This window comes from Ranitomeya variabilis, chromosome 4 (genome assembly GCF_051348905.1).
Source record: "Ranitomeya variabilis isolate aRanVar5 chromosome 4, aRanVar5.hap1, whole genome shotgun sequence".
NCBI lineage: Eukaryota > Metazoa > Chordata > Amphibia > Anura > Dendrobatidae > Ranitomeya > Ranitomeya variabilis.
Window position 1 is genome coordinate 711943912 of NC_135235.1, and position 72089 is coordinate 712016000.

Sequence of the window (72089 nt, forward strand, 5' to 3'; positions counted from 1 at the left end):
AGAGGCCTGCCAGCTTCAGAACCTAAAGCTGCAGCATTCCAGCCAGTGTGAGTATATATACTGCCATTTTTGCATGCGTCTGTGTGCATGTGTGTGTGCGTGTGCATGTGTTTGTGTTTGTATGACGTACTGAATACAGTCAGAGCTAAGCCTGAACCAGAGCTAAACCTGAATACAGACATAGGCCTGACATCATACTGCACCAGCCAGCGTCCTGTCAGAGTCCAGCTACAGCATGAGGACTGCTCTTGTGAAGCCAGTCAGCTTTGAGCTCCAGCCTGATTCCTGCCATTTATGCATTCGTATGTGGGTGCGTGTGTGTGTGTGCGTGTCTGTGTGCATCTTGTGCTTTTGGCCGGCTGGGTTATTTTGTGTGTGTGCATGTGTGTGTGTACGGCTGTGTGCTTTTGTGTGTTTGTGCTTTTATGCCTGCACCTGTGTGCTTTTGTGCATGTGTCTGTGTGATTGCGGGTGCATGCGTCCGTGCACATGCATTTTTTTTTACTGTGATGTATTTACCAAGTTGTGCGATTTGTGTAGCCTGTGGTTTAGTGTGTGAGCGTGTGTCAGCATGTGTCTTGCGTGTGTGTTCTTTGTTTCTCAACACATATTTTTGGTGTTTTATTGCTCAATAAATTTCCATTTGATGTACTTGTATTTAAAATAAAGAGCATTTTCGCTCCTATTGTGATGTAAAAAAAATAAATAAAATAATAATTAATAAAAAGTTTATGAAAAATCTCCGTAGTATAATTTCACAAAGGTAAATTTTTAACTGATGTATGTACAAATGTCCACACATGCAAAACTGTGTTGGTGCAGGGTTTATTTATTAAAGATAAAAGGTAATCTATTTTTTTTTTTAGAAGGGAAATAAAATGTGGTACAGTTTATTTTAAATGGATCTTTTCAAATCACATATATGATCAATACATTTTGAACTGGTGTGTAGGCCTTTCAAGTTTCCAAAAGTTTTTTTGGGGGGGTTTGGGGGGGTAGGGGTAAATGGTTTTACAGCTAGCACATACAATTGCATTTCTCTGATAATTTCAGCAGGGTGGTTATTACATCTTTTACATTCGTGAGTTTGGGGGGTTGTTTCTAACAATATAAACTTGTCATACTTGCAGAGCCACCAGGGACCACAGCGGACTACCTGAAGGCCCAGGAACACCTCCCACCAGGGACCACAGCCGCCCGGACCAAGTAAAGGACCCAGGGACCACATCCGCTTTGCTGATGTAAGTATTAAAGACCCTACAGCTTCAATTTCAATGTGTATAGTAGATTACAAGGGTTTTTATACTTGCAGAAACATCAGTGAACACAGCGGAAAGCCAGGGACTACAAAACAGTACAATGTCTTCTTCTGAGAGCCCTTCTCCACAGCGACAGCGTGTTGCGGTAATTATTAATGTTTACATGTGATGTAGCTACACGTAAAATGTTTTTTAATCACTATATGCCTTAATTATTTGATCACAGGAAGCTGAAGCAGCCGAAGGACTCTCAGAAGGAGACGAGAGGGGTGGAGAAAGACGAGGAGCGGGCGCACAGAGTGTAAGTTGTGTCGAAACAGCTTCACGCATCACTGAGCACCCAACACATTCAAACCACAACATCATACATAACAGTATACATACAACATATGCATAACTTTAACGTAATTCTTTTTAATGTTTTCCAGTCTGCTGCACAGCAACATCCTCCCAGCCGCTCCCGGAGCCGACGTAGTCGTGGCCACGGTCGCCGAGAGGTGAGTTTATTTTTATTTTTTTGCCTCTATTGATCATTATTTGTTTCTGTGTAGTAATGTTCTTTTTATTTTTTTAATGAATATCAACAGCGTGCTCGCGACTCAGATGCTGATGACCTCTTCGGGATCGATGTGGAACAACTGATTGAGGAGGTCCGCGAGCGGGAGCCGCTCTGGCATATGGGTGACAAACGCCATGCAGATTTATTTGTGACCCGTCGGCTCTGGGAGGAAGTATGCCGTAACGTTTTGCCGAGGTGGGATGACCTTGATCCAAGGCAGCAGACTCAAGAATGTAAGTATAAAATTTTCAGTTATGTTTTTAACTGAATGGAATGCGTTATAATTAACACTTGATTCTATTCTTGTCTTTACAGGTGAAAGGGTTAGGAAGTGGTGGCGGTCACTCAGAGATCGCTACAAGAGGGAGTTTAACGAGGAGATGCAGGCCCCGAGTGGCTCAGCACGAAGACGAAGGACTCCATATAAATATGGCCGGGCCCTGTCCTTCCTCCGGGAGAGTATGCTGCAAAGAGTGTAAGTATTCAACAGGCCATTGAATGACCAATTGTACCTAACTTGTTTGGTTTCAGTCAGGGCTTTTCCCCTGTCAATATATTAATTGTTATTTGTTCTCTATTTCACAGCACCTTCTTCAGCCATCGGGCGCCTGCATCGACTTCGGACCCCTCTGGAGCGATCTCTCAGGAGTCCGTCACCGAGGGCCACGTCGGTAGGCCACATCCCTCTGACCCCTCATCTGGCCCTTCCGTTACCTCTGTTCCATCCACTTCTACCGCCAGCAGCAGTGGAGCAGCATCGCAGCCCTCGTTACTGGAATCTGCTGGTCAAGACGTAGCATTCTCTTTACCACACCCCTCTGATCCTGCCACCTCTAGACCACCGTTAGGTTCGTGGCGGCAGTGACAGAGGGGTCTGGAAAGGAGCTATGCTCCTGAGTTCTTTCATCTGAATGCATCCTTCCAAAGCTCTTTCAAAATTTTGGGAGAGCAAGTGACTGCTGGTTTCAGCATGCTGCAATCACGTATCAGTGAAACCAGCACTGAAACCAGCAGTCGCTTGGATAGGCTGCATTCAGATGTAAGTCAATCTCCGGCCAACCTTTTTTTTTTCAATCAATGCTCAGGAGCATGGAAAAGCTTTCTCTTGACCAGCAGATGCAGGTAATGCACGACTGCCATGCTGCTCTACTGCGGGTCATGAGCCAAACTCCCACACCTCCCAACACAGCCACTACAAATTTCCCACCACAGTCCCAATACCAACCCCAGCCCAATACCAACCCCAGTCCCAATACCAACCCCAGTCCCAAAACCAACCCCAGTCCCAATACCAACCCCAGTCTCAGCATCAAACCCAGTCCCAATACCAACCCCAGTCCCAAAACCAAACCCAGTCCCAATTCCCATCCTGGCCACAAATCACAGTGTCTTCCCCAATGTTTTCCTCGTCAAGCTTTCCTTCCCCGTTTACTGTTCCACCTACCCCTACAACACCCTCCCCTGCTCAGCCTCCTGCTTTTTCATCCCATTCCACTACACCACAACCCAGTAGGCTTTCCCCACAAATTGACGTGGTCCAACCTTCCAGCCCCTCCGCTAGTATCTCCACCCCACACTTTATGGATTTGTAAAATATTTGTTGAAAAATTGTTCTTTTATGTTGTGTAATTTAAAAAAATAAAAATAAAAAAAAAGGGTAACAAAAAATAAAAGGATAAAAAATAAAATTGTTGCCAATAAAAAAAAAATGAAAAAATGAAGTTTAAACAACTCTAAAAAAAGTTACCAAAAAAAAGTTAAACAAGAAAAAAAAAATGGTGGACACAAATTTGGTGTTTCAACAAATTGTTTTTGAAACATTTACAATGTTTGTTTGTAATAACTTTTAAATACATTTTGTTTTGGTTTGAAAAAATTTGGTTGTGAAGTGGCTTCATTTTATATGTTAATAATTGGAAATTAAATACACACCACACGTTTGAAGGTATAACATTTGGTTTATTACACCACATATACCAAAGTGTATTCAACTAATTATGAAGTTGGTGGCAATAAAAAAACTTTATACACAAACATTTATCACCAAGACCTGAAATAAAAGTTCACACAATGTTCTCTTGCCATGGCACCCTGCCCACAGGTGAAACAAAATACTCAGCAAAGTTGTCCCTCATTCTGGAAACAGAACCGGCAGAACGTACAGAGCTGCTGTGGTAATCCCACAGGGTGGTCTCCAAATCCTCATCATCCACGGAAACAGGCTCCTTTGAAAGTACATAGTTATGTAGGACCACGCAGGCCTTCACAACCTCATCCACAGTTCGTATGTGCAGAGTTATGGCGGTGAGCAGTACGCGCCACTTTGCAGTGAGAATGCCGAATGCGCACTCCACCACTCTTCTTGCTCTCGTTAAGCAGGTAATTGAACACTTTTTTGGTTCTGGTCAAGTCTCGGCTTGAGTATGGTTTGAGGAGATGTGGGGACAACTGAAAGGCCTCATCACCCACACAGACATATGGCATAGGTGGTCCAGTTGTTCCCGGGAGTAGTCTGGCTGGTGGAAAGTCATATGTATCGCCATACAAACAACGGCCCATCGGTGAAGTTTTGAAGACTTGGGAGTCGTTGGACCGGCCATAGGCTCCAATGTCCACAGCCAGAAATTTGCAGTTGGCATCTGCTATGGCCATGAGTACGATAGAAAAATACTTCTTATAGTTGTAGTACTCCGAGCCTGTTCCTGACAGTTTTGCTATACGGATGTGTTTCCCATCGACTGCCCCCAAGCAATTTGGGAAATGGCACACTTTCTCAAACTGTTCTGCACTCTGCAGCCAGATGTCCCTTGTTGGTTGTGGAATGTACTCCGTGTGCAAGGTATCCCATATCGCCAGGCAGGTCACTTTCACAATTCCGGAAATGGTTGATAGTCCAAGGCGAAACTGGTAGTGTAGTGACGTTAGGGATTCTCCTGTAGCCAAGAATCTGTGAAAAAGCAAAACAAAAGTTATAAAAGATTGTAAAGACAGCAAAATAAATGACATTTGTAAGCAATTTACATAAATTTATTTTATTTTTTTTTTTCCATTTTAAAAATGCCACAGCTTTTTTTTGTTTTGGCTGTTGCAGTGCACATTAACAACAGCATTTTTACATCTGTGCATACATGGGCCCATACATGGAAAATATTAACATGGTCCAGAACATGCAACGCTGTGTTACAGCTCAGTATTTTGGGGACCATGTTCACTGCTGATGTTGTTTTCCATACGTTAAAATATGCTGGCATGGCATTAAATATGAACAGTGAGATAAAAAAAAAATTTAATTACCGCAGGGTCACCATCAGCCGCTCCGCCGGTGTAATGGAAGACCTCCTGTGTGTGTCCTGCCTTTGGATGACATCCCCAACTTGTTCCAGCAACACATCAAAGTGCTCCTGCCTCATCCGAAGATAATTATAAAATTTCTCCGGGTTCTGCCGTAACTCCATGTACAGGGTAGAATAGACGCCCCGGGTCATCCGCAGTGCGTTAATGGGATGAATCCACAGTCTGCGACATCGAGGGTGACGCATCCATCATCTTTGTGCTGCCGCCTCCTGCTCCTGAACCATGATATCCAGGCGAATGGTCTCAAAAATCACATCGGTAACCACGTTTGCAATGCTCACAAGCACTCCTTCCATCTCTGCCACTTTCTCTAAACCCTTTCGAAGATGGGCTGTAAAAACAGTCTGTATATAGTTTTCCCTATTTTCCAGTAGCCAATCACATAAGGAGACTCCCACTTTTATTATGTGGAAAACGGATCCGTCATAAAAACGGATGGAAACAACGGATGCAACGGATCCAGTTTTTCGACGGAACCGTCTAGCGAATCGACGAGGCATCCGTCGAAATAATGTAAGCGTTGTATCCGTTTTCCTGTCTTTACGACGCATCCGTCGATGCGTCGCAACCACGCATTTCGACGGCCGCAAGACGACGCTAGTGTGAAAGCAGCCTTAGACACAAAATGAGAAATACCTGTGCTAAAAGCCTTCAGAGAAGGACAGCCTATGGGAGAAAACAAAAGCTGCAAACAGGTATATTGCACACCCAGTCAAATGTCTACAAATTTACATAAGATACACTCAAGAAACCATAAATAGGTATATACCTTTTGCGCTATTATGTTGGTCCCAGGCAGGGCCGGACTGGGACTAAAATTCAGCCCTGGCATTTGAAGTTACACAGGCCCACTTGTCACTTGGTGACTGTATAATATCTTTGTACACTTGTAGGCAGGGCCGGTTTTAGGCAAAGTGGGGCCCTAGGCAAACTTTAAAATGGGGACCCAAATGCTAACATATTGCACATCACACAAAAGCATTTCGGTTGTATTTACGTGCGGTGAGTTCAGGCCGCTAAATGAGTTTGATCAACAATACTGAAGTTGTTCAACACTTGTTTCCCGGCCTCTTTCCACCAGCTGAGGAATAATGATGAGACAGAACGATCACTAATAGATCACTAACAGATCACCATACAGCATCATGTTATCAGCAGCACATCTACAGTTTACACCGGCGATATACCCCATAGTCCTCCATATATTATAATATGCTCCACAGTCCTCCATATAGTATAATACACTCCCTATAGTCCTCCATATATTAAAATACACTGCTCAGTCCTCCACATAGTATAATACACTCCTCATATTGCTCCATATAGTATAATGCACCGCCATAGTCATCCATGTAGTACAATCCACTTCCCATAGTATAATGCACCCCATAGTTCTTCATATAGTATAATGTATTCCCCATAGTCCTCGATACAGTATAATGTAGCCCACATATAGTATAATGCAGCCACCACCCTACAGAGTATAATGCAGCCACCCCACAGAGTATAATGCAGCCACCCCAGAGTATAATGTAACCCCCCATAGAATATAATACAACCCACCTCCCCATAATATATAATGTATCCCCCCATAGAATATAATGCAGCCCCCTATAGTATATAACACAGCCTCCCCCATAGAATATAATATACCGTCCCATAGTATATAACACAGCCACATAGTACATAACACGGCCTCCCCCATAGAATATAATATACTCCCCATAGTATATAGCAAAGCCCGCATTGTACTGTATATAGCACAACCCGCATAGTATATAGCACAGCCTGCATAATATAGCACAGCCCGCGTAGATAACACAGGCCACACAGTAGTATACAGCACAGCCCACGTAGTAGTATACAGCACAGCCCGGTAGTAGTATATAGCACAGCCCACACAGTAGTATATACTGCACAGCCCGCGTAGTAGTGTATACAGCACAGCCCGCGTAGTAGTGTATATAGCACAGCCCACACAGTAGTATATACAGCAGAGCCCACACAGTAGCATATACAGCACAGCCCACACAGTAGTTTATACAGCACAGCCCACACAGTAGTTTATACAGCACAGCCCACACAGAAGTATATACTGCACAGCCCGCGTAGTAGTGTATACAGCACAGCCCACACAGAAGTATATACTGCACAGCCCGCGTAGTAGTGTATACAGCACAGCCCACACACTAGTATATACAGCAGAGCCCGCGTAGTAGTATATATAGCACAGCCCACACAGTAGTATATACAGCACAGCCCACACAGTAGTTTATACAGCACAGCCCACACAGTAGTATAAATTTTATTTACGGTGGTGGATGAAGCGACAGTTTTTTTGACGTTTCGGCCGAACTCCGGCCTTTATCACATAGTCGCTGGAAAAAATATAAAACAATATATACAATCAGAATGCTTCATATACAAATATACAAGATATTTACAAAATATAAGAGAGCTAGTCTATCCAGGTTGATGAGGGTGCAAATATGTTAGGCTGGCAATATCAAAAACGACACTGGGTATCAGTAGTACAGGAGTTGGCATAGAACGTAAATGATTAAGTACAGAGTAAAAAGACATAAAAAGACATGGAGCATACCCTTTAAGGTCACCGAAAGGTTATTGGCACCGTTTATTGGGATGTCTCAAATTGATGATGCTCGTATTCCGCATCCAGTGCAGCACACAATTACTGCACGAGCACGTTGTTGCTCCCGCAAGACTACTACGCCTTCTATTTCTGTGAGTACTGTTGCATACATCTAGCACCCACCCGGTAAAATGACTCCAGCGCTATCATATACCATATTCTTACCCTGACTACTTTGCCCATTGTAGCTCAATTATCAAAATCAGGACAGCACTCCTTTAGCTTGCCGCAAACCCCTCCTGGATCATCCATTAAACGGGTACATATATATATATATATATATATATATATATATATATATATATATATATATATATATAATTCTTTCCCCTCTTAGTTTTTTTCTCTCCTCTTGTTCCCACCCCCGGTCACGTCACACTATATCATTCAAGAGACGCACTACTACAAACTACATCAAGGTCACTGTTCTTAATGTTACACTTTGCCAGCGATTTCTAGGCCACCTTCTTAACTATTCTTCCCCCTCTCCTTTCACCTTCAGTAAGTATATCATCAATTTGAGACATCCCAATAAACGGTGCCAATAACCTTTCGGTGACCTTAAAGGGTATGCTCCATGTCTTTTTATGTCTTTTTACTCTGTACTTAATCATTTACGTTCTATGCCAACTCCTGTACTACTGATACCCAGTGTCGTTTTTGATATTGCCAGCCTAGTTGCATCTGTATATTTGCACCCTCATCAACCTGGATAGACTGGCTCTCTTATATTTTGTAAATATCTTGTATATTTGTATATGAAGCATTCTGATTGTATATATTGTTTTATATTTTTTCCAGCGACTATGATAAAGGCCGGAGTTCGGCCGAAACGTCAAAAAAATTGTCGCTTCATCCACCACCGTAAATAAAATTTATTCACTTGAAAGCATACTTATCTATTGAGTGCAGTGATTCTATAGCTATTTTTGGACTTTACGGAATCTTTGGTTCCTTTTCACTTGCACCTTTTTCTACGTGGTCGAGTGCTAACCATCTATACTAAAAAAAAAAAAAAAAAAAAAAAAATCACACAGTAGTATATACAGCACAGCCCACGTAGTAGTATATACAGCACAGCAGAGTCCTGCATACACTGAGGCCCCTGATCATGTGACCCCCTGACTCCTCCCCTCCTGTGACCTCATCACAGGTCCTGTGTGCACAGAGCGAGAGCAGCCATATATGTGGAGTGCGGCTCTGCGGGTGGAGGTCGGTGCTGGAGGCTCCATTATTCTCTATGTGGAGTGCGGCTCTGCGGGTGGAGGTCGGTGCTGGAGGCTCCATTATTCTCTATGTGGAGTGCGGCTCTGCGGGTGGAGGTCGGTGCTGGAGGCTCCATTATTCTCTATGTGGAGTGCGGCTCTGCGGGTGGAGGTCGGTGCTGGAGGCTCCATTATTCTCTATGTGGAGTGCGGCTCTGCGGGTGGAGGTCGGTGCTGGAGGCTCCATTATTCTCTATGTGGAGTGCGGCTCTGCGGGTGGAGGTCGGTGCTGGAGGCTCCATTATTCTCTATGTGGAGTGCGGGTGGAGGTCGCTGCTGGAGGCTCCATTATTCTCTATGTGGAGTGCGGCTCTGCGGGTGGAGGTCTGTGCTGGAGGCTCCATTATTCTCTATGTGGAGTGCGGGTGGAGGTCGGTGCTGAAGGCTCCATTATTCTCTATGTGGAGTGCGGCTCTGCGGGTGGAGGTCGGTGCTGGAGGCTCCATTATTCTCTATGTGGAGTGCGGCTCTGCGGGTGGAGGTCGGTGCTGGAGGCTCCATTATTCTCTATGTGGAGTGCGGCTCTGCGGGTGGAGGTCGGTGCTGGAGGCTCCATTATTCTCTATGTGGAGTGCGGCTCTGCGGGTGGAGGTCGGTGCTGGAGGCTCCATTATTCTCTATGTGGAGTGCGGCTCTGCGGGTGGAGGTCGGTGCTGGAGGCTCCATTATTCTCTATGTGGAGTGCGGCTCTGCGGGTGGAGGTCGGTGCTGGAGGCTCCATTATTCTCTATGTGGAGTGCGGCTCTGCGGGTGGAGGTCGGTGCTGGAGGCTCCATTATTCTCTATGTGGAGTGCGGCTCTGCGGGTGGAGGTCGGTGCTGGAGGCTCCATTATTCTCTATGTGGAGTGCGGCTCTGCGGGTGGAGGTCGGTGCTGGAGGCTCCATTATTCTCTATGTGGAGTGCGGGTGGAGGTCGCTGCTGGAGGCTCCATTATTCTCTATGTGGAGTGCGGCTCTGCGGGTGGAGGTCTGTGCTGGAGGCTCCATTATTCTCTATGTGGAGTGCGGGTGGAGGTCGGTGCTGAAGGCTCCATTATTCTCTATGTGGAGTGCGGCTCTGCGGGTGGAGGTCGGTGCTGGAGGCTCCATTATTCTCTATGTGGAGTGCGGCTCTGCGGGTGGAGGTCGGTGCTGGAGGCTCCATTATTCTCTATGTGGAGTGCGGCTCTGCGGGTGGAGGTCGGTGCTGGAGGCTCCATTATTCTCTATGTGGAGTGCGGCTCTGCGGGTGGAGGTCGGTGCTGGAGGCTCCATTATTCTCTATGTGGAGTGCGGCTCTGCGGGTGGAGGTCGGTGCTGGAGGCTCCATTATTCTCTATGTGGAGTGCGGCTCTGCGGGTGGAGGTCGGTGCTGGAGGCTCCATTATTCTCTATGTGGAGTGCGGCTCTGCGGGTGGAGGTCGGTGCTGGAGGCTCCATTATTCTCTATGTGGAGTGCGGCTCTGCGGGTGGAGGTCGGTGCTGGAGGCTCCATTATTCTCTATGTGGAGTGCGGCTCTGCGGGTGGAGGTCGGTGCTGGAGGCTCCATTATTCTCTATGTGGAGTGCGGCTCTGTGGGTGGAGGTCGGTGCTGGAGGCTCCATTATTCTCTATGTGGAGTGCGGCTCTGCGGGTGGAGGTCGGTGCTGGAGGCTCCATTATTCTCTATGTGGAATGCGGCTCTGTGGGTGGAGGTCGGTGCTGGAGGCTCCATTATTCTCTATGTGGAGTGCGGCTCTGCGGGTGAAGGTCGGTGCTGGAGGCTCCATTATTCTCTGGTTGAGCCTAGACTGTATGGGCTCCTTCCAGGTATATATTCTTGAACATAGCAGACTTTATGGGCTGCTGCCTGGCCCTGACTGCAGCCTATACATGACACTAGAATGTATGTGCTCCTTCAAGGTATAAATTATTAATGCCAGCAGAATATATGGGCTCCTGCCAGGTCCTGACTGCAGCCCATACAGTCTAGCCGGCTCACTGGTGAATACACTAGACTGTACGGGCTCCTGTCAGGTATATATTATTGTAGATACAGACTGTACGGACTCCTGTCAGGTGTATATTATTGTAGATATAGACTGTACGGGCTCCTGTCAGGTATATATTATTGTAGATACAGACTGTGTGGGCTCCTGTCAGGTATATATTATTGTAGATACAGACTGTACGGGCTCCTGTCAGGTATATATTATTGTAGATATAGACTGTATTGGCTCCTGTCAGGTATATATTATTGTAGATACAGACTGTACGGGCTCCTGTCAGGTATATATTATTGTAGATGCAGACTGTATGGACTCCTGTCAGATATATATTATTGTAGATATAGACTGTACGGGCTCCTGTCAGGTATATATTATTGTAGATATAGACTGTATGGGCTCCTGTCAGGTATATATTATTGTAGATTCAGTCTGTACGGTCTCCTGTCAGGTATATATTATTGTAGATATAGACTGTATGGGCTCCTGTCAGGTATATATTATTGTAGATATAGACTGTACGGGCTCCTGTCAGGTATATATTATTGTAGATATAGACTGTATGGGCTCCTGTCAGGTATATATTATTGTAGATTCAGTCTGTACGGTCTCCTGTCAGGTATATATTATTGTAGATATAGACTGTACAGGCTCCTGTCAGGTATATATTATTGTAGATACAGACTGTACGGGCTCCTGTCAGGTATATATTATTGTAGATACAGACTGTACAGGCTCCTGTCAGGTATATATTATTGTAGATATAGACTGTACGGGCTCCTGTCAGGTATATATTATTGTAGATACAGACTGTATGGGCTCCTGTCAGGTATATATTATTGTAGATGCAGACTGTACAGGCTCCTGTCAGGTATATATTATTGTAGATATAGACTGTATGGGCTCCTGTCAGATATATATTATTGTAGATATAGACTGTACGGGCTCCTGTCAGGTATATATTATTGTAGATATAGACTGTACGGGCTCCTGTCAGGTATATATTATTGTAGATATAGACTGTACGGGCTCCTGTCAGGTATATAGTATTGTAGATACAGACTGTACGGGCTCCTGTCAGATATATATTATTGTAGATATAGACTGTACGGGCTCCTGTCAGGTATATATTATTGTAGATACAGACGGTACGGGCTCCTGTCAGGTATATAGTATTGTAGATATACTGTAGATTGTACGGGCTCCTGTCAGGTGTATATTACTGATGATATCAGAATGTATGGGCTCCTATCAGGTATATATTACGGATTATATCAGAATGTATGGGCCTCTGTCAGGTATATATTATTGTAGATATAGACTGTATGGGCTCGTCAGGTATATATTACGGATTATATCAGAATGTATGGGCCCCTGTCAGGTATATATGCTGCGATTGTTCTCGTATGCTGATTCGGCATGTAAAAATAATCACAGATGTGATCTGCCCCATAGATTAACACTGGTCCGAGTGCCATGCGATGTTTTCTCACATAGCGCTCGTCCGTATTCTACGCTAGTGTGACCCCAGCCTTAAACTTATGAAGCGACACAGACCACCTGCAGTTCAGCCACCATCAATATTTAAATTACAAGTTTTTCACCATCCAAAACCTAGTTCAATAGGTTTCTTAAAGGGAACCTGTCACCAGGTTTTCCCCATATATAGTACCACCAGCACCTATATGCCCTTATACACACCCTTCTAGAGTGCTGTACCGTATATACTCGAGTATAAGCCAAAATTTTCAGCCCACTTTTTTGGGCAGAAAGTGACCCTCTCGGCTTATACTCAAGTCATTGTCGGCGGGGGAGCGGCGGCTGTCACATACTCACCTTCTGGCGCGGTCCCTGCATGTCCTATGGTCTCTGGGCAGCTCTTCCTGTGTTCAGCGGTCACGTGGTACCGCTCATTAAAGTAATGAATATGGACGCATATTCATTACTTTAATGAGCGGAACATGACTGCTGAACATAGGAAGACGCTGCTGGCTCCCGGAGACCATCTGACAGTGAGAAGCTGCCAGGGACCGCGCCGGGAGCAGGTGAGTATGACGGGGGGAGGTGAGCATTGTGCGATATTCACCTCTCCCCGTTCCAACGCAGGGCGCTGCTGTCTTCCGTCCTCTAGCTATGGCTGTTCAGGTCAGACGGCACAATGACGTAGTTAGTGTGCGCGACGCCCTCTGCCTGAACAGTCAGTGCAGAGGATGGAAGACAGAGCAGCGCACAGCGGTGGAATGTGGAAGGTGACTATCGCAAGTGCCGGGGGCCTGAGCGAAGAGAGGTGAGTATGTGATTTTTTTTATTTTAATTGCAGCAGCAGCATATAGGGAATAATGTGTGGAGCATCTTATGGGGCATAATGTGTGGAGCATCGTATGGGGCATAATCAGTGGAGCAGCTCATGGGGCATAATCTATGGAGCATCTTATGGGGCCATCAACCTTCATGCAGCATTGTATGGGGCAAAAGTTTCTATGGAGCATCTCATGGGGCCATTAACATTTGTGCAGCATTATATGGGGCATATTTTAATATGGAGCATCTTATGGGGCCATCATGAACTGTACTGAGCATTATATGGGGCTCCTGATTCAATATGGATATTCAAAAACACTTAACCTACTGCTGTCTCAATTAATTTTACTTTTATTGGTATCTATTTTTATTTTTGACATTTACCGGTAGCTGCTGCATTTTCCACCCTAGGCTTATACTCGAGTCAATAAGTTTTCCCAGTTTTTTGTGGCAAAATTAGAGGGGTCGGCTTATACTCGGACCGGCTTATACTCGAGTATATACTGTATGTCTGTAAGCCAATGTGCATAATGTAAATAACTTCTTATACTCACCTACGGGGCGGTTCGGTGTTATGTTTGGTGCTAGTCTTCATCCGGTGCAGTCCTTCCCATGGATGATGTGTTCTACATCATCCACACTCCCTCCCTCATCACGCTTTTGTGCAGGAACATTTCTCTGCTGAGCACAAAGCAAAGTACTGCAAAGGGCAGAAAGAAGTGCACTTGCAAAGGAGCGCGATGGAAGACACCGTGTGGATGACATAGGACGCGTCATCGACTCAAAGAAAGAAGGATGGTGATAGAAGAGAAGGCACCGGATTAAGACTAGCGAAGCCCATTGGATGGGGCTAGGCAAGTCTAATATGCCACTATCTTAAGGGCATACAGATAGTGGTTGTGCTTTATAAAATGCTGTATATAAGGGTATACAGGCAGTTGGCCTACTATATATGCACAGCATTTTAGAATGCTGTATATACGTGCATATAGATGGTGGCTGTACTTTATATGGGGGGGGACAGAAACAATGATTGAATAACTTGTACTAAGTAAACGGCTATGGTGCAAGAAAATATAGGGTACTTAGTTAACACGTTTGTTTGATTAAAAAATAATTGCAAAAGCAATCCCACCACTTCATGGTGAACCTAATTGGGACAGTCCTAACTAATATTAAAAACCTTAATATACACTGCTCAAAAATATAAAAACGGAACACTAAAATCCCACATCCTAGATATCACTGAATGAAATATTCCAGTTGTAAATCTTTATTCATTACATAGTGGAATGTGTTGAGAACAATAAAAGCTAAAAAAAGAACAACGTAAATCACAACTAATATAGCACAGAGGTCTGGAGTTGGAATGATGCTCAAAATCAAAGTGGAAATTGAAGTTATGGCTGATCCAACTTCAGCGGAAATGTCTCAAGACAAGGAAATGATGCTCAGTAATGTGTGTTGCCTCCACGTGCGTGCATGATCTCCCTACAATGCCTGGGCATTCTCCTTATGAGGCGGTGGATGTTATCCTGAGGGATGTCCTCTCAGACCTGGAATAAAGCATCCGCCAACTCCTGGCCAGTCTGTGGTGCAACGTGACATTGGTGGATGGAGCAAGACAAGATGTCAAAGATGTGCGCGATAGGATTAAGGGCTAGTGGACGGGCAGGCCAGTCCTTAGCATCAATGCCTTCATCTTGCAGGAACTGCTGACACGCTCCAGCCACATGAGGTCTGGCATTGTCATGCATCAGAAGGAACCCAGGGCCCAATGCACCAGCATATGGTCTCAGAAGGGGTCTGAGGATCTCCTCTCGGTACTTAATGGCAGTCAGGCTACCTATGGCGAGCACATGGAGGGCTGTGTGGCCCTCCAAAGAAATGCCACCCCACACCATTACTGACCCACTGCCAAACCGGTCATGCTGAAGGATGTTGCAGGCAGATCTCTCTCCATGGTGTCTCCAGACTCTGTTACGTCTGTCACATGTGCTCAGTGTGAACCTGCTTTCATCTGTGAAGAGCACAGGGCGCCTGTAGTGAATTTGCCAATCCTGGTGCTCTGTGGCAAATGCGAAGCGTCCTGCACGGTGTTGGGCTGTGAGCACAACTCCCATCTGTGGTCGTCGGGCACTCAGACCATCCTCATGGAGTCAGTTTCTAACCGTTTGTGCAGACACATGCACATTTGTGGCCTGCTGGAGGTCATTTTACGGGGTTCTGGCAGTGCTCCTCCTGTTCCTCCTTGCACAAAGGCTGAGGTAGTAGTCCTGCTGCTGGGTTGTTGCTTTCCTACGGCCCCCTCCATGTCTCCTGGTGTACTGGCCTGTCTCTTGGTAGCGCCTCCAGCATCTGGACACTACGCTGACAGACACAGCAAACCTTCTTGCCACAGCTCGCATTGATGTGCCATCCTTGATGAGCTGCACTACCTGAGCCACTTGTGTGGGTTGTAGAGTCCGTCTCATGCTACCACGAATGTGAAAGCTCAACCAGCATTCAAAAGTGACCAAAACATCAGCCAGAAAGCATTGTTACCGAGATGTGGTCCCCACCTGCAGAACCACTCCTTTTATTGAGTGTCTTGATAATTGGCAATCAATTCCATCTGTTGTATTTTCCATTTGCACAAAAGCATGTGAAATTGATTTTCAAACAGTGTTGCTTCCTAAGTGGACAGTTTGATTTCACAGACGTTTAATGTACTTGGAGTTATATTCTGTTGTTTAAGTGTTCCCTTTAGTTTTTTGAGCAGTGTATATTGATGTGGTTTTCCATTGCTGTGTCCAGTAGGTGGGCCCAATCCTTCTCATCCCTTATCCACATGCATGTCACATGACAAAATAGTGTTTTTAATTTTAGACTTAGGACTGTCCAAATTACGGTCACCGTGGAGTGGTGGGATGGCTTCGGCTTTTTTTTTTTTTTGTTACATAACACTTTTTTTTTAACTAAATACCCTATATTATTTTCATGCACTATGCTATTTATTTACTGCAGGGTATTCAATCATGTTTCAGTCTGTTTTTTTATCTGTTCAGAGGTGTCACGATATTGTATGACATGTAATATGATGTAATATGATTTTGTAGCTTTGCCTGTCAGACCCATGCTGCAGGCTAAAACCCCCCCTTCTCTCTGTGTTTGTGTTTGCTGAGATGTGGACGTGTATAAAAGTTTTTATTGCTAGCTGTAAATTCCAGGCTCTGGGCAACTTACTCATCCCTCCTCCCATCTATAATCAGCTAGAACTGGTATAGAATTTCCCAAAATCCATGAAGTCCTTTGTTCCAATACTGTAAGATATTGGGCCAACAATTTGGCCTAGGAAAATAATAAGTACATATTGCTAAGGTCCATCGGCGGATCTGTCAAACACTGTAAGCATGAGCCTCTAGTTCAAACAGGGACAGAGTACAGATTTCTCCGGAACCGGGTGTCAAAACGAGCCCGAATTTAGTATCATTAGAAAGCCAATTTTAGAATAAGAAGAATGCTGGGTGTGTTATGATTCTGACATGTTTGGGAATGAAAATACGAGACTTATAAGAATTAGAGTTAAATTTGGTAAGTTTGAAGGGAGAGGACGGACTGGGAAAGCCAGCCCTTTTGGTGATGTCACGGGCTGCAGTCTATAAGTCTCTGGCAGGCCCCCAGCAGTTGGTTTTACCTGAGGAGCCCTGACTGCTAGCCCTGATGAACTGGGACATATGGGAACTCCGCCCACTAGCCTGGTTGCCTGCAATGCCCTGAATACATGTAAGTGTTAATGTCTCATTTAACCCCTGTTATTTTTATAATTACCTTGTACATATTTTCAATTGTCTCATATTGTAACATCTTTATATGCCTTTTTGTAAACACTGCATTAATTTTTTACGGAGTAAAATATCTAAATACTAGTTTCGTTCTCCTGTTCTAAAACGTACCCTAAGTCTTCTGAAGGGAGTTACGCTACTGTTTTGGGTTAGCTTCGGACCTGTTTAATCGAAGCTGGTGGCAGCATACCTTTGTTCTGTGCCTTTGGGAGTCACCTTAGCGATGGCAGCGTTGACAATTATTGTTCCTGCCTGAGTGGGAGTAGTTATATCGCCTCGCTGCAGCTTGCCCAATAGCCAGTACAAAGCAGGCAGCCTTTCTGGCGACTAATTACCCTAGGTGCAGTACCTAACCTGACCTGAGGTTAAGGGGGGCGCCAGAGAGCTGCAAGTTCAAGCGTAACTGTAAAGCAGGATATACATAAATCCCTGCAGTTCGTGGTATATTGAAGAGCAGGGGGATAACTAAAATAAGCCCCTGCTGTAAACGAAGAGGTCAATAGCCTTGTGTGTGTTTTTTCATCACATTGTAGCAGTGGAGGGATAACTAGGATAAGCCCCCCTGTGCATGTGATAGCCGTCTATTGGCCTAAAGTCACCCTGATCCGTGACGTAGGGTGTTATGACCTGGTGGTTAAGGAATAACACTGATATGACCTGGTGGTTAAAGAACAACATGGGACGAGCTCTGGTAGCTGTACTGACCGCAGTTCCTAATCCTAACACCAACACTAGCAGTAGCCGTGGGATGTTCCTGTCACTCCCTAGACACCTCGTCACAGCCTGAGAACTAACTACCCCTAAAGATGGAAACTGAAAACTATCTTGCCTCAGAGAAAACCCCCAAAGGAAAGAGCCCCCCACAAATATTGACTGTGAGTGGAGAGGGAAATGACATACACAGAAATGAAAACAGATTTTAGCAAAGGAGGCCAATACTAATCTAAATAGACAGAATAGGAAAGGATACTGTGCGGTCAGTATTAAAAACTAAAAATCCACGCAGAGTTTACAAAAATGATCTCCACACCGACTCACGGTGTGGAGGGCAAATCTGCTTCCCCAGAGCTTCCAGCTAGCCTGAATATATCATAATGACAAGCTGGACAAAAAGAAACATAACATGAGCAGAGCAATAAGTCCACAGCAAATGGACAACAAGAGAACTAGCAAAAACTTATCTTTTGCTGAAATGGACAGGCCATAAGAGAAATCCAAGGGGAGATCTGAATCCAACCCAGAAAACATTGACAGCTGGCAAGAACTGAAGACCAGAGCCAGGTTAAATAGCAAAGCCAGGAGAGACAATGAGTGAAAGCAGCTGCTAAGCTAAACTCAAGGAGCAGCAGTTCCACTCGAAACCACCAGAGGGAGCCCAAGGGCAGAACTCACAAAAGTCCCATTCACAACCACAGGAGGGGGCCCAAGAACGGAATTCACAACAGTAGGGGTGACGGTCATGGTGTGAATCGTGACAAGAGGCCAGTGTGAATGTGTACTTACACGCTGCATGCAAACACCTGGTCACAGATTCCCTTTAACTCCTTAATGACCAATACACCTTTTTTACTGATCTAAAATGTAAGATCTAAGAGAATACCATCCCCAGACAGGTGGCAACCCTGCAGCTGTTGGCTGTACAACAGGGGTGTCAGACTGCATTCCTCGAGGGCCTCAAACCATGCATGTTTTCAAGATTTCCTTAGCATTGCACAAAGTGCTGGAATCATTATCTGTGCAGGTGGTTAAATTATCACCCGTGCAATACAAGGAAATCCTGAAAACATGACCTGTTTGCGACCCTCGAGGAATGCAGTTTGACACCCCTGCTGTACAATATAGCTGACAAAATGCTGCATCAGCCACAATCAGTGTTGGCACTGACCTTGGCTGTTTAAACCCCTTAAATGCTGCTGTCAAGTGACTTAAGCACCTAAATGGTTAAGGCTATGTGCGCACGTTGCAGATTTGCTTGAGGAAATTTCTGCATGGTTACTGCGTCTCTTAGCAGAAAACGCAGTGGAAATTCTGTACTTTTTTATGTGGATTTGATGCGTTTCTATAAATCATGAGCGCTAAATATATATTAAAAAAACAAAAATAAGGAAAATGCATCACAATTCCTTTATTTATTCAAACTCTTCATGAGATACCCTCATTAATATTAACTAAAGACACACACACACACACACACACACACACACACACACACACACACACACACACACACACACACACACACGTTTAGACACACCTCATTTAAAGATTTTTCTGTATTTTCTCGACTATGAAAATTGCACATTCACACTGAAGGCATCAAAACTATGTGGAATTATATACTTAATAAAAGTGTAAGACAACTGAAAATATGTCTTATATTCTAGGTTTTTCAAAGTAGCCACCTTTTGCTTTGATGGCTGCTTTGCACACTCTTGGCATTTTCTTGATGAGCTTCAAGAGGTAGTCACCGGGAATGGTCTTCCAACAATCTTGAAGGAGTTCCCAGAGATGCTTAGCACTTGTTGGCCCTTTTTGCCTTCACTCTGCGGTCCAGCTCACCCCAAACCATCTCGATTGGGTTCAGGTCTGGTGACTGTGGAGACCAGGTCATCTGGCGTAGCACCCCATCACTCATCTTCTTGGTCAAATAGCCCTTACACAGCCTGGAGGTGTGTTTGGGGTCATTGTCCTGTTGAAAAATAAATGATGGTCCAACTAAACGCAAATAGGATGGAATAGCATGCCGCTGCAAGAAGCTGTGGTAGCCATGCTGGTTCAGTATGCCTTCAATTTTGAATAAATCCCCAACAGTGTCACCAGCAAAGCACCCCCACACCATTACATCTCCTCCTCCATGCTTCACGGTGGGAACCAGGCATGTAGAGTCCATCCGTTCACCTTTTCTGTGTTGCACAAAGATACGGTGGTTGGAACCAAAGATCTCAAATTTGGACTCATCTGACCAAAGCACAGATTTCCACTGGTCTAATGTCCATTCCTTGTGTTATTTAGCCCAAACAAGTCTCTTCTGCTTGTTCCCTGTCCTTAGCAGTGGTTTCCTAGCAGCTATATTACCATGAAGGCCTGCTGCACAAAGTCTCCTCTTAAGGGCTTGTTTCTATTTGCGAGAAACACGTCCGTATCTCGAATGTGGAAACCAAGCTGTGGCGCCGGCACTCCAGAGCGGAGCGTGCGGCTGCATACGAACACATGGAGCTGCACGCTCTGCTCCAAAGTGCCGGCGCCACAGCTTGGTTTCCACATGCGAGATACGGATATTTTTCTCGCAAATGGAAACAAGCCCTAACAGTTGTTGTAGAGATGCATCTGCTGCTAGAATTTTGTGTGGCATTGACCTGGTCTCTAATCTGAGCTGCTGTTAACCTGCGATTTCTGAGGCTGGTGACTCGGATAAACTTATCCTCAGAAGCAGAGGTGACTCTTGGTCTTCCTTTCCTGGGGCGGTCCTCATGTGAGCCAGTTTCTTTGTAGCGCTTGGTGGTTTTTGCCACTGCACTTGGGGACACTTTCAAAGTTTTCCCAATTTTTTGGACCGACTGACCTTCATTTCTTAAAGTAATGATGGCCACTCGTTTTTCTTTACTTAGCTGCTTTTTTTTCCTTGCCATAATAGAAATTCGAACAGTCTATTCAGTAGGACTATCAGCTGTGTATCCACCAGACTTCTGCACAACACAACTGATGGTCCCAACCCCATTTATAAGGCAAGAAATCCCACTTATTAAACCTGACAGGGCACACCTGTGAAGTGAAAACCATTTACGGTGACAACCTCTTGCAGCTCATCAAGAGAATGCCAAGAGTGTCGAAAGCAGTCATCAAAGCAAAAGGTGGCTTCTTTGAAGAACCTAGAATATAAGACATTTTCAGTTGTTTCACTCTTTTTTGTTAAGTATATAATTCCACATGTGTTAATTCATAGTTTTGATGCCTTCAGTGTGAATGTACAATTTTCATAGTCATGAAAATACAGAAAAATCTTTAAATGAGGTGTGTCCAACTTTTGGTCTGTAGTGTGTCTCTTTAGATTTTATATACACCTATACTGTGTGTATATATCTATTCTATTGTAACCTGTCAGTGTGATTTTACTGTACACTGCACCTGAATTGTCGGGCCTTTCAAAGGACACCGTTGCGTATTTCTCGCAAGTCACACTGATGGCCCGTGTGGTGCGAGTTTTTCTTGCACAAATAGACTTTCATTGGCGAGGCTGATATACGGTGCAAATCGCAGCATACTGCAATTTCACTCGCACATATAATACGGCCGTGAAAAAAAAAAAAAAGTGATGGGAGATTAACATTGGTCTGAGTGCTATGCGATTTTTTTTTTCTCGCATAGCACTCGTCCGTATTCCTCTCTAGTGTGACTCCGGCCTTCAAGGGAGAATCATTCAAAATTCCTATTTTTTACAATTTGTAAAATTTCTGATTTTTTTACAAAATAAAGCAAAACAAATCAACCCAAGTTTACCATTATCATAAATTCTAATATGTCACGAAAAAAAAAAAAAAAATCTCAAAAGCAATGGGATGTTGAAGCATTCCAGAGTTATTACTATATAAAGTGACACTGGTCAGATTTTAAAAAAATTGGCCCGTCACTAAGGGGCTAAGAGCTTGTACAAGTGAACATTGTTTCAAAAGTGGTTTACCTGTCTCAGGCAGGTTTCACACCAGCGTTCGGCAGCCTTCTTCCTCCGTTAAGCCCCCCCCCCCCACTACTGCACCTCTTCCTTCAGCTCCGCCTAAGTCTGCATGCGTCCCCTATCTTTAACATTGGGTACGCAGGCATGCTTCATTTTGACGATGCGCTGAACTGCGTCGAACACAACATGTTGCATTTTATTGCGGTCGGCGCAGCGTTAAAACACATGCGGAGGCATCCGCTTGGCCTGCGTACCCAATGTTAAAGATAGGGTATGCAGGACGCATGCAGACGTAGGCGGAACTGAATGAAGAGTTGTGGCAGTGAGCGGGGCTTAGGCTACTTTCCCACTAGTCCGTCGGCCCGACGGACAGTGTGTTTTATGTAGCACAATGTGGGCAGCGGAGGCAGTTTTACAACGCATCCTTGGCCCATTGTGAGTTCCGGGGAGGAGGGGGCGGCGTTTCGGCGTCGAAAATGGCGGACTCGACGCACAAAAAAAAGTTACATGGAACTTTTTTTTGTGCCAACGGTCCGCCAAAACACGACGGATGCGACGTGTGGCAATCCGTCCCAGTGTGTCGCTAATGAAAGTCTATGGAGAAAAAACGCATCATGCAGGCAACTTTGCAGGATGCGTTTTTTCTCCAAAACGACGCAATGAGACATGCCTCACACGACGCTAATGTGAAAGTAGCCTTAACGGAGGAAGAAGGCTGCCATCCGCATCCCTGCCGAATGCTGGTGTGAAACCAGCCTAAGGCTGTTATTATAGCACCTTACATGTGTTACACAGTGTAGCATGGCTAAAGGGTGTCTAATCGACGGGAGATATGTGTCACATAGATGGCTTACCGCTGTGATGTAACCATAGCTGTCAGTATGTGTGTCAGGACCTGTGGTGGGGTCACAACCACATGTCTGATCATGTGATGGGTTCTGGGTGTGGTTAGACCTATTAAAGAAAGCCTAATGCTAGCCTCCAGAGTGAGTGTTAGGCCATGTTCACACTTTGCGGTTTTTACAGCGGAACCGCTGCGATTTTGATGCTGCGGGTCCGCAGCAGTTTCCATAGCGTTTACATTAACATGTAAACCCTATGGAAACCGCAAACCGCAGTGCACATGCTGCGGGAAAAACCGCGCAGAAATGCAGCAGTTTACAACCCGCAGCATGTCACTTCTTTGTGCAGAATCGCTGCGATTCTGCACCCATAGGAATGCATTGAACCGCTTACTTCCCGCATGGGGCTGTGCCCACGTTGCGGGAAGTAAGCGGTTAATGTGCGGGTGGTACCCGGGGTGGAGGAGAGGAGACTCTCCTCCAGGCCCTGGGAAGCATATTTGGGTGTAAAAAAAAAAAGAATTAAAATAAAAAATCATGCTATACTCACCTCTCAGCGCTGCCCGCGGCGTCCGGTCTCAGTTGCTGTGCGAACAGGACCTGTGGTGACGTCGCGGTCACATGACCGTGATGACGCCGCGGTTACATGACCGTGACGTCACGAAGGTCCTTGTCGGCACAGCCGCTTGCAGCGCCGAGGAGATCGCAACGTCAGAGGGTGAGTATAGCCAATTTTTATTATTTTTTACATTACTATTGATGCTGCATATTGCTGCATATGCAGCATCAATAGTACAGGAGTAATCCCGCAGCGGAAACCGCGGAACAAACCGCGATAAATCTGCAGGGATAACCGCAGCGGGTTTGCCCTGCAGATTTCTCAATTCCGCTGCGGGAGAACCCGCAGAGCACACCGCAAAGTGTGCACATAGCCTTAGGGATTCTGTCCTGGTGGACAGAGATCCCTGTGTCCAGGTGGGACACTACAGACAAGAGTCTGTGTGTGTGGAGGAGAGAGCCTCCACAGTGTGTTAAGGCTTCAGATAGAGCCTGAGTGCTGGACATTGCACAGCCTGTGTGCCCACAGGCCTGAGAAGAGCAGAGATCTTCTATGGACTCTTATGTTATGTTGGCCTGATGTACGGACTGTTTACCCGTTGTTTCTTGTTGCTATGTGGTTTATGGAGTGAATAAACCTACATGAACGCTAGAGAATGTGTCTCCTGTTTCCTCCAACGCACCTGAGCGAGTGAATCCTTACACAGATACATCAGGGGCTTGTCCTGCCCTACGCCTGAAATGAAAGGCTAAAATACAATGTGGAGACTTCATCAGAGCAATGTTTTATTTACATTCAGAACTGGTTTAAGAGGAACAAATGACCATTTCCCACAGAAATCTCAGACTTTTACTTATAGAAATACTGGATAAATATCATTTTACCATAAGATATAGAAACATTTCTAATTTTATAAAACTGCATTTATTTTGCATTGAATAACTTTATGCCTTTGCTTGTTTCATTTTATGCATTTCTAAAGTATTGTAAAACTGTAATATGCTGTTGGTGCATGCGGGCTGGACTGTTGGTTTGGTATGTGGCTCTGCCCCCCCAGGCCTTCCTCCGGTGTCTGAGGTTTCGGTGTCCCAGACCAGAGATCATAATACCGGCCTTGAATTGTGAAGGACACTGCAGCCGACCCTGAGAAACATCCAAGGTGGGAAAGCCCCATCATGTCGAAGAGTCTGCTAGATCCAGGCCTAGCAGACCAGTGCTGGTGGGTTCATGGATGCCAGAAGGGGGCTGGCCTAAAGGAAGGTCTCGTCTTTTCCTGGTGGGTCGGAGAGTTGTCCCGTCGGTTTTTTGGACAGAACATTTCCAAAACAACCAAAATTGAACAGCAGATCTCTTGGGAGGCAGACTTTAGTCCTCTGTTGCAGAAGCAAAGTACTCTTAAACTGATCGGTGCAGAGTAGGATGCACTAGAAAGTTAGCGTGCATGATTGTTCAGGGCACTGGTGGTGTGGACCGGCCACCAGAGAAGGCCTAGACCGAAGCCTGGATATTTTAAGAGCAGGGTCACAGGAGCCTCTGGAAAACATGGAGGCTGCATGAATAGGAAGGTTTCCTCAGGAGACGTCCATATTGCTCAGGGGCAAACTAGGACATATTTGTCCTGTCCTTTCCATTTTTTTTCTTTTTTTTTTTTTTAAAGTAGCCCCCTCACTGCCTGGTAGGATATACCTGTCCTGAAGATCACACATCATTCTTCGCAGACCGATGATGAAGATGGGCATGGAATAACCTGGACGCAGACCTTTCGGCGGCTGGCACATAACGGATTCGTCTTCCCTCCCTACTCTATCTGGCTCTGGGGGGGCGAGAGGGTAGGGGGATTCGTGGCATGGACCGTCCTCTGGGGAACCACAAACACTCTTGATGTGTTAGGGCCTTGCCTCGTAGACCACAGATGATACGGTAGTGACAATTATAGGTGGGAAATTAGAGTGACAATTCCACTATCGCCCTCAAAAGCCGTATCTGGGAAAAAAAAAAAATTAAAAGAAAAAGGAAAATCGTTAATAAAAAAACCCCCCCAAAACCTAAGTCAGAAACTGGGCTGGGCGGTCCAGACCCATGTCTGCCTCCTACTGACATTAAGCTAAAAAGGATTAGCTTCGTGCCAGTTGGTGGTGTAGCCTACTCTACAGGGAAATACCTAAATTTTTTTTTTTTGCATAGCATAAGCAGCATACACTCATACCCCCCACATCAACCAGATGGCCACACAGCATAACCTCGCTCCCCCAGTCAGAAACCTCCACCTCACATTAACCAGCGGACCCCACAGGATAAATCCAAAGCCCACCAGACATTCCCTCCCCCAAGCGTAAATCCAAATATGATGCCCCCTGACCCAACCATAAATCCCATCAGACACCCCCCCCCAATCGAACGCCACCCCAGCTTAAACTCTCATCGGAGGACATCCAACCCCCACAAACCCATCCCACGTCCAACCCCCACAAACCACCATCGGATGTCCAACCCCCACAAACCACCATCTGACGTCCAACCCCCATCGGATGTCCAACCCCCACAAACCCCCATCAGACGTGGACCCCTCACCCAGCACAAACCCCCAGATGCAGACCCCCCACCCAGCACAAACCCCCAGATGCAGACCTCCCACCCAGCACAAACCCCCATCGGACGTGGACCCCCCCCCCTCCTACCCAGCACACACCCCCTTCGGATGTCCACCTCCCACCCAGCTTAAACCCTCTTCAGCCCCCCAAACCCAACCCATAAGCAGGTTGCCCCCCAATAAAAGGTATCCCCCAGTAAGCAGCAGGTCACCCCCTAATAAAAGGGTTCTATCCATAATCAGCAGGTCGTCCCCAAATCCCACCACGGGATCCCCCCCAATAGCCAGCAGCAGGTCGCCTCCCCACATTCCACGACAAGCAGGTCGCACCCCACAAACAGGCCGCCCTCAAATCCCACTGCAGGGGTCCCCCACAATAGGCAGCAGCAGCGGAGCCCCCAAAATCCCACCGCAGGGGTCTCCCACAATAGCCAGCAGCAGCGGAGCCCCCCAAAATCCCACCGCAGGTCGCTCCCCACACAGACAAGTAGGTCGACCACCACAGGGCCTCCCCCCAATAGCGATCAGCAAGTAGCATTTTTTCACCCTGAAACCACTAACCTCCATGGCGTCCACAAGCTGTCATGCTGCCTTCATTTGCCGCCTTGGTAAAAAGAGAATACGCCCATGATGTGAACTCAGAACACGCCCCCTCACGATAGGACACGCCCCTGGAAATGACGTCACACCTGGAAGGAGCCCATACACTCTAGCATTTACCATTATTCTCTATGTGGAGGTCGGTGCTGGAGGCTCCATTATTCTCTACTAGACTGTGGCCCGATTCTAAAGCATCGGGTATTCTAGAATATGCATGTCCCCGTAGCATATGGACAATGATGATTCCAGAATTCGCGGCAGACTGTGCCCGTCGCTGATTGGTCAAGGCAACCTTTTATGTTACCAATTATATTATTCTCTATGTGGAGTGCGGGTGGAGGTCGGTGCTGGAGGCTCCATTATTCTCTATGTGGAGTGCGGCTCTGCGGGTGGAGGCCGGTGCTGGAGGCTCCATTATTCTCTATGTGGAGTGCTGCTCTGCGTGTGGAGGTCAGTGCTGGAGGCCCCATTATTCTTTGTGTGGTGTGTGGCTCTGTGGGTGGAGGGTCCACACCAGAACTGTAGCAGGTAAAGACCCCAATATCCACATGTGTCCCTTCTAATTGGAGGGGAAGCTATCATCTCTAATAATCCTCGGACAGTTCTGACAAACACGGAAAAGTGCCCCTTTATGGAGGTGACAAAGTCTGTTTAGTCACTTTAGCTCCATAGTATCAGCTCTAATCCAATGGTGAGAGAGCGATTTACCCTGAAGGGTCACAGATTGTGGGGTTGTTGTAAAATGTTATATTTAGGGGGTTTGTGTTGTCTCCTTATAAGAATCACAATGGTTTTGTTCCTTTTCGCTGATAGATACAAACGACCAAAATATGAAAGACGGGAACCAAGGAAACATGTATTACTCTCATAGTACGGGGCCTCCACACAGTATTGTCGGGAAACCTTCATATAGAGGCCGGTGGGGATGGAGTCAGTGATGAACTCTGGACAAATCTGTTTCTAGAGCCGTAGTAGAAGATGAAGATGTCGTCCTCACCATGAAGTCGTTATTTCTCCTGTCACGTGTAATGAATATCTCCTGCAGTATTGCTAATGCCGATTCCAGGGTCGGTAAATGAGACGAGAATTAGCGATATGGAAGATGAGTCTATGAGAATCGTTTTCCGCTGCCGACTCCGAGGGAGAAACTGCTTGTTGTCTGTGGCCTAAATATATAGGGTTTATTAGTAGATGGAAAGAAGAAAACTAAACACTGTAAAATAGCAAATATACCATTGCTGCTTGGGTCCCCGCCAGTCTCTGATTGGCTGTAAGAATCATAACTTCGTTAGGACTGAGCAGAAAATACAGTCACCAAAGCAGTGAGTAACATAGGCAGTGATTGGGAGCATGGAGGAGATGTCTTAGTCAGCAATTCAACTTGCGTTCCAGTCCATACAAGACTAGAGAGTACAACATCTACAAGTTTTATCTTTTTATGTGTTTCCCCTTATTATCGCCAGGATTTTTATGATGTTACATCGGCTCATCTTTTTTTCATTCAGGTCTCTACAATATCCGATCCTCTGTGAAGATCTACTATAGAAGAGAATTTTCCTGATTTACCCATCAAAGATGGATATGGACAGAGACAAGATGGCGGAGAGGATATTACACCTCACCCTAGAGATCCTCTTCCGGCTTACTGGAGAGGTGAGAGATTCTGATGACGTCACATTACATCATTCTTATCTATGGGAATAACAGATGGACAGAACTGGAGAGGTGAGGACTCTGGAAATGTCTGTAGTGAGATTTATTAATGTGTCTCTCCATAACCAGGATTACACAGTAGTGAAGAAGACCTCTAGTGAGCGCTGTCAGGACCCTGTGTCTGAGGGACGGGGAAGACCCCTAAGCCCAATCACGGGACCTCAACCTCACCCCCTGATACATGAGAACATCAATGACCAGAAGATCCTAGAACTCACCTACAAGATGATTGAGCTGCTGACTGGAGAGGTGATACTGCTGGGAATGCTGGGACATTATACAGTAACGCTATGAAGGGATCGGGGGGATGACGGTGTCATTGTGTGTGTCAGGTTCCTATAAGGTGTCAGGATGTCTCCGTCTATTTCTCAATGGAGGAGTGGGAGTATTTAGAAGGACACAAAGATCTGTACAAGGACATCATGATTGAGGTTCCCCAGCCCCTAAAATCACCAGGTAATGGACTGGACTAAATACAGACGGCCTATAATTATCTGTATGTAAAGAATAAATTCAGTCCCTGTATGTGTTTCTTCCAGATCTATCCAGTAGGAAGACAACACCAGAGAGATGTCCCCATCCTCTTCTTCCACAGGACTGTAAACAAGAAGATCCCAATGTTCCTCGGGATCATCAGGTAGATAGAGAGGTGTCATGAGATCTCCCCTATGATGTGTAGACAACTGTGAATGTTTTGTGCTCAGTTTTGTTTTATCCACCACTATTGTGTTGTTTTTTTTTTCATTATCGCTGATCGCACCCACTGAGAGAAGGGATCCGTCCCCAGTAACAGGAAACCTACAGATGAAAAGGGGCTCACCTCCTCAGTTGGTTTCTTGTTCCTGCGGGAACCTGCACAGGAAAGGTTACCTGGGCCTGTGCCTGCCACCTGTGAGGTGTCTGGGGAACGGCAGGGGCTGCGGCACCTGAAGCAGCGTCTGGAGATCCCTGCCTGTCAGTCTTCACCCTCGTCTGATGGTGGATGATGTGAGGCCAGGATCCGGAAGAGGCTGTCCTGGCTCACGCGGTGCAGTAGGACCAGACCGGCACTCATCTTGTGGAGCGGGATGCGTGCATCGGCTGCCCTTCTCTTCCATCGGGCAGTGCTTTCGGATTTAGGCCCATGCATGCGCACTGCCCATTCAACATTACTGAACTGAAATTGCTTGGGTTCACTTCCAGGGGTCCGGGGAGGCTTGTTCCGGAGATGGACGGGCTGTAAGTATAAGATCCGGCGGCCTCCTGCTGCCAATGTGTCCCAAAGATGTCCTCTCCAGGAGAATCTGAGGTGCACCCACAGGTGGTGGAAGTGCAGCCGGACAGCAATCCCAATAACAGCAGTGGGCGCTCCCAAGAGGGCAACTCCACTAACAAGAGTGTACGGAGTAAGCTGTACCATCTAGAACTCGTGCTGTGCCTCCGCTTCCAGAACCGGTACCACATGACAGCTTCACTGGGTGAGTGTTACATGACTCTGCCTCAGGGTGGATTGATTTAAATCACGCCGATTTAAATCATGATTTAAATCACGATTTAAATCAAAAGATTTTTTTCTATTTAAATCGGATCGATTTAAATCATGATTTTAATCATGATTTAAATCACTGATTTAAATCAAAAGGTTTTTTTTTAATATAAATCACGATTAAAATGAGAAGTGAGAGCAGTGCGCATGTGCGCCCATAGTTACACAGACGAAACTAGGGGCAACGATCTAACGCCAGGGTGAGGGGGGGACCCCAAAGTAAGTAAAAATCTTTTTTGTTTTACTATATGGCAATAGGTAGGTGTTTAAAAGCAGCATGTCTTAATTGTATAAACTATTAATAGCCTCCACATTTTGTTCATACTGCCCCTTTAATTCCACACTTCTAGCTTGGTTTCACTTTTGGTTTAGTTTCTTTTTCCATTCAGTTGACATGCCCAAACTTGTTGGATAGTCAGCATCCTACAGAAACCTCTGGAAGAGCATGGCATTGTGAATGTTACACATATACAGCCTTTATTCTACTGAGTTAAACAACTCAGCTTTATCTCATGATGGAAGAACCTTTGGATGGTAAAATATTTTCCTCAAAAAGCAGTTTATTGAAAAAAATCCGATTTAAATAAAAAAATCCGATTTAAATAAAAAAAATCTGATTTTTTTAAAAAAAACATTGATTTTTATCCACCCTGCTCTGCCTACTGAGCTGACTCACCTTCTTTCTGTGTACCTCCCTATCAGGCTAAGAAAACTAAAAAAGCCAAGCACAAAGAATGTGCCTTGTGCTCACAACCCCTTCCTGACCTCTATCTTAAAAGACTGTGTCAGAGTTGTATCAGCCAGACTTTAGAGGAGGAGTCCTCAGTTAGATCCGCTGATATATGATTAATAAGAGAGGAACTTCAGTCCTTAGGATGTTTAAACAGGCATAAGAAACATAAGTCTAAAGCAAGGAGTGTTACCCCTGTCTCCAGTTCTGCTTCCAGTAGTTACCAGGCTGGATTCTCTGGTGCTTCTGATTCATTGTCATCTGGTGAAGAAGGGCTATCTTTTTTTTCCCATAGAGAGTATGGATAACCTGGTGAAATCAGTTAGAAATAGTTAGAAATACCATGGGGCTTTTAGAGGTGAAAGAGGTTAGATCTACAAAGGAAATTATGTTTGCAGGTCTCTCGCAGAAAAAGACGAGCTTTCCCGGTTATTGGTGTGGTGAAGGATTTGGTCAGGATGGAATGGAGCAAGCAGGGACAGCGCGAGGGTTCCTCCCTTCATCTTCCAGGAGGAGGTATCCCTTTGTCCCTTTGAGGAAGATGACCGGACAGCTTGGTCCAAGGTGGACTCCGCAGTGGCCTCGACTTCTAGACATTTTGTCCTGCCTGTAGAAGATTTTGTGGTCCTATCTGACCCTCTAGACAAGTGTTTCTCAACTCCAATCCTCAAGACCCACCAACAGGTCATGTTTTCAGGATTTCCTTAGTATTGCCCAGTTGATGGAATTAATGCTTGAGCAGGTAATGAAATTATCACCTGCGCAATACTAAGTAAATCCTGAAAACATGACCTGTTGGTGGGTCTTGAGGACTGGAGTTGAGAAACATTGCTCTAGACTGCAAAGCAGAGACATTACTTAAAAGATCATGGGAGTCCTGCACCAGAGCCTTTAGACCGGCTATATCCAGAACATGTACAAAAATTGTACATGTTCTGGATAAAATTGTACAAAGTCTAAATTGTGCTCAATTCCATGCCAAGGTGAGTTCCTGTTTGGCAGTGTGCTCGATTAGATCCTCACCAAGGCGGGAAAGAGAAAGAAGGGGTTCCCTAAACAGTCTGTTCCGTCCTACAGGAGGGCCTTCAGAAAGTGACCATTCGGTAGAAGGTGGCCTTATGAAAACGCTGGGAGACAAAGGAGACCAAACAAAAAGGTGCCCATTTTAGCGGATCCTCTCCCAGGAAGAGTAATAAATTCCATTGACCCTGACCTCCTGTGGGCGGCAGGTTAAAAATGTTTTGCCACAGATGGCGGGAGATCACTTCTAATCCCTGGACCCTGAGCTTAGTAACATCGGGGTTGAAACTAGAGTTTTGTCGAATCCCCTCAGATTCCTTTGTCATCACCTCTCTTAGATCCCCGGCACGTCCAGGATAGTTACTACGAATGCTAGCCCTGATGGATGGGGAGCTCATATGGACGATGACCTGGCCCAGGGGCAGAGGTCCATAGAGGAGGCTCTTGACTCCTCAAATCTAAAGGAATTAAAGGCAGTCAGTCATGCTTTACATCGCTTTCTCCCACAGCTGCGGGGGACGCATGTGAGAGTTTTGTCGGACAATACCATGTCAGTTTCATTCGTATACGTAAATTGGCAAGGCGGAACTTGATCAAAATTGCTGATGTCTACTGTGGTGGATGTTCTCGATCTGGCCGAAGCCCATCTCTTGTCCCTCTCAGCCCTTCACATCAGGGGAGTGGAAAATCTTAAAGCGGCTTCCTCAGTCGTCATACGTTATATCAGAGAGAATGGGGTCTCAGTCACCAAGTATTCAGGAATTTAGTGGACTTGTGGGGACTTCCGAAAATAGACTTGTTTGCTACCAGGGACAACAGAAAGGTCCAAAGATTTGCCTCCCTGGACAGAGCAGATCAGCCGGAGTTGGTCGACTCCCTCCAGTTCCCTTGTCGCTTCAGTCTGGCCTATGTGTTTCCTCCAATGATGGTGCTTCCACAAGTCATCAGGCAGATCAGGGACGAGAGAGAAAGGGTAATTCTCTTCGCTCCTTTCTGGCCCAAGAGACCTTGGTTTTCATGGCTCAGAGCCATGTCCATATCTGACCCCTGGATCTTCCCATCAGATCCGGGCCTGCTCTCTTGCAGTCCATTCTGTCATCCTTGGGTGAGAGGTCTCCACTTGACGGCGTGGAACTTGAGGCAGTTGTTGAAATTAAGGGGGTTTTCTGACAACCTGATTAGTACCAGTCTGCAGAGTAGGAAAGAATCCACGACCAAGATATACAGTAGAGTGTGGAGGAAGTTCCTTAATTTTCATACTGGGCCTTTCTCTAGTGAGGTTCCAGTTGCTGCAATTTTCGAGGGTTGGGAGCTGGGTTTTTCAGTTAACACATTAAAGGATCAGATATCAGCTTTTGGGAGCCCTATCTAGTCGTAATATTGCAGGAGATAGATGGGTTGCACGGTTTATTTCAGCGTGTGAGCGTAGCGACTCTGTACACATTGCTCGCTTGCCTCCCTAGGACCTGAATCTGGTCCTTGATGCCCTGATAGGTCCGTCTTCTGTCTTGTCGCATTAAAGTACATATCATTAAAGTACATATTAAATATCCCTGAAGGCAGAGTACGGCTCTGTTTGTGTCTTTTCAGAGCCACAGGAAAGGGTTTGGAGTCACAAGGAGCACTTTATCACGTTGGATCACAGATACAATCTGTCTGGCTTACTCAGCAAAGGGTGAAGGTCCTCCGGATGGAATAAGGGCACATTCGGCACGGGCTATGGCATTCTCCTGGGCTAAGAAGGCGGACATCTCGATTGATCTGATATGTAATGCTGCAACATGGTCTTCACCATCTATCTTTTACAGCCACTATAGACTCAATTTGTCATCTGACTTTGTTTTCGGGAGACCTGTCCTCAATACAGTGGTCCCTCCCAGATGATGGTTCTCTGTAAGTCTCTCAGTGGGTGCTGTCATGGCGAGAATAAAAAAGGATTACTTACCGGTAATTGTATTTTATGGAGTCCACGACAGAACCCACTTCCCTCCCTTAGTAGCACATAATAGAGATGTGTATGTATTTCACTCCGGGTGATGGTAGTATACGTTGAAGTATATGTTTATACATATTGAGTAGTTTTTATGAAGATGTTCTAATGTTTTCTTGGCGGTTCCTCTTGTACTCTGTAATCCAACTGAGGAGGGGAGGGGGACCACCCCTTTTTATCTGTAGGCTTCTTGTTCCTGGGGGTGGATCCCCTCTCTCAGTGGGTGCTATCGTGGACTCCATAAAATACAATTACTGGTAAGTAATCCGGTTTATCCAGTTTGTAATAAGAACGGTGGAGATGGCAGGATTAGAGCTGATCATAGATGTGACTTCTCCATCTGTCTGTGACTTTTACAATATTTGTTTCAGTGTGAAGATCTGACCCGTATTAATACTACAGAGACGTATGTGAGGGGTGATGACGAGTGGTGTAAAGAGGAGATTCCTACATATGACTACCCAGGTGAGTAGTAACCACTAAATGCAGAGAAGTCACAGATTCTTCTCAGCCACTGTCTGTGGCTGCTTTATCGGTGGTGTAGTCTGGCTGGATCACAATCGTGTGATCACCATTTTGCCTCGAGACCACAACATTCTCCTCCACCCAAAACTGTTCAAATGACTTTGGACTTTAAAAGCCCTTTTCTATAGAATATATAGCCTGGAGGGCCAACCTACACCCTGAAATTAGGAGACGATGGTCATAACCTGCCCAGATCTGTAAACTCAAATGACAGTGTACGTAGAATGTGCTGACAAGTTAGAAAATCACTTGAAGAAAAATACTATGATGGGCCTGTAAGAGAAATTGGAGGGTAATGATGCTGTTGGCTTCCTATAACCTGTTATCTTATTGGATGAATCTACCTTCTTCCCCTTCTGTGCTGCTGAATGTGCTCATATGGTCCCCACAAGACCAGGTCCAGTCTTTCTGGACAAACTTTGCTTTTATGATCGACAACATTAAATGTGCAGTGAGGGCCTAGTGTGAATTTCTGTACTGTAAGGGTATGTGTCCACGTTCAGGATTGCATCAGGATTTGGTCAGGATTTTACATCAGTATTTGTAAGCCAAAACCAGGAGTGGAACACTTAGAGGAAAAGTATAACAGAAACATATGCACCACTTCTGCATTTATCACCCACTCCTGGTTTTGGCTTACAAATACTGATGGAAAATCCTGACCAAATCCTGATGCAATCCTGAACGTGGACACATACCCTAACAGTTTCCCTTTTATACTGAATTATCAATTTTACCTCTCGCCACGACAGCACCCACTTGAGAGAGGGACCCGCCCATAGGAACAGGAAACCCACAGAGATAAAAAGGGCTGTCCCCCTCTCCTCCTCAGTTGGTTTCCTGTTCCTATCAGAAATCCCTGGATTCCTACAGATGGAGGTGGTTGGAGCACCTCCAGATTACCTGAGCCTGTGCACCCGCCTGTGTGGTCCTCTCGATGACAGCAGGGGCTGCGGCATCAGTAGTAGCGGCGGGGGAGCCACTGCATGCAGCCTCCCCCCTCGTCTGTTCACCATTCGGCAGGTTCCGGACAACAAAGCCCGGCCTATGGAGGAGGCATGTGTGTGGGGCCGATCTTCCAGTTACCAGCGGTGGAGTGCAGTGCTAGAAGGCGGCGGAGGCTGCATCGTGCGGGTAAGTCCATGCTGCTTCATTGAACCGGAAGTGGTCGGAGCACTTCCGGTTCGCGGCGGGCGGCGCGCTGCAGATGACCGCGCAATTCAAATGGCTGTCCCCGGCGCATGATGAGCATCCACCAGTGGTGGAGCAAGATAGCGCTGTCAAAATCAGCACTAAGGGCTCAAAATCATCGGCAAAAAGGAGTTGTCGTTCCATGGAAGGATCTGACACTCACATGAGAAGTAAAACGAGGAGTAGAGATGCAGATCTACTCAGACCCCACACAGTGTCTCCACCTCCAAAACCGGTATGATGATGATGAAGATGATAGCTTCACTGGGTGAGTGTTTATGATCCTCTACCTATAAGCTGATCCCTTCCTTCTCTGCCTCTCCCCTTAGGCTAAGAAGACCAATAAATCTAAGTATAAGGAGTGTGCCCTGTGTATGCAACCCGTGCCCGACACGTATCTTAAAAGGTTGTGTCAAAGCTGTATAGATCAGACCTTACAGGATGAGGCGGCTGTTACGACCACAAATATCAGAGCCATAAAAAGGCAGGTGATCCAGTATCTGGGATCAAAATCCCTAAAGAAACATGGAAGTAAGCGCCTTTCTCCCGTTTCCAGTTCAGAGTCTGAAGAGGGCTTAATCTGATCCTTCAATACCTCAGGATCATCTCCCAGCTCTTCTGAGGATGAAGGCGGAGCATGTTTTCCAGTCGACAGTATAGACAACCTTATAAAATCCGTTAGGAACACTATGGGGTGTCCAGATACTAAGGAGGTCAGGTCGGTTCAGGACATCATGTTTGCAGGACTAGGCCAGAAAAAACTGCGTGCCTTTCCAGTCATTTCCGCATTTGACCTTGTCAAAAAAGAATGGTACAAACAGGGCAAAGGGTTTCTCCCATCATCTTCCAGAAGGCGTTACCCTTTTAGTGATGAGGAATTAGCAGTGTGGTCTAAAGTCCCTAAGGTAGATGCAGCGGTAGCATCCACCTCAAAGCAATCTTCCCTTCCGGTAGAAGATGCAGGAATCTTACTAGATCCACTAGATCGTAAGACTGCAGCTCTCCTTAAAAGATCTTGGGAGACGAACACGGGAGCCTTTAAACCGGCCATATCAGGCACATGCACAGCTAGGTCACTATTAGTTGGATAGACCAGCTGGAGCAACAGGTAAAAGGCAAGATCACAAGAGAAAAAATTCTCCAGACAGTTCCACTGATCAGAAGTGCTGCGGCATTTTTAGCGGACGCTTCAGCGGATTCTCTCCGTCTGGCAGCGAGATCAGCAGGCCTGGTCAACGCGGTTCGTCGAGCCCTCTGGCTGAAAGGATGGAAGGGGGATGCACAGTCAAAATCCAGACTATGTACAATCACGTGCCTGGGTGAGTTCCTGTTTGCAAAGGTTCTTGACGACCTACTCAATAAAGCAGGAGAAAGAAGGAAGGGATTTCCTAAACAGTTTCTTCCTTCTTATAGGAGAGCGTTAATAGAGTAGTCACAAACATTTTACATGTACGAATATATAATCAATATTCTATCAGAAGAAAATTTACTGTGAATGTCACCTGCATGCATGTCAGGACTATAATCAGGAAAAGTGTTTTTTGTGATGTTTATATATGGAGTTTTGGCACAGTTAAATGCTCCCATAAAATGTATAAGTTTATTTAGAAACCAATAAAACATATATCAAAACAGAGGACAGATTAATGGATAACAATGAGGGAAGTGAAGCGCTATGTGGTGGTATAAGTTGCCCAAGGACTACAAGGCTCCATCACTGCACAACCATACCAATGATTATAATTAATAAATAAACGACCCATGGCCATATCAAGTAGAAAGGATCAATATCCCTATGTATGGAAGCATAATAGCAATACACCGGGGTCCGGGGTGGACTCTAGGCTTCCCGCTGTAACACATACCAGGTATTATTGTTGCATATTTAGATGCATGTGGCCATGATTTGTGTATTGCTATTATGCTTCCATACATAGGGATATTGATCCTTTCTACTTGATATGGCCATGGGTCGTTTATTTATTACCGTATATACTGGAGTATAAGCCGAGATTTTCAGCACACTTTTTTGGGCTGAAAGTCCCCCTCTCGGCTTATACTCGAGTCATACCCAGAGGTCGGCAGGGGAGGGGGAGCGGGGGCTGTCTAAAAATACTCACCTAGTCCAGGCGCGGTCCCTGGCTTCCCCGGCGCTGGCAGCAGCAGCTTCAGCTTCTTCCTGTACTGAGCTGTCACATGGTACCGCTCATTACAGTAAATGAATATGCGGCTCCACCTCCCATGGGGGTGGAGCCGCATATTCATGACTAATGGGCGGTAACGGTGACCGCTCAGTACAGTTAGAAGCTGCAGCGCCGGGGAAGCAGGGACTGCACAGCGCCAGGACCAGGTGAGTATACGGGGAGGGGAGCGCAGCGCTGTGCGATAGTCACCTTTCCTCGTTCCGGGCGCCGCTCTGTCTTCAGCAGTGACTCTCAGGTCCGAGGGCGCGGTGATGTAGTTAGTGTGCGCCCTCTGCTGAACGTCGGTGCTGAACATGGAGTGGCGCCGGAACGAGGTGCGGGTGACTATTGAAAGTGCCAGGGTCCTGAGCGACGGAGAGAGGTGAGCATGTGATTTTTTTTTTTTTTTTTTATCGCAGCAAATGGGGCAAATATCTGTATGGGCATCTATGGGGCCATAATGTTTGTGCAGCACTATATGGGGCCATAATGTTTGTGCAGCACTATATGGGGCCATAACGTTTGTGCAGCACTATATGGGGCCATAACGTTTGTGCAGCACTATACGGGGCCATAACGTTTCTGCAGCACTATATGGGGCCATAACGTTTGTGCAGCACTATATGGGGCCATAATGTTTGTGCAGCACTATATGGGGGCCATAACATTTGTGCAGCACTATATGGGGGCCATAACGTTTGTGCAGCACTATATGAGGCAAGTGTCTGTATGGGGCCATAATTAACGTTTGTAGGGCACTACAGTATATGGGGCAAGTGTCTGTATGGAGCATCTTATAGGGCCATAATCAAGGTTTTTGCAGCACTATATGGGGCAAATATCTTTATAGAGCATCTTATGGGGCCATAATCAGCATTTGTGCAGCATTATATTGGGCAAATGTGTCTATGGAGGATCTTATGGGGCCTTTATTAACCTTTATGCAGGATTATATGGGGCATATTTTAATATGGAACATCTTATGGGGCCATCATAAACTGCATGGAACATTATATGGGGCTCCTGATTCAATATGAATATTCAAAAACACTTAACCTACTGATGTCTCAATTAATTTTACTTTTATTGGTATCTATTTTTACTTTTGACATTTACCCTAGGCTTATACTCGAGTCATTAAGTTTTCCCAGTTTTTTGTGGCAAAATTAGGGGGGTAGGCTTATACTTGGGTCGGCTTATACTCGAGTATATAAGGTAATTATAATCATTGGTATGGTTGTGCAGGGATGGGGCCTTGTAGTCCTTGGGCAACTTGTACCACCACATAGTGCTTCATTTCCCCTCATTGTTGTCCATTAATCTGTCCTCTGTTTTGATATGTTTTATTGGTTTCTAAATAAACTTATACATTTTATGGGAGCATTTAACTGCGTTTTTGTGATGTTTATTTATAGGAGAGCGCTTAGAAGACGGCCATTTAACAGGAAAAGGCCGTATGAGCCACAAAGGGATCGCTGGGAAACAAAGGAAACAAAACAGAAAGGTGCCTTATTTAGTTATCCCGAAACATCCAGACGTGGTAGATACCATCAGTAATGAAATCCCAGTGGGTGGAAGACTGAAATATTTTCACCACAAATGGGAATGCATAACTTCAAACCAGTGGATCCTTCGTCTAGTAAAATCCGGACTAAAATTAGAATTTTCCCAACTACCAAGGGATAATTTTATTGTAACATCACTGAGAGCACCGGAACAGCAAGAAGCGCTTCAGTCAGAAATTCTGAGTCTTTTGGCTAAGAATGTTCTTATAGAAGTACCAAAGCATCAGGAAGGGAGAGGATTTTATTCCTCTTTGTTTCTGGTTCCTAAACCGGATGGTTCTTTTCGTACTATAATTAACCTAAAAAGATTAAATTCCTTTTTGCATGACCACACCTTCAAGATGGAGTCAATAAGGTCCACTGTTACATTTTTGTTTCCTAGATGTTTCATGACTGGTCTAGATTTGAAGGATGCGTACTACCATCTTCCCATCTATGCAGAACATCAACAATACCTCAGAGTGGCGGTCAACCTACAGGGCCGGATCCGTCACTTCCAATTTACGGCTATGCTATTCGGCCTTTCCATGGCTCCTCGGGTTTTCACAAAAGTCATGCTCGTGGTGATGGCTTATCTGTGTCATCAGGATACGTTAATCGTACCTTACCTAGATGACTTTTTAATAATTGCAAATTCAGCCTCGCAATGTAAAGAACGTTTGGCTAATACCATTTCATCTTTGCAGGCTTTAGGTTGAATTGTGAACTTCAAAAAATCCAGGCTTCAACCAGAAACACTTCAGTCCTTCCTAGGACTAATCTTGGACTCTGTAAGTCAAAAATGTTTCTTACCAGAATCCAAAAAATTAACCATAATTTCAAAAGTTACTATGGCAAGGTCTAATCCTCAAATGTCCCTAAGAGATGCCATGTCTCTTTTAGGCTTACTCTTCTCCTGCATCCCTGCGGTTCAATGGGCCCAATATCATACTAGGGCCTTGCAACATGAGATTCTGTATGCACAATCACACTGTCAGGGTCCTTTAAATACAAAAATTACCCTATCAAAAGACATGATTAATTCACTGCATTGGTGGTTAGATAAAAATCATTTGTCCAGAGGTGTCTCATGGACAATAATCCCCTCTAAAATAGTCACCACTGACGCAGGCCCAGAGGTGTGGGGAGCCCATTTCAGTAAAAATATAGCTCAAGGTTGCTGGAATACGGTAGAGATTCAGCAGTCCTCCAACTGGAAGGAACTAAAAGCGGTTAATTATGCCTTAAATGCTTTCCTTCCTCAGCTCCAAGGATCCCATATGAGAATCCTATCAGACAACACAACATCCGTCGCATATTTAAATCGTCAAGGCGGAACGCGATCAGGAAGTCTAATGTCTTCAGCGGCAAACATTTTCAACCTAGCAGAACCCAATTTTCTGTCACTCACGGCTCTCCATATTAGAGGAGTAGAAAATTAAAATGCCGACTTCCTAAGCCGCCATGCACTCCGCCAAGGAGAATGGACTCTCAATCCTCAAATATTCAGGAGCATAGTGAAGATATGGGGTCTTCCACAAATAGACCTGTTCGCCACCAGAAAAAACAGCCAAGTGCAGATGTTCGCCTCCTTAAATGTAGTAGATCATCCAGACATAATAGACTCGCTCCAGTACCCGTGGAACTACGACCTAGCCTATGCCTTTCCTCCAATGATGCTGATTCCGTTGGTCATCAAGAAGATAAGGGAAGAAAAGGCCAGGATCATTCTGATAGCAACATTGTGGCCAAAAAGGCTGTGGTTCTCTTGTCTTCGAGCGATGTCAGTTTGCGATACCTGGATTCTGCCAGTGATCCCAGACCTACTGTCTCAGGGTCCATTTTACCATCCACAAGTGAAAGGTCTTCACCTAACGGCGTGGAACTTGAGAGGCAAATACTGACATTAAGAGGGTTTTCTCAAGAACTAATTAACACCTTAATGTTAAGCAGGAAGAAATCTACAACTTTAATATACAGTAGAGTATGGAAAAAGTTCCTGACTTTCTATACAAAACCCTTCTCTAGCAAGGTTCCTATTAAAGCCATCCTAGAGTTCCTACAAAAAGGCCATGCATTGGGTTTGTCAGTCAATACGTTAAGGGTTCAGGTGTCCGCTTTAGGAGCCCTCTATAGTGCTAACATAGCGGGGGACAGGTGGATAGCAAGATTCATTAGAGCATGCAAAAGATGTACCATATTACATATCCCACGTTTACCTCCCTGGGACTTGAATCTAGTTCTTGATGCTTTAAGTGAACCCCCTTTTGAGCCCTTACATTCTATTCCTCTAAAAAATCTCACGTCTAAGGTAGCCTTATTGATAGCCTTGATCTCGGCCAGAAGAGTAGGGGACATCCAAGCTCTCTCCATAGACCCTTCTTTCTTAATGATATACCAGGACAGGGTGGTTCTCAAGCCTGATCCATCATATCTTCCCAAAATAGCATCCTATTACCATAGATCTCAAGAGATCGTGTTGCCTTCCTTTTATGACAATCCATCAAATTCAGAGGAAGAGAAGCTACATATGTTGGATGTGAAAAGAGCAGTCTGAAATTACAAAGAGAGAACCCAGTCCTGCAGACAGGGTAGGGCTCTGTTTGGATGTTTTCAGGGTCACAGAAAAGGCCACAGGGTTACGAAGGCTACCTTGTCCTGCTGGATCAGAGATGCCATCTGTCTGGCCTACTTATCAAAAAGCAAAAATCCTTCAGAAGGAGTGAAAGCACATTCGGCCCAGGCTGTATCATCCTCGTGGGCAGAGAATAAAGACATCTCCATCGAGCTCATATGTAAGGCCACAACCTGGTTGTCACCCTTGACCTTTTATAAGCATTATAGACTTGATCTATCTTCTACATCTGACTTGGCATTCGGGAGAGCTGTCCTCAGCACGGTGATCCCACCCAGGTGAAGGTTCTCTGTAAATCTCTCAAGTGGGTGCTGTCGTGGCGAAGGGTAAAAAGCCAGATTACTTACAGGTAATGCCCTTTTAATGAGCCACGACAGCACCCTGTCACTTCCCACCCTTGTTGCTATGTATGGTTACATATACGGTATATTTTGTTCATGGGTGAATATAAATAAGATAAAACGTACAAAAGTTTACGGATATATATTAATTTAACAACGGCGGTTCCTCTCGTACTCTGAAAAACAATTGAGGAGGAGAGGGGGACCCTTTTTATCTCTGTAGGTTTTCTGTTCCTATGGGCGGGTCCCTCTCTCAAGTGGGTGCTTTCATGGTTCATTAAAAGGGCATTACCGGTAAGTAATCCGGCTTTTCTTTTAAAACCAAATAACTTCAAGGAGAATTGTGATAAACTACATAAAAAACATTACACCTGTGCCATGATATATCTCTAAGCTGTGTGGCTCTGATGGCTGTAATATACAGTACAGACTAAAAGTTTGGACACACCTTCTCATTTAAAGATTTTTCTGTATTTTCATGACTATGAAAATTGTACATTCACACTAAAGGCATCAAAACTATGAATTAACACGTGGCATTATATACTTAATTTCAGTTGTTTCACACTTTTTTGTTATGTCTTATATTCTAGGTTATTCAAAGTAGCCACCTTTTGCTTTGATGACTGCTTTGCACACTCTTGGCATTCTCTTGATGAGCTTCAAGAGGTAGTCACCGGAAATGGTTTTCACTTCACAGGTGTGCCCTGTCAGGTTTAATAAGTGGGATTTCTTGCCTTGGTTGGGACCATCAGTTGTGTTGTGCAGAAGTCTGGTGGATACACAGCTGACAGTCCTACTGAATAGACTGTTCGAATTTGTATTATGGCAAGAAAAAAGCAGCTAAGTAAAGAAAAACGAGTGGCTATCATTACTTTAAGAAATGAAGGTCAGTTAGTCAGAAAAATTGGGAAAACTTTGAAAGTGTCCCCAAGTGCAGTGGGAAAAACCATCAAGCGCTACAAAGAAACTGGCTCACATAAGGACTGCCCCAGGAAAGGAAGACCAAGAGTCACCTCTGCTTCTGAGGATAAGTTTATCCAAGTCACCAGCCTCAGAAATCGCAGGTTAACAGCAGCTCAGATTAGAGACCAGGTCAATGCCACACAGAGTTCCAGCAGCAGACACATCTCTACAACAACTGTTAAGAGGAGACTTTGTGCAGCAGGCCTTCATGGTAAAATAGCTGCTAGGAAACCACTGCTAAGGACAGGCAACAAGCAGACGAGACTTGTTTGGGCAAAAGAACACAAGGAATGGACATTAGACCAGTGGAAATCTGTGCTTTGGTCTGATGAGTCCAAATTTGAGATCTTTGGTTCCATCCACCGTGTCTTTGTGCGACGCAGAAAAGGTGAACGGATGGACTCTACATGCCTGGTTCCCACCGTGAAGCATGGAGGAGGGGGTGTGATGGTGTGGGAGTGCTTTGCTGGTGACACTATTGGGGATTTATTCAAAATTGAAGGCATACTGAACCAGCATGGCTACCACAGCATCTTGCAGCGGCATGCTATTCCATCCAGTTTACGTTTAGTTGGACCATCGTTTATTTTTCAACAGGACAATGACCCCAAACACCTCCAGGCTGTGTAAGGGCTAATTGACCAAGCAGGAGAGTGATGGGGTGCTACGCCAGATGACCTGGCCTCCATAGTCACCAGACCTGAACCCAATTGATGGTTCGGGGTGAGCTGGATCGCAGAGTGAAGGCAAAAGGGCCAACAAGTGCTAAGCATCTCTGGGAACTCCTTCAAGATTGTTGGAAGACCATTCCCGGTGACTACCTCTTGAAGCTCATCAAGAGAATGCCAAGAGTGTGCAAAGCAGTCATCACAGCAAAAGGTGGCTACTTTGAAAAACCTAGAATATAAGACATATTTTCAGTAGTTTCACACTTTTTTGTTAAGTATATAATTCCACATGTGTTTATTTATAGTTTTGATGCCTTCAGTGTGAATGTACAATTTTCATAGTCATGAAAATACAGAAAAATCTTTAAATGAGAAGGTGTGTCAAAACTTTGGGTCTGTACTGTACATTTATTCACCCCTGCAGGAGATGTGTTGGCATGGCTCGAGCCCTGGTTTCATGGATTCACTCCACATCATAAATTACCGTATATACTTGAATATAAGCCGAGATTTTCAGCCCATTTTTGGGGGCTGAAAGTCCCCCTCTCGGCTTATACTCGAGTCATACCCAGGGGTCGGCAGGGAGAGGGAGCGGTGGCGTCTAATTATACTCCCCTGCTCCTGGTGCGGTCCCTGCAGGTCCCTGGCGCCCCAGCTTCTTCCTGTAATGAGTGGTCACATGGTACCGCTCATTACAGTAATGAATATGCTGCTCTACCTCCCATAGGGGTGGAGCCGCATATTCATTACTGTAATGAGCGGTAACGGTGACCGTTCAGTACAGGAAGAAGCTGCGGCGCCGGGGAAACAGGGACTTAACAGCGCCAGGAGCAGGTGAGTATAACGGGGAGCGCAGCGTTGCGCGGTATTCACCTTCCCGTTCCGGGCGCCGCTCCGTCTTCAGCGTCTTCTGCAGTGACGCTCAGGTAAGAGGGCGCGATGACATGGTTAGTGCGCGCCCTCTGCCTGAATGTCAATGCAGAAGACGCTTAAGTTGGAGTGGCGCCGGATCGAAGTCAGGTGAATATTGAAAGTGCCGGGGGCCTGAGCGACGGAGAGGTATGTTGTGTTTTTTTTGTTTGTTTGTTTGTTTTTTAAATCGCAGCAACAGCAAATGGGGCAAGTGTCTGTATGGATCATCTTATGGGGCCATAACATTTGTGCAGTACTGTATGGGGCAAGTGGTGTCTATATGGAGTATCCTATGAGGCTATAATTAATGTTTGTGCAGCATTATATGGGGCAAATGTCTGTATGGAGTATCTTTATGAGGCCATAACGTTTGTGGAGCATTATATGTGGCAAGTGTCTGTATGGAGCATCTTATGGGGCCATAATCAAGGTTTGTGCAGCATTATATGGGGCAAGTGTCTGTATGGAGCATCTTATGGGGCCATTATTAACCTTTATGCAGGATTGTATGGGGCATATTTTAATATGGAGCATCTTATGGGGCCATCATAAACTTTATGGGGCTCCTGATTCAATAAGGATATTCAAAAACACTTAACCTACTGATGTCTCAATTAATTTTACTTTTATTGGTATCTATTTTTTACTTTTGACGTTTACCGGTAGCTGCTGCATTTCCCACCCTTGGCTTATATTCGAGTCATTAAGTTTTCCCAGTTTTTTTGTGGCAAAATTAGGGGGGTCGGCTTACAATCGGGTCGGCTTATACTCGAGTATATGCGGTACATTAGGCTTTCAATCCTCAATAATTCTGATTAATGTACAATCTCTCCTGAAATGGGGGGCACTAATACTTTCTCTACTCTTCTAGACAGGACTCTCATAATTTTTCCAGTGGTTCACCATAAATGGGTGCTCTGGTTTAGTGTTTGAGCTCTCCCCTCATACATACGTTGTTGTTGGGGATGTATCATAAAATAAAAAGTCTATATTTTTTTTACCTGTTCATCTGTATGATATTTTGATTGTGGTGGGATCACCCTGCCTCAGTTATCTGAGTCTGTAACTCCGTGGTAGTCCTTAACCCCTTTCCGACATCGGGTCACCGATGGGTTGGCATGACAACCAGAGGTCTCCTGGAGACCTCTATGGTTGTCACTGCTGGCTTGCACGTGGTGGGAGCACATACAAGTGAGTAATCCTGCTACATCCAGGTGATCTGATCATCGCTTGTATGTAGCTGAGCCGATCGGGTTATGGCAGCTTCTAGTCCAAAATAGAAGTGTCCATGGAGACTATTGAAGCATGCCAAAAGTAGAAAAAAAAATGTTTTTAAAAATATAAAAAAATATAAAAGTTCAAATCACCCCCTTTTGCCCTATTTAAAACAATAAAAAAATCAAACATAAACCTATTTGATATCGCCGAGTTCAGAATCACCCAATATATCAATATTAAAAAAGAACTAACCTGATTGCTAAATGGCGTAGCGACAAAAAAAGTCAGTGCCAGAATTACTTTCTTTTTTTTGGTCTCCATGACATTGCATTAAAATGCAATAACTGACGATCAAAACATCATATATGCACCAAAATGGTATAATTAAAAATGTCAGCTCAGTGCGCAAAAAATCAGCCCTCACCCAACCCAAGATCACGAAAAATGGAGAAGCTACGGGTATCGGAAAATGGTGCTATTTATTTATTTTTTAACAAAGTTTGGATTTTTTTTTTCACCACTTGGATAAAAAAGAACGTAGACATGTTTGGTGTCTATGAATTTGTGGTAATCTGGAGAATCATACTGGCAGGTCAGTTTTAGTATTTAGTGAATATAGTAAAAAACCAAGACAAAAAACAACTGCGGGATTGCCCTTTTTTTTTCAATTTCACTGCACTTGGAATTTTTTTTCCCGTTTTCCAGTAAACAATATGTTAAAACTAAACTCTCGTTCAAAAATACAACTCAACCCACAAAAAACAAGCCCTCACATTACAATATTTAACAAAAAATAAAAAAAAGTTATGGCTCTGGGAAGAAGGGGAGCAAAAAATGAAAATGCAAAACCAAAAATACCTCTGGTCGTTAAGGGGTCAAAAAGGTCTCCATTCCCTTTTCCAAATGCTTGAGATCTAAATTTATCAAACGTCTGCTCTACACTATTGGGCTATATGCACACAATCCATTTTCGTGGCATTTTTTTTTACGTCTGTAAATGCTCCGGAAATGCAATGGAATACTAAAGCAAGGGAAATCAAAGACAATCCTGAAGTGTACTGCACATGATCAGTAAATTTCTGTCCGTATTTGTATTGTTTTATTTTCTGCAGCATGCCAATTCTTTTTGCGTTTCTGCTGCGTTTTTGACTCATTGACTTCAACTGAGTCAGTCAAATCTGCAGCTAAATCAGGTGTAAAAAGGTTTGCGGACTAGCTTCAGATTTGCTGTCAAAAACGCTGCAAATTGTCAAAGGGAAATACTGTCAAAAGGAGGAAAAGTGTGTAGGCGGAGAATATGTATGTGTCTGTGTGTGGGCGGAGAATATGCATGTGTCTCTGTGTGAGCGGAGAATACGTGCGTGTGTGTCTCTGTGTGTGGGCGGAAAATGTGTGTCTGTACTCAAGCGACGGACATGTATACCCAGGCGCCGTCTGATGGGACTACTACTCCCAACTGGCTACATCTTTTGACAGGAGGTAGTCGCTTCCGCAGTGTACCACTGAGCCACCGTGAAAGTTCACTGGAGTTGATTAGCTGATCAGCTCCGGTGCTCTCACTTACGGCATCGCTGTATGGGAAAGTTCTCACACAGCGTTAGTGCCCTAAGTGAGAGAATCGCAGCTGATCAGCTGATGAACTCCGGTGAACGCTCACAGCAGCGCACTGATACACTGCGGGAATAATTACCTCCTGTCAATGTATCACTGGTGGCCAGGTATAGCAGTCACATCTCCTGATGTGACTGCTTTACACGTGAGATCGCCGTGGGACACTTGATATTAAATGGACTACGGCGGACAGGATAGTATATGTTGGTTTATTATTGTTTTGATTGTTTGCGGGAGACAAGGGAGTTGGAGATTAGGCATTCAGTAAATATGGTACATTTTGATTCAATAAAGAAGTCTGTGATTATTTCAAATAAAGGACTTTATTCTGGGTGTCTGTGTTTAATACAATATCATTGGGGCTAGTAATGGATAGGTGTCTTATAGAAGTCTCTCCCTTACTAACCTGTGGGCTTGATGTCACCTGATAATACAAAGGCGACATCAACCCCACAAATATGAACCTCACTAGCCAACGCTACAGGGCAAGTGGGAAGAGCAAGTGGGAAGAGCGAGGCTAAGTGCCAGAACTGGCGCATCTATAAGATGCGCCACTTCTGGGGTGGCTGAGAGCTGAAGTTTCTAACCTGGGGGATGCCAATATCCATGGTTCCTTCCCAGGCTATTAATAACACCCCGCAGCTGTCTGTCAAGCCTTAGCTGGTTCGAGCTTATAGGAGGAACCCATGTCAATTTTTTTTCTGGGGTTTCCCTGTAAACTAGCCAGTAAAGGCTAAGCAAATAGCTGTGAGCTGATATTTATACTCGTAGCCTGCAAATCTTTGGCTTTTAGCTCCTTCCCAGAATATTTACATCAGCTGTCGGCTTTCCCTCTGCTGGTTATGAAAATTATGCGGGAGCCCGGGCAATTTTTAAAAAAATATTTTGAAATATAAAACAGATATTGCATTTCATGCAGATTTCTGACAATTGCTTTTTTGTTACAGCATATGTAGGTTAATAATGTTAATGCTCCTACATAGGCTGGTGTGTGTCTTTATTTAATATTAATGAGGATACCTGGCTGAAGAGGTTGAACAAGGAAATTACATCACAATTATAATTTTTTTTAAAAAAATATATCTTTATTTAGCTCTTTGGATATGCAAAAACACATAAAAAACCACGTGTATTGTCAGCTGCGTTTTTCTGCCAAGAGATGCAGAAACCGTGTAGCAAATACGCAATGTGCGCACACAGCCTTATATATAGTTTTATTTAAAAGTATATTTCTTGTTGAAATTAATGTGATAGTTTATATTGCTATCGTAAAGGCCAATATTTTCTAAGAGCCACTGAGTTCCATACTCTAATTACCCTGACGAGGTTTTGCCGTTAGTTACTCATTTTTTCTTTTTATACTTAAAAAGACTGTTCAGCTTGATTATTTCAGTAGGTGTGTTATATAGTTGCAGTTTTGCCCATCATCCTTTAACTTCTTTAACCGCTTTACATCTGGATTTACACACAGACCCCTAGGCTTGGACCACATTGATATTTGCATTTCAGTAGTATGAGATGACAAGAAGAATAGTCAGGTAGTCTGGCTACAACCGTGAGGGAAGAGAAAATACAAAATCAAAAGACACAAGAGTAACCAGTAAACAGGCCGGAGTCACTACAGGAAACAAATACCCAAGCTGGGAGCTGAGTACAGAGGACTGAACCAGAGGAGAACCAGCCTGTATCTCGCAGCTTCCAGCAATATGCTTCAAGCTTTAGTGGGGTGCGGTGCTTTCCAGTTGGCTGAAGTAAGGAGCAGATTACTCTAGCTGGACAGCGTGCACACCCAAACCCATGGATGGTACCCCTGCCAGAATGGATGGTGTCACAGGTTGCAGGCAACTTAAACTTGGTGGCTCGACAGTCTGCGCCCCCCAGAGCTTCTGGTTCTTATGTCTCCTCCATTACCAGCGCCGCCTATAGAATGAATAAGCAGACGGCATAAGAGCAGATCCCAGAGAAGCTGGGACACAGCATTTGTAAAAGCCCTAATATGACAAAATGTCAGAAAACCAGAGCAGTAGAAATCCCTATAAAGTGACTCCATTTTGGACAGCATAACCCTCTGTGAATTAATCTTTAGGAGTAGTGACAATTTTGACTCCACAGCCACTTTCCGTTAATTAGCGCACAGTGGATGTTGGGTAATAAAACGGTAAATTTTCCATTTTTACTCTCCAACACATAGTGCCCAGATTGTGCTCCAGAAGACACACGCACCATAAATTAAGTGGGTTCTTCTCGCTATAGTAATGCCAAATACATGGATGCTAAATGTGGTTTGAGCACACTGCAAGGCTAGTAAGTGAGGGGGAGATTTAACTTTGGAGAGTGGATTTTGCTAGATTGGTTTATGGAAGTGATGTTGCTTTTCAAGCCACTAATAATGTAGAAACCTCTGTTTTTCCATTGACAGATGATGGACCTGAGAGGGGACTTGTTTTTTGTAAGATGAGTAGAACTTTTCATTGGTATTATTTTGTCTACATAACATTGTTTGGTGGCTTTTTATTCCATATATGGGAGACAGCATGAACAAACTGTTGACTGTTGAACCCCACGCTCCACTGGTTCATCATATGATGTTTTCTATTAGACTGTGAACTGTCATTTTGTTGGTGAATAATTCAAATATATTACATAAGTTGCCATTTTTAATGACCGTTTAAGTAGAAATGTTCAAAAAATATTAAATTGTTGATATTTTGTGGAAAAATAATTGGTTTTATTCTTAGCAGATTACTGTACCAGGAGATCAGAGGGCCAGCTTTCATCTTCAATTTTTAAATCAGAGGATCTTGAGATCACACGGGATACAATTGAAGTGAATGTCATTACGCCAGATATACCATCATGCCTTCACAGCAAAGATCTGCCATCTGATCCTTTGAAATGGGTCCTGTCTTCTGATTCCTTACCAACTACTAAGGAAAATCAAAGTCACAAAATAAGCATTAAAAAACGAACTGCTCCTAAATCAAAGAAGCCGTTTTCACCTTCCGAATATGGAAATAGCTTTCCGCTTGAAAAGCATTTTCTTAAACATCAAACAATTCACACAGCAGAGAACAGATGTTCCTGTTCAAAATGTGGGAAATGTTTTAACCATAAATCAAATTTGCTTAAGCACCAGAGAATTCACACAGGGGAGAAGCCTTTTTCATGTTCAGAATGTGGTAAATGTTTTATCCAGAAATCGGCTCTTGATTACCACCAGAGAACCCACACAGGGGAGAAGCCTTTTTCATGTTCAGAATGTGGGAAATGTTTTAGCCAGAAATCAGATATGCTTAAGCACCAGAGAATTCACACAGGGGAGAAGCCTTTTTCCTGTTCAGAATGTGGGAAATGTTTTAGCCAGAAATCAACTCTGCTTAAGCACCAGAGAAATCACACAGGGGAGAAGCCTTTTTCCTGTTCACAATGTGGGAAATGTTTTTGCCAGAAATCAGCTCTGCTTCAGCACCAGAGAATTCACACAGGGGAGAAGGCTTTTTCCTGTTCTGATTTATGGCAAAAACATTTCCCACATTCTGATTTGCTTAGGCACCAGAGAATTCACACAGGGGAGAAGCCTTTTTCCTGTTCAGAATGTGGGAAATGTTTTAACCAGAAATCAGCTCTGCTTCAGCACCAGAGAATTCACACAGGGGAGAAGGCTTTTTCCTGTTCAGAATGTGGGAAATGTTTTAACCGAAAATCAAATCTTGATTACCACCAGAGAATTCACACAGGGGAGAAGCCTTTTTCCTGTTCAGAATGTGGGAAATGTTTTAACGAGAAATCACATTTGCGTACGCACCAGAGAATTCACACAGGGGAGAAGCCTTTTTCCTGTTCAGATTGTGGGAAATGTTTTAACGAGAAATCAGATATGCTTAAGCACCAGAGAATTCACACAGGGGAGAAGCCTTTTTCATGTTCACAATGTGGGAAATGTTTTTGCCAGAAATCAGATTTGCGTACGCACCAGAGAATTCACACAGGGGAGAAGCCTTTTTCTTGTTCAGAATGTGGGAAATGTTTTAACGAGAAATCACATTTGCTTAAGCACCAGAGAATTCACACAGGGGAGAAGCCTTTTTCATGTTCAGAATGTGGGAAATGTTTTATCCAGAAATCGGCTCTTGATCACCACCAGAGAACCCACACAGGGGAGAAGCCTTTTTCATGTTCAGAATGTGGGAAATGTTTTATCCAGAAATCAGCTCTTGATCAGCACCAGAGAACCCACACAGGTGAGAAGCCTTTTTCTTGTTCAGAATGTGGAAAATGTTTTAGCCAGAAATCAGATATGCTTAAGCACCAGAGAATTCACACAGGGGAGAAGCCTTTTTCCTGTTCAGAATGTGGGAAATGTTTTAGCCAGAAATCACATTTGCTTACGCACCAGAGAATTCACACAGGGGAGAAGCCTTTTTCCTGTTAAGAATGTGGGAAATGTTTTATCCGGAAATCGGGTCTTGATCACCACCAGAGAACCCACACAGGGGAGAAGCCTTTTTCCTGTTAAGAATGTGGGAAATGTTTTATCCGGAAATCGGGTCTTGATCACCACCAGAGAACCCACACAGGGGAGAAGCCTTTTTTCTGTTCAGAATGTGGGAATTGTTTTAGCCAGAAATCAGATTTGCTTAAGCACCAGAGAATTCACACAGGGGAAAAGCCTTTTTCATGTTCTTAATGTGGGAAATGTTTTAAACGGAAATTGTATTTTCTTAAAGGAGTTGTCATCATGTTTTGCCTTGTTAAAATAAAAAAAAAAATCATTCACCTTCCGTACCGGTGTTATTCCAGTGGTATCGTCACTCACATTCCTGGGGCTCATGAGGTTGTTGCATCACACAAGCCCTGTGCCCAATCAGCCCCAGCTTCACTGTCCCCGCCCTCGATGTATTGAACATGAAGCCAGTAGGGTTGAGCGAAACGGATCGGACATTTTCAAAAATCGCCAACTTTCAGCAAAGTTGGGCTTCATGAAACCTGACCCCACTGTGGGTTCGGCCATGCGGTCGGCGATCTTCGCGCCAAAGTCGCGTTTCGTATGACGCTTTCCCCGCCATTTTTTCAGCCAATGAAGGAGTGTGGGCAACGTGATGACATAGGTTCCGGCTTGCTTTCTGCGGCGTCACAGGGGGTATAACTGCCATATTACCGTTTGGGATGTAGCGATTTCCACAGTCCAACACAACCAATGCTTTGCACGGAGGGGAGAGAGAGAGAGACTTTGATTTCCCATTGACTTACATTGGGTTTCGGTCGATCCCTGACTTTTCGCAATAATCGGCCGATTTCAATCGACTCGACTTTTGAGAAAGTCGGGTTTCGTGAAACCCGACTCGATCCTAAAAAAGTAAAAGTCGCTCAACCCTAGAAGCCAGTGCTGTGACTTCTCTTTGACTTCCTCTTATTGTTCGATTTGTTTGAAGGTGAGAACAGTGAAGCCAGCGCTAATTGGAAGCAGGGCTCATATGACATAAAAACCTGAGCCCCCGAATTGCAAGTGCTGACACTGCTGGAACCGCGCCAGCATGGGAGGTTTACAGAAGTGTTTATATTTTAACAGGACCAAACATGAGGAATGAGAAGTCAAAATCCCACACAGAGGAAATGACATTATCATACCTAGAGTGTGAAAAATGAATTACTGGAAAATAGTATTTTGTTGACCATCAAAAATAACTCAAACTATATACATTATTGACAAATTGTACAAAAACATATAAAAGACAGACTTATTATTGAATGAGAAAGGGAAATTACTTTAGAAATTACTATATTTCATGGTCTATAATACACACTTTTTTATTAGATAATTTTTATTAGGAAAATTACACAATAGTTTTTACAGAGACATCAGTAGGACAAATATTTTCAATGTTACATGGTATCATTATATGTTATTGTTCTACATAAAATATAACAAAGTTGTCATCTTCCAAGGATTCGATTTATTTATTTTTTTTTCATTCAAACTAATACAACCATCCCTCCCCGATAATACTCCAGAGAAATCTGTATTCATATTATTTTTTTGTGGTGTGTATACATTAGAATATCTGCCATTCAGTTATCATAAATAGTTTGCATGTGTACTCGCCCTACTTATCTCATTTAACCTGGATTGATGATACTACAAGTGTTCATGAAGCCAGAAATTGCCATATGTTATTTCTCTGGAGTACTCCAGATGGTAGACATGGAACATTCAACCAGGTTCCTCAGATGTTGTCAAATTTCCAACCAAATAATATTGTTTTGCTTATTTATTAACTCATTAACTGTCGGTGGTTGACCGTCTGGCCAATGTTGCGCAATAAGTTTGTTAACTTGATACAATGTTCGCAAAAGATCTACAGCTATTGGGGATTCAAAACTTCCATAATCCGCATCACATCTGCTTCCTATTTTAATGTAGCTGTCAGGGGATGGTCTCCCATGTGAGACTGTGAGAGAGTTGCTGATAATTTCAAACATCTAAGCCGGTGGTGTATTTTGCCGCTGCTATTGAGTCTCTAGTAAATATTTATTTCGTATATCCGGGGCCACAGCACTAAAATGAATTATGCATGCAGATCTAAGTTGTAGGTATCGAAAGAAGAGGCCGTGAGGCAATCTAAACTCTTTTTGTAGTTTGTTAAAGCTTTTAAGTGTTCCATTTCCTACTAACTGATCTAAAGTCTGAATTCCCCTTGATTCCCAACCTCTGAAACCAGTAAATTTGTCAAAGTCCACCAGTAGCTGATTTTGCCATAATGGGGTAAAATTAGAGTATTCCCTTATCCCCAACAGTCTCTCCTATGTCCCACATGTTGTACATTATTGCTAAGGTCTCAACAGGATAACTCCTAGCAATTGGCTGGAAGCCATTTTACAGGTGTAGTAATTATACTAAATGGCTCTGAAAAACAAGCTGGAGGGTATTCAGTATATGCTTGTGCTGCCCCTTTAAGAATGAAGGAGTGTGCACATGTGTGTACTAGGTGCGCCGCTACAGCACTCACACAACCAGGAAGCAGGAAAATGCAGATGATTGTGCCGAGGGTCTGCGGCAGAGAGTAAGCCGGCGTCACCAGGGGGAAGGTGACACCATGCAGGGATGCCAGTAGTAGTACTACAAACACACTACGCCGTCATGGATTAAAATCTTTCAGGGCACGCAAGGTCCTGATACTCACGCCAGCATATGTCAAGGCCCGTTAGAAGTTCGCCAATGGCCATCTGATTGATCCAGAGGAGGCAAGGGAGAAGATCATGTGGTCAGATGAGACAAAATAGTACTTTTTGCTATCAACTCCTCTCGCGATATTTGGAGGAAGAAGCAGAATGAGTGCAACTCCAAGAACACTGTTCCAACCATGGAGCATTGTGGGGAAAACATCATACTTTGGGGTGCTTTTCTGCAAACCAGACAGGACAACTGCAATATATTGAAGGGAGGATGAATGGGTCATGGATCGCAAGATTTTGGCCTTTCAGTAGGTGCATTGAAGTGGGTCGTGGCTGGGTCTTTCAGCATGACAATGACTCAAAACACACAGCAAGTGCAACTAAGGAATGGCTCCGTAAGAAGCATTTCAAGGTCCTTGTGTGCTTAGCCGGTCTCCAGAACTGAAACCAATAGAAAATCTTTGGAAAGAGCTGAATATCAATGTTACACAGCAACAGCCCTGAAATCTGAAAGATTTGGAGCAGATCTGTATGGAGGAATGGGCCAAAATCCCTGCTGCAGTGTGTGCAAACTTGGTCAAGAACTACAGGAAATGTCTGACCTCTGTAATTTCAAACAAAGGTTTCTGTACCAAATATTTAAAACGTTATCTACTACCCTAATTCGTTTCATTTTTTATTCATTAATCTATTATTTGGCCAGTAAATGCATCCATACTCCTATTATAGATATATACCTTTATCATGCAGATAGCATCACTTGGTGTCTGCCAGATGCAACTCTGATGTTTTTAAATCACTTCTTGTCCCCAGGCGTACTGTTTTCTAATACTACAAGCTCCATCATGCGTTGCAGTCGCCTGTGAGCTAGCACTTAGCACGTCTTCTCCATTTTCCACACATATATATATACATAGACATATGCACACACATTTCCTATTCTTTTGCATGTTTGTCACACTTGTGTGTCAGATCACCAAACAAAAGTAAATATTAGACAAAGATAACACAAAATACAGTTTTTAAATGAAGGTCTTTATTATTACAGGAAAAAAAATCCAAACCTACAGGGCCGTGTGTGAAAAGTGATTGCCCCTTAAACATAATAACTGGTTGGGCAGCCCTTAGCAGCAACAACTGCAATCAAGTGTAAGATACCAGGGTCCTGGTTGTTACAGTGGCATTACTTTCCTCACGGGGAGAGTGATGTTACGCTTGGAAGCGAGGAAGGATATCTTTTATCAGGCAATCACAATACACACATGTTCACCCTCCAGGCCACAAGGGGGAGCTTTTGATCCTATTTCTAGGTGACTCCCCTGTGTGTGTGTGTGTATGTATGTGTATGTATATATATATATATACTATATATATACAGTATATTGTGGTTTGGAGGGAAAGTGAGTCAGATAGTGCCGGACAGCAGTCTGAGGCAGGAAGAACATATGAGGGGCTGTGCAGCCACGAGAAAGTGCTTAGGCTCCTGGACAGAGGTTATTATTATTGTTTATTTATATAGTGCCATTAATTCCATGCTATAAATGAGAAAAGGGATTCCAGATAACGTTTACAGTAAACAAATTTACAATGACAGACTAGTGCAGAGGGGAGAGGACCCTGTCCTTGCGGACTTACATTCTACTGGATTAAATGAGATTATACTGAAAGCAGAACAGATTGCAGTGAGAGTGCAGGAGAGAGAAGCACAGGAGAGTGATACCAGTGGAACAGAGCAGTGAATTAGCTACCTCCCTGCCTGGCGCAGATTACAAGTAGCCGGAACACCGAGGTTGTGAGGGACTCTTAAGACTGACAGCAGAAACCGGCAGGACAGCTGGATTATATATCACCTGTTTGCCCTAATACCCAGGAGGCACAGTGACACATAGAGCCCGGGTCATGATAGAGATCCTGTAAAAAGACTCGAGTCACCTGCCATATGGGTTTATGTCCCACCTTCATGGAGGACAGAGAGAACTGTGAGGACCTTATCAGAAGTCATAGGCAGTAAGGGACTACAACACCACCGTGCTATGAGGAAGGCTTTTAACTCCACCTGGTAAAGGGGACTCTGTTTGCTTCCAAGCCAGTGGGACCCTGCCTGTCCTGTGATCTTGGTGCCCTGGACTGTGGCTGCCTGAAGTCTTCAGTAAACCAGGTAAAGAGACTGCAAACGTGTCCTCAATCTTTACTGCACCATTTACCATCTTTCATCTACACACCGGGAGCCCTGGGGAATACTTCACCTGTGGGAAGTTATACCATCTAGCTGCCCTAACATCACCCCAGAGGACCCCTTAAAGCAGCGTTGGTGCCCACTGACAATACCACAGGTGGCGTCACGAATATTAACTTTAATCAATTTCCCTTTTACATGGGCGCCCAGGGCCACGAACCGGGTCGCCACCGTGACATCCCCCTGTGAACACCGGACCCGGTAACTGGTACCCCAAGGCCCTGGAGGGTGACTTATTTTGGCATCACGAACAGGATGGACCAACCTTGAGAATCGGGTCATGTGTGCCTAAGAGACTTGTGTTGTGCTGAAAGACTGTTAATTGTGAATTGCTGCCAAAACTGCCACCATTATAGCGCCACGAGGAGCGCTGGAGAAGAAAGGTGCGCCATAATGGGGGGGACTAGCTGTGGGGAGTGAAAGCAATGGCCGCCCACTCCAAATACTTTTGCACCATGAGGGCATGCCTGTCAGCAACTGAGATCCGCCTCCTGATCCTGAATGGGAGGAGGAAGATGAAGCTCCGCCCCCAAAGGAGAGAGCGGGAACCAGATGAGAACGCAGCAAGGAACATGAAGGACGACATGGCGAGCAGACCGGACCCGGAGCGTGGGGTGGAAGGTAAGGACTCCCCCAGCCACCAGGATGGAAGCCGCGCCGAGCTGTCACCTGAAGTCCCAGAGTTCCTGAAAGAGGAGGTGAAGGAGCTGAGCGACCAACTCCTGCGGATGCAGCTGAGCGCCAAGACCAAATGGAAGGCGGCGCTGGGATTGAAACTGTAGGAGCAGCGTCCTATCCGGTGGCCCCTGATGACAGCGGAGGAGACCGGCACCAGAGACCCCACAGCAGCAGGTAAGGAGACCGACCGTGCCCCATTAGTTGAGGAACTCCTAGTGGGCCCGCTAGCTGCACCACCATGTTATGGATCGTGACGGATTCATATCCTGGGGGAATGGGACCAAGCCAATGGGATGGAAAGCCTTGTGAGAGCCCCGATCCCACCCACCAGTATGCCAGGCGAGATAATACGCTGAACAGACAGTGTATCACTGGAAGAACCCTGGGACAGGTCTAATGGGGTTCCCTGGGGCAGAAAGGCAAGAAGGAGAAATAATGGAGGTCCATAGCTGGGAGGAGTATCAGCAGCAGCTCGCCTATAAGTGAAAGGAAAAGGACAAGGCGTACCAAGGTGGGCGCAAAGCATTTGATAAAAGATCTATGCGCTAAGGTTCAGGCCCGCAAGGACAAACAGACTAACCAGGCCCCCGCTGAGGCAGGGCACTGTAGTGGCCTTTAAGCTAAAAAAAGTTTGTGGGTTCATCAAGGAGCCAGGCTTGTATGCTGAGGTGTTTGTCAACCGGGGAGATGTGGAATCTCACCTCGGAGAAGGACACCCGGACAGGGACTTATATCCAGGGGACAATGTAACTTTCACTCGGCATTTTGGTGACAAGTGATGGTATGCCTTAAACGTAAGGAAACATAGACGCAGCTTCTAATTTAAAGGGTACCCAACCAAAGACACCAGCAGCGCCACCTAGAGCCAAAGTGGTCACCACTACTGCTCCAATTTCAACACCAACCCCTAAAGCCTTCACCAAGACCACAGTGTGTACCATTACCACAACTGAAACAGCAGTGGCTACAGTACCAGTGATCACGCGTACCCAGGCCATGCAAACTCCTATTGCAGGACATGACCTGACTGTACACGAATACAAGACACATGATGTCTACCTGTCACCAGGCGTAACCTTGACTTATGATCTTCCCAGGCCAGGAAGTAACCAGTGCCAAGTGTTGCCTTGAAAGCAGCCAAAATAGATAAGCTTGAATATGACTGTGAATAAGTTAACTGTTTGAAAGTTCGTTTTACCTGGCCAAGGTTTTTGCACTAAAGAGTTAAATTGTTTAAAGGACATTCGTATCATGGACAGTGAATGATTCACAAACTTTATTGTATATAGTTGGCACCTATTTAGGTGCTTTCTACTGGTTTTACAAAGAAGCTTTAAAAGAACTGTTTCAAATGTTGCCTTGAATATTGATTTGTTTACAGAGACCTGAAGATTGCGTTGTTCCGGTGTTCTGGAAGGAGTCCCCGGATCCAAGATGGCTCCTTCCGGGTCCTGAAGTGAAGTGGCTAGCCGGCGCCTGCTCACACAGTGCTATGCAAAGTGTCAGATCAGCGATCTGATCTAATATAATGATGTCCCACCCTGGGACAATGTTAGAAAGTAAAAAAAAAAAATATAGAATGTATAAAAAAAAAAAAAAATCCCCTAATAAAATTTTTTTTTCCCCAATAAATCCTTTTATTTATGTAAATAAAAAAAAACAAACAATAAAAGTACACATATTTGGTATCGCCACGTCCGTAACAACCCGCTCTATAAAACTATCTCACTACTAGATAACCCCTTCAGTGAACACCGCAAAAAAAATAAATAAAAAGCGAGGCAAAAACCAACGCTTTATTATCATACCGGCGAACAAAAAGTGGAATAACACACGATCAAAAAGATGGATATAAACATGGTACCGCTGAAAACGTCATCTTATCCCGCAGAAAAAAAGCCACCATACAGCATCATCAGCAGAAAAATAAAAAAGTTGTAGCTCTCAGAATAAAACGATGCAAAAACAATTATTTTTTTACATAAAATAGTATTTGTGTAAAACCGCCAAAACATAAAAACAGATATAAATGCGGTATCGCTGTAATCGTACTGACCTGAAGAATAAAGCTGCTTTATCAATTTTACCACACGTGGAATGGTATAAACGCCCCCCCCCCCCTAAAAGAAATTCAGTAATTGCTGGTTTTTGTTCATTCTGCCTCACAAAAATCGGAATAAAAAGTGATCAAAAAATGTCATATGCCCGAAAATGGTACCAATAAAAACGTCAACTCGTCCCGCAAAAAACAAGACCTCACATAACTCTGTGGGCCAAACTATGGATAAATTATAGCTCTCAAAATGTGGTGATGCAAAAACTATTTTGCAATAAAAAGCGTCTTTTAGTGTGTGACAGCTGCCAATCATTAAAATCTGCCAAAAAACACTATAAAAGTAAATCAGCGCCCCCTTCATCACCCCTTTAGTTAGGGAAAAATAATAATATTTGTAAAAATGTATTTATTTCCATTTTCCCATTAGGGTCAGGGTTTGGGCTATAGTTAGGGTAGGGTTGGGGCTAAAGTTAGGGTTGGGGCTAAAGTAAAGGTACCTTCACACTTAACAACGATAGCGATCCGTGACGTTGCAGCGTCCTGGATAGCGATATCGTGTTTGACACGCAGCAGCGATCTGGATCCTAAACAGCTGAAACAGCTAAACAAACCTACTTCTCATCTCTCATATCCTCCCTGTCTCACAACCCTAAACAGTTATTCAACACCTTCAATTCTCTCCTCCGTCCCCCAGCACCTCCTCCCTCCTCACTTATCTCTGCTGAAGACTTTGCCTCATTCTTCAAGCAGAAGATTGATAACATCAGAGACAGTTTTGGTCAACAAGCCCCAGAGCCCTTCCTCCCAACTTCCCTACCCTCCACCTCCAAAACCAACTACTCCACCATTACAGAAGATCAACTCGCCACTCTACTCTCAAGATCGCATCTCACCACCTGTGCACTTGACCCGCTCCCATCCCACCTCATCCCAAACCTCACCACAATCTTCATCCCAACCCTAACCCATCTCTTCAACCTATCACTAACAACTGGTGTTTTCCCCTCAAGCTTTAAACATGCCTCCATCACACCTATCCTCAAAAAGCCCTCTCTTGACCCATCCTCTGTATCTAGCTATCGCCCTATATCACTTCTCCCCTATGCCTCAAAACTACTGGAACAACACGTCTACCTTGAACTGTCCTCCCATCTCTCTTCTTGCTCCCTCTTTGACCGCTTACAATCTGGCTTCCGGTCACACCATTCCACTGAAACTGCGCTAACTAAGGTCACCAATGACCTCTTAACCGCCAAGAGCAAGCGACACTACTCTGTTCTCCTCCTCCTCGACCTGTCGGCTGCCTTTGACACAGTGGACCATTCCCTATTATTACAGACCCTCTCATCCCTTGGCATCACAGACTTGGCCCTATCCTGGATCTCATCATACCTAACAGACCGGACATTCAGCGTCTCCCACTCAACACCACCTCCTCACCTCGCCCCCTATCTGTCGGAGTCCCACAAGGTTCAGTCCTTGGGCCCCTGCTCTTCTCCATTTACACCTTTGGCCTGGGACAGCTCATAGAATCTCATGGCTTTCAGTATCACCTCTATGCTGATGACACACAGATCTACATCTCTGGACCAGATATCACCTCCCTACTAACCAGAATCCCTCAATGTCTGTCCACTATTTCATCCTTCTTCTCCGCTAAATTTCTGAAACTTAACATGGACAAAACAGAATTCATCATCTTTCCCCCATCTCACGTGACCCCCCAACGAACCTATCCATTACAGTAAATGGCTGCCCACTCTCCCCAGTCCCACAAGCTCGCTGCCTCGGGGTTATCCTTGACGCTGATCTCTCCTTCAAACCACATATCCAAGCCCTTTCCACTTCCTGCCGACTTCAACTCAAAAATATTGCACGAATCCGTTCATTCCTCAACCAAGAATCTGCAAAAACCCTAGTCCATGCCCTCATCATCTCTCACCTTGACTACTGCAACCTCCTGCTCTGTGGCCTCCCCTCAAACACTCTCGCACCCCTCCAATCTATTCTAAACTCTGCTGCCCGACTAATCCACCTGTCCCCCCGCTATTCTCCGGCCTCTCCCCTCTGTCAATCCCTTCACTGGCTCCCCATTGCCCAGAGACTCCACTACAAAACCCTAACCATGACGTACAAAGCCATCCACAACCTGTCTCCTCCTTACATCTGTGACCTCATCTCCCGGTACTTTCCTACACGCAACCTCTGATCCTCACAAGATCTCCTTCTCTACTCCCCTCTTATCTCCTCTTCCCACAATCGTATACAAGATTTCTCTCGCGTATCACCCCTACTCTGGAACCCTCTACCACAACACATCAGACTCTCGCCCACCATCGAAACCTTCAAAAAGAATCTGAAGACCCACCTCTTCCGACAAGCCTACAACCTGCAGTAACCACCGATCAACCAAACCACTGCATGACCAGCTCTACCCTCACCTACTGTATCCTCACCCATCCCTTGTAGATTGTGAGCCTTCGCGGGCAGGGTCCTCTCTCCTACTGTACCAGTTATGACTTGTATTGTTCAAGATTATTGTACTTGTTTTTATTATGTATACCCCTCCTCACATGTAAAGCGCCATGGAATAAATGGCGCTATAACAATAAATAATAATAATAATGATGTCGTTGGTCGGAGCTAGAAGGCCAGCACCTTATTTCATCGCTGGATCTCCCGCTGATATCGCTGAATCTGTATGTGTGACGCGGATTCAGTGATGTCTTCACTGGTAACCAGGGTAAACATCGGGTTACTAAGCGCAGAGCCGCGCTTAGTAACCCGATATTTAAAATGAAGAGATGATCCAGCTTCCATATAAAATGTAAAAGTTTAATCCAACATATTAAAATGAGGAGACGACTCCTGGGACGGCATCATACACATAGTAAGGCGAGCGACGCGTTTCAACCTAGCGGACTTTATCACAGCTGATCTGCTAAATGACATATCCGGTATACAGGTCCTTCTCAAAAAAATAGCATATAGTGTTAAATTTCATTATTTACCATAATGTAATGATTACAATTAAACTTTCATATATTATAGATTCATTATCCACCAACTGAAATTTGTCAGGTCTTTTATTGTTTTAATACTGATGATTTTGGCCTACAACTCCTGATAACCCAAAAAACCTGTCTCAATAAATTAGCATATCAAGAAAAGGTTCTCTAAATGACCTATTACCCTAATCTTCTGAATCAACTAATTAACTCTAAACACATGCAAAAGATACCTGAGGCTTTTAAAAACTCCCTGCCTGGTTCATTACTCAAAACCCCCATCATGGGTAAGACTAGCGACCTGACAGATGTCAAGAAGGCCATCATTGACACCCTCAAGCAAGAGGGTAAGACCCAGAAAGAAATTTCTCAACAAATAGGCTGTTCCCAGAGTGCTGTATCAAGGCACCTCAATGGTAAGTCTGTTGGAAGGAAACAATGTGGCAGAAAACGCTGTACAACGAGAAGAGGTGACCGGACCCTGAGGAAGATTGTGGAGAAGGACCGATTCCAGACCTTGGGGAACCTGAGGAAGCAGTGGACTGAGTCTGGTGTGGAAACATCCAGAGCCACCGTGCACAGGCGTGTGCAGGAAATGGGCTACAGGTGCCGCATTCCCCAGGTAAAGCCACTTTTGAACCAGAAACAGCGGCAGAAGCGCCTGACCTGGGCTACAGAGAAGCAGCACTGGACTGTTGCTAAGTGGTCCCAAGTACTTTTTTCTGATGAAAGCAAATTTTGCATGTCATTCGGAAATCAAGGTGCCAGAGTCTGGAGGAAGACTGAGGAGAAGGAAATGCCAAAATGCCTGAAGTCCAGTGTCAAGTACCCACAGTCAGTGATGGTGTGGTGTGCCATGTCAGCTGCTGGTGTTGGTCCACTGTGTTTCATCAAGGGCAGGGTCAATGCAGCTAGCTATCAGGAGATTTTGGAGCACTTCATGCTTCCATCGGCTGAAATGCTTTATGGAGATGAAGATTTCATTTTTCAGCACGACCTGGCACCTGCTCAGAGTGCCAAAACCACTGGTAAATGGTTTACTGACCATGGTATTACTGTGCTCAATTGGCCTGCCAACTCTCCTGACCTGAACCCCATAGAGAATCTGTGGGATATTGTGAAGAGAAATTTGAGAGACGCAAGACCCAACACTCTGGATGAGCTTAAGGCCGCTATTGAAGCATCCTGGGCCTCCATAACATCTCAGCAGTGTCACAGGCTGATTGCCTCCATGCCACGCCGCATTGAAGCAGTCATTTCTGCCAAAGGATTCCCGACCAAGTATTGAGTGCATAACTGAACATTATTATTTGATGGTTTTTTTGTTTGTTATTAAAAAACACTTTTATTTGATTGGACGGGTGAAATATGCTAATTTATTGAGACAGGTTTTTTGGGTTATCAGGAGTTGTAGGCCAAAATCATCAGTATTAAAACAATAAAAGACCTGACAAATTTCAGTTGGTGGATAATGAATCTATAATATATGAAAGTTTAATTGTAATCATTACATTATGGTAAATAATGAAATTTAACACTATATGCTAATTTTTTGAGAAGGACCTGTATATGCAACCTAACACCAATCAAATGCTAGATAAATATCATGTGATGCATAGGCTCAAAAAATTCAAAACAAATAATATGCGAAAAAATAAATGCAATAGATAATAAACAATGCACAATAAATAGAAATAAAACCGTAAAGAAATAAAGACTTAAAGAAATAAGAAAAAAAAAAAAAGGGACATTGCTAATAATGGAACATTAGTTCATTTCGTTTGTTCAGACCACCTGGAAACCTTGTACCTAAATTAAAGATCCAGAACGCTTCTCTAGTGAGTAACGCTCTGTGGATATCTCCACCGCGCGGAGGTTTTTTAATTTTCTCAATACCTGTTACTTTTAAAAAAGCTGTATTGCGGGAATGAAAATCAATAAAGTGCCTCGCCACCGAAGAAATGGTGCGACTATTATTTGTAGTACATTTAATATCATACAAGTGTTCCGATATGCGTTTTTTTAATTTTCGAGTGATACACCCGATATATGACTTGTCACAGAACGTACAATCAATTTTGTAAACCACAAATCGTGTATTACAGTTGATAAATGTTTGAATTTTATATTGATTTTTATTCTCTCCGGTACCAAAAAACTTAACGGTGGTAAGATGTACACAGGTAGTGCAATTAGTTACGTTGCATTTGTAGCAACCTATACAATGCAACCAAGTATTAGTGGAATGTTTAGAAGAAAAGTGATTGGGAGAAATTATGTTGCCCAAAGTAAGCGCTTTCCTGGCTACTATATTGCATCCCTGAGACAAAATGTGAGCAAGAGTGGGATCTTCACGCAAAATAGGCAAAGCTTTGTTAATAATGGTTTTAATTTGATTGAACTGTGGGCTGAACTGTAGACACACATATGGTTTATTAGCTATATTAATTTTATTCATAATTTTTATTTTTTATTTTTATTATCTTTATTAATATCGCTTGTTCCACTGTCTACTTCTGAGGGAATAAGACTCGACTGCTCTTTCTGATCTACTATGTGTGCCGCTCTGTCAAGCATCCAATGCGGATATCCACGTTTTAAAAATTTATTTCGTGATTGAACTAGATCTTTAAATAAATCATTGTTGTTATTGCAGTTTCGCTTCAATCTCGTAAATTCACCCACAGGGATTGCCTTTACTGTGTGCCTGGGATGACTACTTTTAGCGTGAAGCAATCCATTACCTGCTGTAGGTTTTATAAAAGTTCGTGTGGAAATAAGTTCATTGGGAACACCTGTTAACTCAAGATCCAGAAAGGAAATTTTGGACACAGCTTGAACAGATGTAAATTTTAAATTGAAATTATTGTCATTAATATAATTTACTAAATCCTGTATGGCAGATACATCTCCACGCCAAATAAACAGCGTATCATCGATGTATCTGCCATACCAGTGAATGCATGCAGAAAACGGATTGGAAACTGCAAAGAGGTGTGAATACTCCCAATAAGACATGACCAGGTTTGCTAGGGAAGGTGAAAATTTAGCTCCCATGGCCACACCTGTGCATTGTAAAAAATATTCAGAATCAAAAGAAAAGAAATTATGCGTCAAAAGAAAATAAGTTACCTGTAAAATAAAATTAATCAAATCACTTGAATATGGACTATACTTTTTCAGATGGAATTGTAACGCTTGTATCGCAACATTGTGAGGAATACAGGTATATAAAGAGACAACGTCGCAACTTAACCAAGTATATTCTGATTTCCATTTCTTTTTTGTTATGATACCCAGTATATCTTTGGTATCTTTAATATATCCTGGGGTCCTGGATACCAATGGCTGCAGTAGCGAATCTAGCCACTGACCAAGAAATTCATTTAAAGATCCTACGCTGGAGACTATGGGTCTCATAGGTGGAAAAGCGGCTTGTTTATGAATTTTAGGAAGCCCATATAAAATGGGCATTACTGGATAAGAGACCCGTAAAAAATCAGCCTGTTTAATGGTCAGGACCCCCAAAGATATCCCCTTTTCAATGATTTTATCAATTTCAGATTTAAATAAAGGAGTAGGATCAGAAGTTAATTTTTTGTAAATATTGGTGTCCGTCAAAGATTTGAAAATTTCACTTTTATAATCAGAGGAATTCATGATGACAATTGTGCCTCCTTTATCACTAGTTTTTATAACTATGTCATTCATATCTTTTATCTCCTGAATAGCTCGTTTCTGGTTAATAGATAAATTATGTTTCACTGGAACCTTTTGATTCTGACTGTGAGCGCCAGCCGTAAAGTAAGAGCAGAGCACAGCGGTGACGTCACCGCTCTGCTTTGGGGCCGGCGCTTACACAGTGCAAGGAAGCGGATGCCGAGGGACGCGGCAGACACCGGAATGTAAGTATGTAGTGTTTGTTTTTTTTTACATTTACTCTGGTAACCAGGGTAAACATCGGGTTACTAAGCGCGGCCCTGCGCTTAGTAACCCGATGTTTACCCTGGTTACCCGGGGACTTCGGCATCGTTGGTCGCTGGAGAGCTGTCTGTGTGACAGCTCTCCAGCGACCACACAACGACGAAACAGCGACACTGCAGCGATCGGCATCGTTGTCTATATCGCTGCAGCGTCGCTTAATGTGACGGTACCTTTAGGGTTTGGATTACATTTACAGTTGGGATTAAGGGTTGGGATTAGGGTTAGGAGTGCGGTTAGGGTTATGGTTGGGATTAAGGTTAGGGGTGTGTTTGGGTTAGGGTTTCAGTTAGAATTGGGGGGTTTCCACTGTTTAGGCACATCAGGGGCTCTCCAAACGCGACATGGCATCCGATCTCAATTCCAGCCAATTCTGCGTTGAAAAGCTAAAACAGTACTCCTTCCCTTACGAGCTCTCCCGTGTGCCCAAACAGGGGTTTACCCACACAGATGGAGTATCAGCGTACTCAGGACAAACTGGACAACAAATTTTGGGGTCCAATTTCTCCTGTTACCCTTGGGAAAATACAAAACCGGGTCCTAAAAAATAATTTTTGTAGAAAAAAAAAATAAAAATTATTTTCACGGCTCTGTGTTATAAACTGTAGTGAAACATATGGAGGTTCAAAGTTCTCACAACACATCTAGATAAGTTCCTTGGGTGGTCTAGTTTCCAATATGGGGTCACTTGTGGGGGGGTTCTACTGTTTAGGTACATCAGGGGCTCTGCAAATGAAACGTGATGCCTGTAGACCAAATGACGCTCGTTCCCTTCCGAGCTCTGCCGTGCGTCCAAACAGTGGTTCACCCCCACATATGGGGTATCAGCATACTCAGGACAAATTGGACAACAACTTTTGTTGTCCAATTTTTCCTGTTACCCTTGGGGGAAAAAAATTGCTGGCTAAAAGATCATTTTGTGGAAAGAAAAAATGATTTTTAAATTTTCACGGCTCTACATTCTAAACTTTAGTGAAACAATTGGGGGTTAAAAGTGCTCACCACACATCTAGATAAGTTCTTTAGGGGGGTCTTCTTTCCAAGCTCTTCTTCCGAGCTCTGCCATGCGCCCAAACAGTGGTTTACCCCCCCATATGGGGTATCAGCGTACTCAGGACAAATTTTTTTTACGGCTCTTAATTATAAACTTCTGTGAGCACTTGGAGGTTCAAAGTGCTCACCACACATCTAGATTAGTTCCTTAGGGGGTCTAGTTTCCAAAATGGTGTCACTTGTGGGGGGTTTCCACTGTTTAGGCACATCAGGGGCTCTCCAAACACGACATGGTGTCCGATCTCCATTCCAGCCAATTCTGCATTGAAAAAGTCAAACAGTGCTCCTTCCCTTCCAAGCCCTGCCGTGCGCCCAAACGGTGGTTTACCCCCACACATGGGGTATCGGTATTCAGGAGAAATTGCACAACAAATTTTGTGGTTCATTTTCTCTTTTTACACTTGTGAAAATAAAAAAAATTGGTTCTGAGTAAAATGTTTGCAAAAGAAAAGTTAAATATTCATTTTTTCCTTCCACATTGTTTCAGTTCCTATGAAGCACGTAAAGGGTTAATAAACTTCTTGAATGTGGTTTTGAGCACATTGAGGGGTGTAGTTTTTTGAATGGTGTCAAGTTTGGGTATTTTCTGTCATGTACACCCTTCGAAGTGACTTTAAATGAGAGATGGTCCCTAAAAAAATGGTTTTGTAAATTTTGTTGTAAAACTTAGGGGTGTGTTGGGGTTAGGGTTGGAGTTAGAATTGAGAGGTTTCCACTGTTCAGGCACATCAGGGGCTCTCCAAACATGACATGGTTTCTGATCTCAGTTTCAGCCAATTTTGCAGGCCCTTCCGAGCTCTGCCATGTGTCCAAACAGTGGTTTACCTGCATGTATGGGGTATCAGCGTACTCAGGACAAATTGTACAACAACTTTTGGCGTCCAATTTCTCCCATTACCCTTGGTAAAATAAAACAAATTGGTTCTGAAATGCATTTTTTGTGAAAAAGTTAAATGTTAATTTTTTTTTAAACATTCCAAAAATTCCTGTGAAGCACCTGAAGGGATAATAAGCTTCTTGAATGTGGTTTTGAGCACCATGAGGGGTGCAGTTTTTAGAATGGTGTCACTTTTGGGTATTTTCTATCATATAGACCCCTCAAAGTGGCTTCAAATGTGATGTCGTCCCTAAAAAAAAAAAGGTGTTGAAAAATGAGAAATCGCTGGTCAACTTTTAACCCTTATAACTTCCTAACAAAAAAAAAGTTGTTTGCAAAATTGTGCTGATGTAAAGTAGTCATGTGGGAAATGTTCTTTATTAACTATTCTGTGACATATCTCTCTGATTTGAGGGTATAAAAATTCAAAGTTTGAAAATTACAAAATGTTAAAAATTTTCCACATATTTCCTTTCTTTTCATAAATAATCTCAAGTAATATCGAAGAAAAGTTACCACTAACATGATGAACAATATGTCACGAAAAAACAGTCTCAGAATCAGCGGTATCCGTTAAAGCATTCCAGAGTTCTAACCTCATAAAATGACAGTGGTCAGAATTGTAAAAATTGGTTTGGTCAATAACCCCTTTCTACCATTGGATGTACTATTCCGTCCATGTGGGGTGGGCCCTACTTCCCAAGGACGGAATAGTACATCCAGTGCGATCAACCACGCTCACGGGGGGAGCGCGGCCGATCGAGGCATGGACCGCCCCCGGCACATTAACCCCCGGCACACTGCGATCAAACATGTTCTGGCAATAAAAGGAAGCATCGCGCAGGGAGGGGGCTCCCGGTGTGCTTCCTTGAGACCCTCGGAGCAACACGATGTGATCGCGTTGCTGCGAGGGTCTCTAACCTCCTCCTCCCTGCAGGCCCAGATCCAAAATGGCCGCAAGGCTGCATCCGGGTCCTTCAGGGAGGTGGCTTAACAGCGCCTGCTCAGAGCAAGCACTGGTAAGCGTCCCTGCTATGCCTGTGTAATCGCTGATCTGACACAGTGCACAGCAAAGTGTCAGATCAGCGATCTGTCAATAAAATGTGATGCCCACCTGGGGCAAAGTAAAAAAAAAAATTTTTTACATATGTGAAGAAAAAAATATATATATTTGTTCCAAGAAATACATTCCTTTATCGAAATAAAAAAACACAATAAAAGTACACATTTAGTATCGCCGCATCCGTAACGACCCGACCTATAAAACTGTCCCACTAGTTAACCCCTTCAGTGAACACCGTAAAAAAAAGAAAAAAAAAGGCAAAAAACAACGCTTTATTATCATACTGCCGAACAAAAAGTGGAATAACACGCGATCAAAAAGATGGATATAAATAACCATGGTACTGCTGAAAACATCATCTTGTCCTGCAAAAAAAGAGCCACCATACAGCATCATCAGCAAAAAATAAAAAAGTTGTAGTCCTCAGAATAAAGCGATGCGGTGTGGCTTAGGCACCATCAAGAGAGGAAGCTTCTTCCAGGAGCTCCTGATCTCCAGCCTGGAAATCAACATCCATCAGCCACACTGCTGCTGTAAATCATCTTATCTTACCATCTAAGCCTCCATGAGAGTGTGCTGCATCTGGTGGACCGCAAGAAAATAGCTCTTAAGGCCCCGTCTCACATAGCGAGATCGCTAGCGAGATCGCTGCTGAGTCACAAGTTTTGTGACGCAACAGCGACCTCCATAGCGATCTCGCTATGTGTGACACGTACCAGCGATCAGGCCCCTGCTGCGAGATCGCTGGTCGTGTCGGAATGGCCTGGACCTTTTTTTGGTCGTTGAGGCCCCGCTGACATCGCTGAATCGGTGTGTGTGACACCGATCCAGCGATGTCTTCACTGGTAACCAGGGTAAACATCGGGTTACTAAGCGCAGGGCCGCGCTTAGTAACCCGATGTTTACCCTGGTTACCAGCGTAAATGTAAAAAAAAACAAACAGTACATACTCGCCTTCTGATGTCTGTCAGGTCCCTTGCCGTCTGCTTCCTGCTCTCCCTGAGATCCGGCCGTACAGTGAGAGCACAGCACAGCAGTGACGTCACCGCTGCGCTCTGCTCTCACTGTACGGCCGGATCTCAGTCAGAGCAGGAAGCAGACGGCAAGGGACCTGGACACCGAAAGGCGAGTATGTACTGTTTGTTTTTTTTGGTAACCAGGGTAAACATCGGGTTACTAAGCGCGGCCCTGCGCTTAGTAACCCGATGTTTACCCTGGTTACCCGGGTGCTGCAGGGGGACTTCGGCATCGCTGAAGACAGTTTCAACGATGCCGAAGTCGTTCCCCTGATCGTTGGTCGCTGGAGAGAGCTGTCTGTGTGACAGCTCCCCAGCGACTACACAACGACTTACCAACGATCACGGCCAGGTCGTATCGCTGGTCGTGATCGTTGGTAAATCGCTTAGTGAGACGGGGCCTTTACAGACTGTGAAGGGATCTCTGGAGCCTGAGCCTTGAGGCCTGGTGAGTGTAACAGGCCTCTGCTTCCCCTGTGGAGGAGGGCCTGTAATTTGCTCTCTGCACCTCTCGCTTCCCAAACATCTAACAGCAGAAAAACCAGCACTTTTATAATCTTCCAGAGGTTTCCTTAATCCTTCTCTGCTCATAGCCAGATCTATTGGGAGATTCCCCCTGAGCAGAGGGGTGATTACAGCCTGCACACACTTGCAATAGCCCTGTTCTCAGTGGGGGGGCCAGGACAGATCCAGAGGTTGGAGGAGTGTTTAAACTAGGGATTGGGGGGGAGGGTATTCATTTTATAGGAGGGGAAGATAGTGCAGAAAGAGACCTGGGCACAAATAAGGAAGTTGGGGGTGGCGGTGGCATGGGGGATGGGGTTAGAACAGTTAGTAATTTAAGAAAGAGTAGAGGTACAGAGAGTAACATCAAGTGCATGTATACTAATGCCAGAAGCCTCACCAACAAAATGGATGAATTAGAACTAATGTTGTTGGAGCATAATTATGACATGGTGGGGATATCTGAGACGTGGCTGGATGAGAGCCATGACTGGGCTGTTAACTTGCAGGGCTATAGCCTGTTCAGAAATGACCGTACAGATAAGCGAGGGGGAGGGGTGTGTCTATATGTAAAATCTTCCTTAAAACCCATCCTGCGTGATAATATAGGTGAATTTAATGAAAATGTAGAGTCCCTGTGGGTGGAGATAAGGGGAGGGGGAAAAAATAATAAATTACTGATAGGGGTTTGTTATAAATCTCCAAAAATAATGGAAGCAATGGAGAATATCCTCGTAAAGCAAATAGATGAAGCTGCGACTCAAGGAGAAGTCATTATTATGGGGGACTTCAACTACCCTGAAATAGATTGGGGAACAGAAACCTGCAGTTCCAGCAAAGGTAATCGGTTTTTGACAACTATGAGAGACAATTACCTTTCACAACTGGTTCAGGACCCAACAAGGAGGGGGGCACTGCTAGACCTAATATTAACCAACAGGCCAGACCGCATATCAAATATAAGGGTTGGGGGTCACTTGGGGAATAGTGATCACAAAATAATACGTTTTCATGTAACCTTTAATAAGATGGGTAGTAGGGGGGTAACACGGACACTAAATTTCAGGAGGGCAAATTTCCAACGGATGAGAGAGGATCTTGGTGCAATTAACTGGGATGATATCCTGAGACATAAAAGTACACAAAGAAAATGGGAGACGTTTATTAGCATCCTGGATAGGACCTGTGCACAGTATATACCGTATGGGAATAAACATACTAGAAATAG

The 72089-nt window shown here is 44.4% G+C and overlaps 1 protein-coding gene and 1 long non-coding RNA gene across 5 annotated transcripts; one reads left to right on the forward strand and one right to left on the reverse strand.

The window, feature by feature from the left end:
• The first annotated feature begins 9958 nt into the window (after positions 1 to 9958).
• On the forward strand, positions 9959 to 53935 carry LOC143766548 (uncharacterized). 4 transcript variants are annotated; one of them, XM_077254319.1, is made up of 9 exons: positions 26774 to 26972; positions 27950 to 28097; positions 28227 to 28406; positions 28490 to 28613; positions 28697 to 28794; positions 33794 to 33887; positions 49958 to 50597; positions 50851 to 51457; positions 51626 to 53935. In XM_077254319.1, exons 2-9 carry the CDS (start codon positions 28020 to 28022, stop codon positions 51974 to 51976), a joined length of 2172 nt encoding a protein of 723 aa, XP_077110434.1. In that variant the 5' UTR covers positions 26774 to 26972; positions 27950 to 28019; the 3' UTR covers positions 51977 to 53935. The 4 variants fall into 4 exon arrangements, with proteins under 4 accessions (XP_077110432.1, XP_077110431.1, XP_077110434.1 ...); XM_077254317.1 differs by lacking the exon at positions 26774 to 26972 and adding an exon at positions 9959 to 10058 and having other exon boundaries at positions 49958 to 51791; XM_077254316.1 differs by lacking the exon at positions 26774 to 26972 and adding an exon at positions 10651 to 10880 and having other exon boundaries at positions 49958 to 51791.
• Positions 24016 to 25451, reverse strand: LOC143769318 (uncharacterized). The gene is made up of 2 exons (XR_013214345.1): positions 24941 to 25451; positions 24016 to 24787 (listed from the first exon to the last, which is right to left on the reverse strand). It is a non-coding gene; the product is annotated as an uncharacterized LOC143769318 (long non-coding RNA).
• Positions 53936 to 72089: the final 18154 nt, after the last annotated feature.

Excerpts from the sequence above, each read along its gene's own strand:
- LOC143766548 (XM_077254317.1), top strand. The coding sequence starts at position 28,020 with ATGGATATGGACAGAGACAAGATGGCGGAGAGGATATTACACCTCACC. Across the intron at positions 28,407-28,489 it reads TTGAGCTGCTGACTGGAGAG|GTTCCTATAAGGTGTCAGGA; the intron begins GTGATACTGCTG and ends TGTGTGTGTCAG. Across the intron at positions 28,795-33,793 it reads ATGTTCCTCGGGATCATCAG|TGTGAAGATCTGACCCGTAT; the intron begins GTAGATAGAGAG and ends TATTTGTTTCAG.